The 69522-nt window shown below is 43.4% G+C and overlaps 8 protein-coding genes across 12 annotated transcripts in view; 4 read left to right on the top strand and 4 right to left on the bottom strand.

Moving 5' to 3' along the window:
• Positions 1 to 1372, bottom strand: part of LOC4329743 (sugar transport protein MST1-like) — a 4606-nt gene extending 3234 nt beyond the window's left edge. Inside the window, exon 1 of the mRNA XM_015771001.3 lies at positions 987 to 1372. Coding sequence (XP_015626487.1) covers positions 987 to 1134 — 148 coding nt within the window. The 5' untranslated portion in view covers positions 1135 to 1372. The remainder of the gene's footprint in view (positions 1 to 986) is intronic.
• Positions 1373 to 2393: 1021 nt separating this feature from the next.
• On the bottom strand, positions 2394 to 7189 carry LOC4329742 (sugar transport protein MST1-like). Its single transcript, XM_015771002.3, has 3 exons — positions 6977 to 7189; positions 3994 to 4313; positions 2394 to 3712 (listed from the first exon to the last, which is right to left on the bottom strand). The coding sequence occupies exons 1-3, from the start codon at positions 7125 to 7127 to the stop codon at positions 2636 to 2638; spliced, it is 1548 nt and encodes a 515-aa protein (XP_015626488.1). The 5' UTR covers positions 7128 to 7189; the 3' UTR covers positions 2394 to 2635.
• Positions 7190 to 12091: 4902 nt separating this feature from the next.
• LOC4329741 (sugar transport protein MST1-like) lies at positions 12092 to 19166 on the bottom strand. Its single transcript, XM_015770999.3, has 3 exons — positions 18936 to 19166; positions 13652 to 13971; positions 12092 to 13563 (listed from the first exon to the last, which is right to left on the bottom strand). The coding sequence occupies exons 1-3, from the start codon at positions 19090 to 19092 to the stop codon at positions 12457 to 12459; spliced, it is 1584 nt and encodes a 527-aa protein (XP_015626485.1). The 5' UTR covers positions 19093 to 19166; the 3' UTR covers positions 12092 to 12456.
• Positions 19167 to 23203: 4037 nt separating this feature from the next.
• LOC4329740 (ubiquitin carboxyl-terminal hydrolase 4) lies at positions 23204 to 27960 on the top strand. Its single transcript, XM_015769917.3, has 6 exons — positions 23204 to 23669; positions 25030 to 25146; positions 25903 to 26001; positions 26441 to 26623; positions 26704 to 26885; positions 27193 to 27960. The coding sequence occupies exons 1-6, from the start codon at positions 23406 to 23408 to the stop codon at positions 27593 to 27595; spliced, it is 1248 nt and encodes a 415-aa protein (XP_015625403.1). The 5' UTR covers positions 23204 to 23405; the 3' UTR covers positions 27596 to 27960.
• A 280-nt stretch (positions 27961 to 28240) lies between these two features.
• Positions 28241 to 33713, top strand: LOC4329739 (UDP-N-acetylglucosamine transporter ROCK1). 2 transcript variants are annotated; one of them, XM_026022603.2, is made up of 7 exons: positions 28241 to 28546; positions 29338 to 29386; positions 29461 to 29687; positions 31820 to 32018; positions 32088 to 32231; positions 33004 to 33067; positions 33156 to 33713. In XM_026022603.2, exons 1-7 carry the CDS (start codon positions 28422 to 28424, stop codon positions 33209 to 33211), a joined length of 864 nt encoding a protein of 287 aa, XP_025878388.1. In that variant the 5' UTR covers positions 28241 to 28421; the 3' UTR covers positions 33212 to 33713. The 2 variants fall into 2 exon arrangements, with proteins under 2 accessions (XP_025878388.1, XP_015625404.1); XM_015769918.3 differs by having other exon boundaries at positions 33004 to 33078.
• Positions 33714 to 34455: 742 nt separating this feature from the next.
• On the bottom strand, positions 34456 to 38280 carry LOC4329738 (cryptochrome-1). 2 transcript variants are annotated; one of them, XM_015769916.3, is made up of 4 exons: positions 37464 to 38280; positions 35918 to 36846; positions 34970 to 35828; positions 34456 to 34792 (listed from the first exon to the last, which is right to left on the bottom strand). In XM_015769916.3, the coding sequence occupies exons 1-3, from the start codon at positions 37819 to 37821 to the stop codon at positions 34983 to 34985; spliced, it is 2133 nt and encodes a 710-aa protein (XP_015625402.1). In that variant the 5' UTR covers positions 37822 to 38280; the 3' UTR covers positions 34456 to 34792; positions 34970 to 34982. The 2 variants fall into 2 exon arrangements, with proteins under 2 accessions (XP_015625402.1, XP_015625401.1); XM_015769915.3 differs by having other exon boundaries at positions 34987 to 35828; positions 37464 to 38261.
• Positions 38281 to 54714: 16434 nt separating this feature from the next.
• On the top strand, positions 54715 to 57942 carry LOC4329736 (protein SENSITIVE TO PROTON RHIZOTOXICITY 1). Of its 3 annotated transcripts, none has more exons than XR_003240392.2 (3): positions 54715 to 55923; positions 57324 to 57395; positions 57691 to 57942. XR_003240392.2 is itself a non-coding variant. In XM_015771999.3 (2 exons), the coding sequence occupies exon 1, from the start codon at positions 54747 to 54749 to the stop codon at positions 55899 to 55901; it is 1155 nt and encodes a 384-aa protein (XP_015627485.1). In that variant the 5' UTR covers positions 54715 to 54746; the 3' UTR covers positions 55902 to 55923; positions 57691 to 57942. The 3 variants fall into 3 exon arrangements, 1 of the variants encoding a protein (XP_015627485.1); XR_003240391.2 differs by having other exon boundaries at positions 57324 to 57402; XM_015771999.3 differs by lacking the exon at positions 57324 to 57395.
• Positions 57943 to 62971: 5029 nt separating this feature from the next.
• LOC4329734 (WEB family protein At3g02930, chloroplastic) lies at positions 62972 to 65173 on the top strand. The gene is made up of 3 exons (XM_015767430.3): positions 62972 to 63156; positions 63265 to 63373; positions 63457 to 65173. The coding sequence occupies exons 1-3, from the start codon at positions 62987 to 62989 to the stop codon at positions 64813 to 64815; spliced, it is 1638 nt and encodes a 545-aa protein (XP_015622916.2). The 5' UTR covers positions 62972 to 62986; the 3' UTR covers positions 64816 to 65173.
• Positions 65174 to 69522: the final 4349 nt, after the last annotated feature.

The following is a 69522-nucleotide window of genomic DNA, read 5'->3' as shown; positions in this document are numbered from 1 at the left end:
GAACACAGATATCCATGGGTGTACTTATTTTGGGACAGATGTAGTATGATATATCCACGTCAACTGACATGCATGCATCATCTTGAGTCTTGAGACTGTAGTGTTGACTAACAGAAAAGAAAATTGGAGTGTAAACAAATATCGGATCCATTTTTTTTTCAAAAAAGGTATCTTATATAATTTTTTGGAAGAGAAGGTAATCTTATCTTGTCGTGTACTTTTCATCAATAATAGTAGTTGCTACTACTAGCTAACTGTTCAGATAAGCAATGAATCAATGAGATCGTGAGAAGGCATATAAATTTGTAAGGTTTTTTTTTCCGAGAAAAAGTGATATTAAATTGAGCTGTGTGTTCATATAGTGACGGTTGAAGTAAAATACAATATAGAAAATAACTGAAATTCAAAATAAAAACAACTAAACAAACATTATAAAGAGTCCATGTTATATATTTACATTAATATAAGAGCATATGCCTAATTTATGCACGGGATTTTATGCATAATCACTATGTGCATAACCTTACTACTCTCCATTCATCTGTCCTAAAATATAGCAATACAAAACCGAATTTAACACATCATACTACTAGAAATCTGGATATATCTAGATTGCTAGATTTTAGAAAAAAAAGAGTATATTATGATGAAAAGCAACTGCTTTGAAACTCTAGCTGCGTGGTACACTCTTGTTATTTCCTTTGCTGATAACCAGATCTCCTGAGTAGAAAATGTGCAGAATCCCTGAACTTTCAGAACAAACTATGTATTGCTTTTCTTACTTTAATCCGAGTAATAAATGGATCATAAACATACGGTAATTAAGATATTTTTTTGAAAGCCCTACGGTAATAAAGATAAATCTTCTGTAACCTTAAGAGAAGAAAGAAACAGAGAAGCATAAACCGTGCCATGTACGGGAATTAAACATGCAGAGTCAAAAGCTCTGAAGGCATATTCAGATTTTCAGTTTACTAGCCACTGACCTGTAACACCGATGTCGTACCCAAGTAAGAGCCCGACGGCGCCCGCCGTGAGGCAGCTCATAACAACTGTAAATGTCACCTCGTCACCGCCGCCGTTGCCGCCGGCGGCTGCTTCACCATCGTTGGCAATCGATCCACCTCCAGCCATACCTAGCTAGCTACTTCTGTCAGGGAGAGAGCTCGAGAAGACACGGTCGTTGTATCTTTGGATGATAAACGATGCGCCACACTGATCAAAGACTATTTATAGAGTACGGCACACTTGGTTTTCCAGTTCTCCTACAAAAAAAAATCGTCATACGCTTGTGGTCCAAACAGACACAACGATAGGATTTTTCTTTCTCTCACTTTCATCCAATGGAAGATTGTAATTAATTCATGCACAAAACCAATAGTGATATTGATAGGGTGGAGCAACCTCAATTTATAGCAATTATGACTTTAAGAGCCATAGTATAATCGTAAAATCTAATCCGTGCGCACGCATAGATTAGTCTTACAGCATGATACCTACCGATCCATTCGATTAAAACCATCATGTGATCCATTCGATCACGTGTATGCATGCGTACTTTAAAAATTATATATCTCCATGCTTTTGGCCTGAGAGTCTCATATGAGTTAGTCTATTTTTAATATTTATTGAATTATATATTTCAAACAATGTAGTAGTTGTAAGATCTGTTTTAACCATTAAATTCCACTCAAATATATAATGAAATGAGTATAATATTAAATATATTTAAATATATAAAAGTAATTTACTTAAATGGTAGAAGTAAATAAGCTAGAAAAAAATACATATATGTGTGTTAAAAGAAATATCTTCATAGATAAAGTGTAGAGCCGCAAGTAAATACATGTTTTTTTTATTTGAGGTAAACCATATATAGAGATTATTATTTTTCCATAAAAGTTTCAGTGTTATAGATAAGACATACATATTACTTTTAGGTTCCGCGGACTCACCATATGCCAAGTCTTATACGGAATAATGCCTTATATATGAAAGGTGTTTCGGATAAGAAAGGAGAAGCGAAGTTCTATACTCAGACACTATAAATACTATTCGGATCGTATCCATACTTGCATCCTTAATTTTACTTAGATAAGTGAGCACCCAAGGGTATAAATACAAGACCTCCTAAGAGGAGGAAGAGGGGGAGAGCACGGGTTGAGGGTGGGCTTGCATCGGCGACAGTGCTGAGAGGAACATCATGGCTAGCGTGGTGGGGAGTTGACGGCCATGACGCCGCTGAGAAAAAGGTAGAGGCAAACAAAGAGAGAGAGAGGGAGGAGAGAATATTTCACTGATATGTGGGGTCTACCATTTTTTTATTTAGACCGAATCGCCTAGACATGTGGGTCTCACACTAACCCAGGCACCACGTTAGCCGAAATCGAGCACTATACTTCCCTGGAACCTTGGGTACACCGGTTTGGCATACTGAGAGACCGAATTTCAAAGTCAACATCACAATGAGGGACGTAAAATGAACTTATTCCTACATTTACAGATCCAAATTAACGTTAAATATGCTTGTAACGCTTATGGTTTCGGATAACCACTACGTTTCGGACAAACATGCTTGTAACGCTTATGGTTTAAACTATGTGCATACACATCTAGGTGTAGAAAATACTTTTCATCATTCTGGCCCATCGGCCTGCTTGGCCGGTGCCAGCTTGACAAAGCGCTTCCAGTACCAATGCTGCGCCCACACCGCGCCCATGGACTCGATCGGCACCCCCTTCGTCTCCGGCAGGAACGCCGCCACGAACGCCGTCATCATCACCAACCATCCGGCGTAGTAGGCGAAGGCGCCGTACTTGAAGCTGCACAGCATCTCCAAGAATGACTGCGACTGCATGAACGTGAGCGCCGACGAGATGGTGCCGCCCAGCCCCAGCGCCGCCGACCTCACCTCCAGCGGGAAGATCTCGCTGGTGACCACCGACGACAGCGAGCCCCACGACACGCTTAGCCCCGCCGTGTACGTGCACACGAGCGCCACCACCGCGACGGCGTACCCCCGCGGCATCGCCCTCCCACCGTCAGCGCCCAGCTGCGCGCCGAAGATCCACGCCATGGCCACCTGGCACAGGATCAGTACGGCACCGCCCACCATGAAGAGTCTACGCCGCCCGTGGCGGTCGACCACGGCCGCGGCGGCAGCGACGGAGACGATGCTGACGACGTCGGTGATGATGGACCCGAGGATGGCCTTCTGGCTCGTGAACCCGACGGTGTAGAAGAGGAGCGGCGTGAAGATGGCCACCACGATGGCTCCCGTCATCTCGAAGAACACCATGATTAGCACGGCCATCACCAGGTGCGGCCGGTACTCGCGACGGAGAAGCCGCCGCAGCGCGCCCGACTTGTACCTCCGGTCCTCCTCGGCAGCGCGGACGATGTCCTTGAGCTCGGCGTCCACATCGGCGGCCCCGCGGATGCGCCGCAGCGAGTCTCGGGCCTCGTCGAGCCTCCCGCGCAGCGCGAGGCTGTTGGGCGTGTCCGGGATGAACGCGGCGCCCACGATGACGATGACGGCCGGGACGATGCCGGCGCCGAGAGAGAGGCGCCAACCCCACCTCGCCATGGTAGTGGCGCGGTAGTTGATCATGTCAGCCATCAAGAAACCCAAGTTGCCGAAGAGGCCTATGGAGGCCGTGAACGCGCCGCGCCACCGCGCCGGCGCTATCTCCGCTAGGTACACCGGTGCAGCCTGCGACCAAAGCAACAATGCAAACACATGCAATGAACGCATGAAAACTTCACGTCCTACAAATAAGAAAAAATTTACTTTACTTAAAAAATTAGTTCGAGAGATACCTAAATTATAAATTAAAATTTTTAGTATCTCGAGATACTTTACTTAGAGGTATCAAATTTTACAATAAAAAATATGCTACCTCCCGAGATATTTTAAGGATGATAAAATTAACCTACAAATAAATAAATGTATGTATGCACGAATGTATTAATTGGCTGGTAGCGATCGATCACCAAGCTACTGAAGCCGACGGCGACGCCGAGGAGGATGCGGCCGATGATGAGCATGCTGATGTTCACGGCGGCCAGGTTGAGGAGGGTGCCGGCGAAGAAGAGCACGCCGGCGATCAGCAGCGAGTTCCTCCTCCCCAGCGTCTTGGTTAGGTGGCCGGCGACAAGGCTGGCGACCATGGTGGAGAGGTAGAAGGAGGAGACGAAGGCGTTGAGCACCTGGCTGTCGAAGATGCAGTACGCGTCCTGCTTCGCGCTGGACATCTTCCGCAGGACCTCCGGGAAGAACGCCTGCAGGAACGATTCCATCTGCGTCACCCCGCCTGAAAATTCAACATCCAACAAGATTTGGTGGTGAAATTACTAAGTGCCCTTTTGAAATGTAGTAGAATTTTAAAAGCTAAGAAATACAATGCATAATTGAGATGTTTTGTACAGGTAAATGATGTGGTGCTTTAAGGTAGTTGGGAATTTTACCCATCACCTCCTGTCATTTTATTCATTTAGTCATAGAGCTAATTAGCTGTGTGTCTTGTGAGAGACCGAGATGTAGGGATGAAAGTGGAGCAGATAGTTTTTGTCACCTCCGGAGAAAAATGAATCGGAGTGGATAGTTCAGATATGGATATGAATACAAATATTTTCTCTTGGATAGAAATACAAATATGGTATCGAGGTTTCCGATGGATACGGATATCCGATGAATAGTGTTATTCACATATCCGCTGAAACCATGAGACATACCTCATTTCTTTATAACTTTACGATCTTCGATATACCTTTTTAGATTATAATAGTAGCGCATCTCTTATAGTAGTCCACACTATTAATATTATTTTAAATATAAATATTTTTATAAATTATACTATATTTTATATAAAATGAGCAATTATATATATATATATATATATATATATATATATATATATATATATATATATATATATATATATATATATATATATATATATATATATATATATATATATATATATATATATATATATATATATATATATATATATATATATATATATATGATATTTGTTTCTATTAGAAGTTAAGATGGTTTTTGTGTTCTGTGAAAAAACTATTTCTGTATTCGTATCCGATTATATTCGATCCGTATTCGTATTCGAATTCATTATATGTCACTGACTTTGTCACATGTCAACGATTTGCCACTGACTTTATCACGTTCTACAATATGCCATCGCCTTTTTCTTAACTTCTACGATTTACCATCGTTATCCGGTTAGTTTCCGTTAGTATTGTACAAATTTGTCGAAATGATCAAAATACCTCTGGGATAAAAACTTTCAAAATTTGGATAAAAATTCTGAAATATCAGATTTTAAGTTTTTGTCCAAAATTTGGATGTTTACAATCTTATGTTTATAATATGATATTTTGATATTTTTGTCACGGTGAATTATTTCTTCGCATGCATGACATATATGGCATAGATGAGACTTGTATATAATGCATGTATATATATATCGTGTATGGAACCTTGTGGTCTTTTCCCCCAAATAGAATGGACTAATAATACGAAAGCTTTCTGAGCTCCTAAATGGAACGATTGCCAAAAAAAAAAATCTATGTATGGATTTCTTAGAAAATTCTTTTAAATTCATTTTTAGCTTTATAATATTTAATTAATTCATTCATACCCTCAAATAATTATCACAAATCAAGGTTGGACATGGCAGAAAGAATGTTGAAGCCTGTTGATGTGTTCGCATGGTTTTTGTTTCTTTTATAAAAATTCCAAATTGTACTGTTTTTTTCCTGAAACAGATTTATTATTGATATTGAGGCGGCTGTAGTTGAAGCAAGATGTGATTCACGAAGTTGTGAGATAATGTGTTTGTTTTGTGCGAAATTAAAGAATGAAGACAATTGCACTCATTATGTATGCTGGCATATATATGATATATCCACATCAACTGACATGCATGCATCATCTTGAGTCTTGAGACTGTGGTGTTGACTAACAGAAAAGGATATGCCTGTTTTTGGTGCCGATTTGGAGTGTAAACAAATATCTGGATCCTTTTTTTTTTTCAAAAAAGGTATCTTACATAACTTTTTTCGAAGAGAAGGTAATCTTATCTTGTCATGTAGGAGTACTTTTCATCAATAGTTGCTACTACTAGCTAACTGTTCAGATAAACAATGAATCAATTAGAAAACCCATCAATTATATTCTTATAAAGTTACTAAAACAAGGTGAAAAGAAGTCATCATGAGAAGGTATATAAATTTGTAAGTTTTTTTTAAGAAAAAGATGATGTAGTAAAAATTGAGTTGTGTGTTCATATAGTAATGGTTGAAGTAAAAAAAATATAGAAAATAACTAAAATTCAAAATGAAAACCACTAAAAATACTTTATAAAGAGACCATGTTATATATTTACATGAATAAGAACATCTGCCTAATTTATACATGAAATTTTATGTATAATCACAATGTGCATAACTCTAATATATCATTCGCTTCCAAAATATAGCAACTTAGGATAGGATGTGTTATATCCTAGTAAAAGAATCTGGATAAGACAGTTCTATCCAGATCCTACTATATCACATATGATTTTAGGTTTCTATATTTTAGAACAGATAATGTATATTATGATGAAAAGGAAACTGCTTTGGAACTTTAGTTGTGTGGTATACTCTTTGAGTAATGCTACGGTGCTATTTACTAGTAGTACGAGCACAAAATGTGCAGAGCGCTAATTAACCTTTCAAAACACACTACATATCGCTTTTCTTACTTGAATCAGAGTAACAATGGATCATAAACATACGGTAGTAAAGATATATTTTTTTGAAACCCCTACGGACCTACGGTAATAAAGATAAATCTTCAGTAACCTTAAGAGAAGAAAGAAACAGAAAGACATAACCGTGCCATGTACGAGAAACATGCAGGGTCAAGCTCTGAAGGCATATTCAGACTTTCAGTTTACTAGCCACTGACCTGTAACACCGATGTCGTACCCAAGCAAGAGCCCGCCGGCGCCCGCCGTGAGGCAGCTCATCACAACTGTAAATGTCACCTCGCCACGGCCGCCGCCGCCGCCGCCGGCGGCCTCTTCACCATCGTTGGCAATTGATCCACCTCCAGACATATCTAGCTAGCTTCCTCGGTTAGGAAGTGAACTCGAGAAGACACGGCAATTGTATTTTTGGATGATATACGCTGCGCCACAACTCTAAGACTATATATAGAGTACAGCACAATTGTTTTTCCAGTTCTCCAAAAAAAAACAAATAGTTATATATAAGCTTGTGGTCCAAAGAGAGACGCCGATGATAGGCGAGCAATCTGATTTTCTCTTCTCTCTTTCATCCAACGGCTGATTGTAATGTCAACGCACAGCTAGAACCGATAGTCATATCGGTAGGGTGGAGCAACCTAGCTCAATTTCTAATGATTAGGACTTTAGGAACCAAATTGTAGTAGGGTTGTTAACTATCAGCTTCAATTAATACAATATAAACTACAAGTGGTCGATCTGTTCAAACTACCAAAAAAATAAATGGTACGATAAGTTTCGGTAGCAATCCAAATTGATCATTTCTAAATGAAAATTTTCTATCTCACATCTAACGGGGAACTAGTTTACGTGCAAATTTCTACCTCTGATTCAAATTAAATTACTCATCATTCTGCTTATAGTTTAATAGCATGTGAATTATATGCTATGAAAGCATTTCTTATGGTAAATCTAATAATATAAATCTTATTATATTAAACTATATATTTAAAAATTAGTGATCAAAGACAAATATTTGACAATAATATTTGACTTAGGATAAAACTAAAATAACGTGCAGTTTGAAAACGGAAGTAGTTGATTCTGCAAATTTCAGATTCTCCCTCCAGTTCCGTGATCCGGCTGACGACATGGTGGTACATGGGACAGTCAGACACTGGACCGAGAAAGTAGACAAAGCTCAAATAGTAATTACATAAACAGTAAACCAATTACTGTTCATGCAGTACTTTTGCTGCAACAATGCTACTGCATTTCACTGTGGTGATAGATACGATATACCGTTGACACAGTGTTCCTCTAAATTACAGGAGAGGATCTAGTTCCAAAAACATGTGTGAGCATAAGACACACACCATCAGTCCTCGCGCTCCCTGTCGTCCTCGCGCGGGCTCAGGGGGTGAACCCTACCCCTCGCCGCCACCACCCTCCCCTCCTCTCCCTTGCCTTGCCACCGCCGGAGCGCGCCGCCGGAAACCGCGCAGCCGCCGGGATGGCGGCGGCACATTCTTCAGCACGAGGAGGCGGCACACGGCGGGGAAGGCCGTGCGGCGGCGCACCGCGAGGTAGTGGATCCGGCGCCGCCGCCGCTGGATCTAGCCCCTCCCCCCCCCTCCCCGGCGGCTAGATCCAACTCTCCCGCCGCCGGATCTGGCCGGAGAGTGCGGGGCGACACAGGCGACGGCAGGAGGAGGCTGGGGGCGGTGGCAGTAGCTCGGCCTGCCCAGGAGCGAGGCGACGCGGGGTGGCTGGGAGCCGGGGTGCGGCGGCGGCGTGGCCGACCTGGAGCGCTGGAGGCTTGGTGGCACCGGCCCAGGGCGGCCGCGGCTCGATGGGGGCGTGGCTACCGGAGCGGCTTGGTGGTGCGGCTGCGAGCCCCCATGGCGCGGCCAGGCAACCGGGGTGCCATTGTGGTGCCCTAAGCGCCAGGCAACGGGGGCGCCGGAGCCGGAGCGGCAGTAGCGTCACCGGCATCGATGCAAGCCCAGATGGCAATGCAAAAGGAGCTGGCGACGGTGGGTCGTCTTCCTCATTGTCGGTCAGCACCCTCGCCCTTCCTGAATATTCTTGGTTGGATTGAGGCGGCTGCTTGTCATCAGGGGAAGCTCAGGCTGTCGAAGCAATGCCACCCAGCATGGGTTCTCCTTTGGTCAAAACTGGCGAGGAGGCCGGCGGGTGGTGGAACGGAGGGGTCCTGAACCAGCTCTCATGGGTGGTTGTTCGATGAAGTCGGCCGACGGAGGGACGTTGGTGCGGTGTGGTGGAAGCTACGTGATGCCATTTGTCCGTGAGGTGGTTCTGAGTTGGTGGACATCAATCTTCCATCAAGGTTGTAGGGTCCCAAGCGAAAGCCTAATCCGATATTCACCGGGCCGACAGCGGCTACGTCTTCGGTCATCGTAACCTTCCTTGGGGCGTTATCGAGGGTTAATTACCCTCTCCTTTTCTTGACGAATTTTTCTGGGTGAAAACCACATCCTTTTAGATAGGCGATGGCAGCATTCTGTATGTACTTTTACTTCTTCTTAATATACCCAGATGGCCTCCTTCGGTCTTCCCGGCAAATATATATATATATATATATATATATATATATATATATATATATATATATATATATATATATATATGTATGTATATATATATATATATATATATATATATATATATATATATATATATGTATATATATATATATATGTATGTATATATATATATATATATGTATGTATATATATATATATATATGTGTGTGTGTGTGTGTGTGTGTGAGCAAGGCTGACCGAGGAAGCGAGGGAAGACAATCTCTTTCTGATGGGATGAACATCGTCTGCCTTTGGGCCCAACGGTAAACAGTGCCGTTCCATTCATCTATGCCTCACATTCTCCAATCAACAGCTGCATAGAGTGGCTCCACCATTGTGATTAATTAGGGGCCTAATAATCGGTGAATTAGTTATTTTTCTTCTGGAAAAAAGTCAGTAAATAGAATATAAGCGGCATCAAAGTGCAGAGAATAGATTGTAGAACAGTATAAAAGAAGTTGACCAGGACTTTTTTGGGTAGCTATACCCAACTACTGACGGTATAATTCACATTGACTTTTACTCTTTAAGATTTGATATGTTCCGTTTCTTTTAAACTTATATCAGTTTATACATTTGCAGGGTGATTTAGATGGCTGTGAGTTGTATTCCGAAGGATTTCATCAGTAGCTCCATTTCGCTGCCAGTTTTTTTATGACAATTCTCTATCTGGGAGCTAGTAGTAATGCCAAATGCCAAATGAATACTAAAAGTTTTATATAAGATATATACATCGTTCAAGTATTTAGGTACTGATGTTTGGTTTGTGGTCTCTTCGTATAACAGAGGCTTGCATATTCTATTTGCTGAATTTTGTTTTGGAGAGAAACAACTAATTGTACCGATTAGTTGGCCTCTAATTAATCTTTGTGATAGGGCCACTTTATACAACTGTTTATGCATGGAAGAATGTGCGGTACAAATGCATGCAACGGCAATATTTGCCGTCAGCACCAAAGGTAGACGATGTGAACCCTTTCCAACAAAGATGAAGATGAAGATTAAATTTTTTACACTAAACTAGATGTTATTAACGTATAATTGATTGAGTTTTAATTATTACTCCCTCCGTATTTTAATGGATGACACCGTTGACTTTTTAACCAACGTTTGACTATTCGTCTTATTCAAATTTTTTATACGAATATAAAAATACTTATATCATGCTTAAATAACATTTGATGATAAATCAAGTCACAATAAAATAAATGATAATTACATGAATTTTTTGAAAAGACGATAGGTCAAACGTTTGTCAAAAAGTCAACGGCGTCATACATTAAAATACGGAGAGAGTATAAACTTGAAAAATAGATTAATATGATATTTTAGAGCAACTTTCATATAGAAAGTTTTCGTACAAAACGCACCGTTTAGCAATTTAAAAAGCATGCCACAAAAATCTTTATCTTTGTTCAACTCTTGTTGGAGGAATGAACGGAACCGAAGATACAGATTTTACCTCAGTTTTTTTATCACGCTTTTCAAACTACTAAACGGTATGTTCCGTGCGAAAATTTTTTATGTAAAAGTTGCTTTAAATTATCAAATATATCTATTTATCAAGTTTGTAATAATTAAAGCTTAAATAACCATGTGTTTCAAACACCACCTAAATAAAGAAAACATATGATCCACGTACAGCCTGAACACATACACGCGTGTCCTACCGAAGGTTGAATAACGTTCATGAGATCATAGTTTTCTACTACTACCTTTATCCTAAAATAATTATTTTTTTAATTTTAAATTTATCCTAAAATACTTAGCACTAATTGTACTACTTGTTATCCATCACCTCTCATTCATTCTTTTTACTCTACCCCATATCTACCACTCTATTTCTATCCACACATCATTTAATAATGGTTACTATAGTTTTTTTTCTTAAACCTTAACCAAGCTGGGTCGAGTCACCCCTCACCATGCGACAGCGGCGATGAGTGTGGCAGCCAATGCGAGAAGGGAGCGCGACGGTGGTGGGAAGAGGCGACGGGAAGAGGCGACGGCAGCGGCGAGGCCGGAGGCGGCGACAGCGGGACAGGGCGCCCTAACGACCGGTGTGGGCATGGGATAGGAGATGCCAACGACAACGATCGGATCAGGAGGGGACGGATCCGGTGAGAAAGTAGGTGGTTACATCGTCATCGTTGTCGACCGGCGAGCAAGCGAGGAGATGGGGCGGCGGTCGGCGAACGAGGAGGTGAGGCGGTGGCCCGGAGACTTGGCGATGGCCGGCGAACGAGGAGGCAAGGCGGCGGCCCGAAGATGAGGCCATGATCAGCGAGCAAGGAGGCAAGCCCGGAGGCGGCGGCCGGCGTGCGAGGAGGAGAATCCGGAGGTGGCGGCCGGCAAGAAGAGCGCGAATGACCTTTTTTTTTCTTTTTTTCGTTTTTCTCCTTTCCCTCTTCTATTTATTTTTGATTTCTTATATTTCCCTTTAGATTTTTTTTTCGTTTGTAGTGATTGATATTTTCATGGTTTTGATGAATTTGAAGGGGGGTATACTCACCATCTTTAATGTAGGGGTGATTGTATCCACTCATCCATTCTACTCCCTCTAACAAAAAAAATAGATCACCAAATCCACCTTTATCTCTAGAACCAAACAAAAAATTGAATCACCATATTCACTGTACCAAATAAAAAACTGAATCGTCATATCTAGCAAATTATGGACCGCCATATCTCATCTAACCTTGACCGTAAAGGTGTGAACCAAATGCACCCTAAACAAACAAACAAGTATCTTTCGTTAATTCGTTACGCCCACATTGTTTTCACGCGAACGACTCATATCAATCGAGATACTGCGGAGTACTGTATATGTGATAAGTAACGTTTGATGGTCAGACTCTACCGTGTCTGCGTTACACAAGACAGAACTAGTCGACTTGTTCGATCATCCATGTCCATCGCCCCGGTTTGCCCAGTTGCCCGTGTGGCTAACCCCAACAACGGCGATGCCGATGGATATCGAGTCCACACTCCACACCACCGCACCATGCATGCAGTGCCCGACATCACGAGCCCATCAGCATTAGCTAACACAACGTACGTACGTGTCAATGCCCAGCCCCCCACCACCACGTCTCTCATGCCGGAGCCCCGTCCGCCTGCTTGGTCTCCGCCGCCGTCGATGGCGGCGGCGGCGGCGGCTTGACGAAGCGCTTCCAGTACCAGTGCTGCGCCCACACCGCGCCGAGCGACTCGATGGGCACCCCCTTGGTCTCCGGCAGGAGGAGCGCCACGAACGCCGTCATGACCACCACCCACGCGGCGTTGTACGCGAAGGCGCCGAACTTGAAGCTGCACAGCATCCGGAGGAACGACTGTGTCTGCGCGAAGGTGAGCGCCAGCGAGATGGCCTCGCTCATGCTCTGCCCCGCCGACCTCACCTCCAGCGGGAAGATCTCGCTGGGGATGATCCACTTGAGGGGCCCCCACGAGATGCCGAACCCGGCGTCGTACAGGCACACCAGCGCCACCACCGCCACCGCGTACCCGCGCGGCATCGCCTTCCCGCCGTCGCTCCCCAGCCGCGCCCCGTACGTCCACGCCATGCCCGTCAGGCACACCAGCAGCACGCCGCCGCCCACCATGAACAGCGTCCGCCGCCCGTACCTGTCCACGGTCAGCGCCGCCGCCGCGATGGACGCCAGGCTCACCACGTCGGTGATGATGGACCCCAGGATGGCCTTCTGGCTCGAGAACCCCACCGTGTAGAACAGCAGCGGCGTGAACAGCGTCACCACGATCATCCCCGTCAGCTCGAAGAACACCGGGATGGCGATCGCCATCACCAGGTGCGGGCGGTACTCCCGCCGCACGATGCGCCGGAACGCGCCGGTGTGGTGCTGCCGGTCCTCCTCCGCGGCGCGGGCGATGTCCTTGAGCTCGGCGTCGATGTTGGCGGCGGCTCCGCGGATGCGGCGCAGCGAGGCGCGGGCCTCGTCGAGCTTCCCGCGCAGGACGAGGCTGTTGGGCGTGTCCGGGATGAACGCGGCGCCCACCAGGATGACGGCGGCCGGGACGACGGCGACGCCGAGCGACAGCCGCCAGCCCCAGACCGGGATGGTGTTGGCGCGGTAGTTCACCAGGTCGGCCACGAACATCCCCACGTTGAGGAAGAAGTGGAAGATGCTCGTGAACGCCCCGCGCCACCGCGCCGGAGCTATCTCCGCCAGGTACACCGGCGCAGACTGCAACATATGTACACAGAGAAACCGCCATTAGAACGCAAGACTTACTCTCCCATCATTGGCAATGGCGCCTGGTTCGCGTTCGCACCTGGTTGGTGAAGCCGACGGCGAAGCCGAGGAGGATGCGGCCGATGACGAGCATGGCGATGTTGACGGCGGCGCAGTTGAGGATGGCGCCGACGAAGAAGAGAGAGGCGCCGATGAGCATGGAGTTCCTCCGGCCCACCCTCCGGGTGACGTGGCCGGCGATGAGGCAGGCGAAAACGCCGGCGAGGTAGAGCGAGGAGACGAAGGTGGTGAGCACCTGGCTGTCGAAGATGCAGTACGCGTCCTGCTCGGCGTTGTTCATCTTCGCCCAGATGTCTGGGAAGAACGCCTCGAGGAACGACTGCATCTGCGTCAGTCCACCTGAAATTTTTCGATATATTGCAAACAAAATTAAATCGCTTAATCATCATATGACTAAGGGAAAAAAAATCCATACCCCCATTTAAAAGTTTACAATAATGTACCCATCCATTCAAAAATAAAAAAGCATAACCACCAATAACATAATCACATCCTCGTGTGAATCGCTCTAATAAATACCATCATGCACGGAATGGATCAGAGATCTTTTGGGTGGAATGTTTTGACATCATTGGTTACGATTTTTTTTTTGGCACGAGTTGGTGGCATGAGGGAAAGTTTATAGTGCATAAATGAAATCGCTCGAAACTCATCTAATGTGTTTTTACGCATATTAGAAACCCTCTAACACATACTCAAAGAGACGGAGAGCACACCCATATTGTGTAATATTTGTAGGTAGCAAGATTTAAACCGTAAGGATAAAGTCATGCACCAACAAGTACACAACCACACTACCTAGACCCTATGTGAGACAGATCAATTATTCTAATCTGGTTGGATGCAAAGTCTAATTTTTTATTTTCTTTTAGTGCAAGTTGTTAGTGAAAACAATTATGTTTAAAAACAATTTTGATAGATAATGTCTTTAGCCCTAATTTGTTTATTTTTCAAACAAGCTATGACAGTTTACATAACTACAAATTCCACAATAGAGTGGAACCAGAGGCGGATCTAAGGCCTTTGGAATTTCAGTCCCACTATGACCTGTATTTTTTCCATCATGTAAGATAAGATACTTCCTCAGCACAAAGTACAATGGGCCGGCCTAGGTCTTGGGCCAAACCTAGGCCCCCCTGGTAGAAAACAAAGCATTTGCATGCATAGTTCATAAACAACCACAAAATATTATAGAACTATTGGTTCATCACATTATTATTTATGATAAAGGGATGGCAAAAATACCCATCAATTTCAGTCTAGAGACCTAAAAAATATGGAGAAAAAATATAAATAATTTTAATTGTGACAAGTTTAGGTTATAATGACGTGAACTGAACAATATAGCTGTGTATAGATGAAAAAAAGAAGGTGCCAAATATATATATTTTTCACTTAATCTAGTTTTAGAAAAACTAGGAAGGTAGCCCGCGCACATGCGCGGGCACCTTACTTAATGTGGTGAAATTTTCTTATGAATATTTATGTATGGGTGACTTTTAATAATAATGCTTTTATTATATTCTAAACTAAATTAAATTTACTTATTTTGCTTTGAACGTTGGCACCATCGCTACATATAAATTCTAAAATAAAATTACTTGAGATCGTGCAGTTGTGTCGAAACAATGTATGTGGTTCCCATGAGAAATTTTTTTATATATTTTGACTGCCCTGAAAGATATCTTGCACCCCCTCCCGCCCACACCCTCCAAAATAGTCCAATAATGTCATTTATTACTGTAGTTAATTTTTATATCTATTTTCATTCTAACAATCCTCCTAAAATGTTTGAAATTTTCTATTTAGAATGAGTTTTAAATCCAACAACATTTTTTCAATTTATTTCATGTCCATTTTTTTTTTAGATTTATGTTTTATGAATCATCAAGCTTTGATCTTGCAAATTGGGATGAAAATAGAAGTGCATATAACCTTGCACAGGGTAAAGGCATATGTTTAAATTTTCTCTCGTGTATTGAAGTAATGATCATAGATTCATAGTATTTTTAGTGAATTCTCACTAAACTGAAGTCTCTTATAACAAATAGAAATTTCTAGATTGTTCTACGTTAAATGTCAAGAATTTACAATGTACTATAGCAAGTTTTACCAAAAAGAAAAACATGGACAATGTTAAGAGAAATTAATTAAGTTGGTAGAAAGTCGTTAGATGTCTAACAGGATATAAGTAATAGGTGGAGATCCATTTGTGGTTTTTCTTTGACATATAGATAATTTCAATTTTAATTGTCAGGGAGATAAAAAAACAGAGAGTAAAGGAATGGTGCATGCCACACACGGGCAGGGAGGGAGGAAGGTTTGGCATGTTTTTCTAAATGATTAATCTAACGACCTAAATGATTTGTCATATGTTTAAGTCGAAATCGATGGTTGGAAGTTTTCTTTTCTTGTCAGAATTTGGAGGATACTGTCTCACTTAAAAGAGCAATGTAACAGCTTAAAGAGTGTTTATAAGATGTATAATGGACTTTTAGCACCGCATGCCGCAAAGGAGCGGGAGGGAGGGAAGGATGTTTGGGGTGTTTCTTTTATAAAAATAGATCCAATGACCAAAAATAGTGTGTCAATCGATTCAAAATAATGTGTCCAACGATTTAAGTCAAAACCAATGGTTAGATGTGTCTTTTTTTCAAAATTCCTATGATTTTCTCTAATTTAAGAATGTCGTTTAATGGCTTAGAAGCGTTTATGCGATGTTAATGGGCATTAACACTGCACAGGGAGGGTAGGGAGGAGAGAGGTTTGAGATGTTTTTTATGAAAAAATTCTGCAACCAGAAACAATGTACCCATTAATTTAAATAGAAACCTATATTCAGATGCTTTCTTTTCTTTGTCTGTTTTTCTATTATTTTCCCTAATTTAATAGTATTTTCTCTAATTTAATAGCACCGTAGGATATTCTAAGTGACAGTTTGAGAGCCGCTAGACCTAGTACGTGGAGGTCTATTGTGTGTTCTTTTAACCTGTAAAGATAATTTTGATTTACGTACGTATGTTCGCACTGGACGTGGAGGTTCCGGATGTGGTTATTTTACAGAGATCTAATGATATAAAGCAATTAATGGGTCCACCGACTTAGATAAAAATTGATCTGAATGTGTTCTTTTTGTTTTGATAAAATAGATCTAACAGGCTAAAACAATGGGTCCACTGATTTAATGAAATTTGATGGTCGAATTTCTTAATTTATTAGATCATATCTATATCTATAAGTTAGATGCTATGATCGATCATCTTATTTATCGACCAATTCATGTAGATGTTGACAGAAGTTACTTAAGTCTACACAAAGTTGTTAGATATCTAACAGTGTATGAGTAAAAAATTAGGGTGGCATATTTTGATTTTATTTTCTTAGAGGCCTCAAGATGAATGTGAGTTCAGCAGTAATAATTTTGTAGCGTTACATCATAGTCTATTTGGATCTTAATTATTGATTTAATTAAAAAATACAATGGTACAAATAGGTCATAAATTGAAATATAATTTAAAAGTTACAACTATTTAAAAGATTGTTTATCTATTTATAGAACTACCGAAACCAATAAATTAATATGCATGCATGGCCATAAAAACATTGGATGTCTTTTACCTTAACTAACTTAACTACCATAGGAGAGAGAAAAAATCAACAGAAGGGAGGGAGGGATGGCTAACATGCGTGCGCACACCGAACAGAGAGGAAGGTTTCGGACTACTTTTTTCGAAGATAGATCTAACTAAATCTTTTTTTAGAATTTCTAACAATTTTTTTATTTTGTTAGAGCGCCACATGGCAGCATATGAGCGTTTGTAGGAGTGCCACGTGGCGGATTAGGAGCGTTTGTAGGAAGTTTAATGGACTTTTAGTATATAATAGATAGATAGATAGATAGATGTATGAAAAAAACAGCTAGTCGTAGCATATTGTGTCTCATCTGCAAATCATCATGAACTACGTGTGATTTGTGTCTTTCATAACCGTAGTTGCATCAGCAGGGGAGATTGCTGGGGGTTGCCGTATCAGCAGCGTGAGAGGGCCGCAATGAGAGATTGTGACCCCTGAGAAATGAGCATGTTTTGCGTAGCTCGAGATCATGACACTCGCATATTCTACATCGCGTCTTGTCTCTTTCCGCGATCCATGCATACTGTAGCGTTGACTAACTATTGATTTTCAAAATGTAAGTATTTTATTTTCTTGTGGGAAAGATCAGGCGTAAACAAATTTCCTCTGCTTTCACTGTCGTAAATCATATCTCTGGACTTCATGTTTGTTTCTTTGTTAAAAGAACATTTCTTTTTCTAAAAAACAATAAGTATAAATGAAACGATGAGACTGAACAGCATAAGCGAAATGATAAGTATGCACCTTGGTCTTTGGGTACGTATGCGTCCTTTTTCATTACACGCTGCATGATTAATCATTAATAACATTCATTACCTAAGCAAGTACAGCGTACTCGTAGTAGTACATATCTGTAACAGTAAAAAAATGTCCTGGGATTTTTTTCACCTGGGATAGTGTAACGATATTCTGAGGTAGTAGTGTAGTACTAGCGGTATGACTGTTCTATCTGAAGGAAATGGCAACTTGACAAGCTAGCCTTGCCAATTGCCCCCATCAAGTAGAAAGGTCCAATTGACGAGGAGACAAGACAGAGAATCTCCACGCCGATCAAACGTGACACCTGACTCGATCGACTAATCTAAGTAGGGCTGTGTTTGGATACAAACTTTTAACTTTTTCCATCACATCGATCTGTCATACACACATAATTTTTCAGTCACATCGTATCAATTTCAACTCAAACTTTTAACTTTGGAAGAGTCAAGTAGGATATCGACTGGATCTGTCGGAAGAACTGGAAAATGAAGCTGACAAAGCTTCTTTCAGTAATAGAAAAAACAGAGAGAGTAAAATTGCACTTTATTCCGCCTCTGCATCATACAATCTATGAGTTGTCTTACTATCTCGATAGGATTAATGCCTTCAATTTACTCCCTTTTCGGTGGATCATTTGGGCGTTGGTCTGTTCTGGTAGATGTCTACAAGGATGGCATCTTTAAGCATAGGAGAACAGCTCACAAATCTTGAGCCAAACTCTGTTTTTTCTATTATGAAAGAGGCGAAGAGCTAGAGAAACTCGGTCCAAATCGTGCCAGAAATTCATGGCATATATAATTTGCGTCCGATTTGTATGATCATCGGACGCAAGAATGGATTGTGTCCGATATATAATCGTGCCAGAAATTCATGGCATATATGCAGCAGAACTGAGCGAGTGGCTGACTGACCTGTGATGCTGATGTCGTAGCCGAAAATGAGCCCGCCGGAGGCCGCCATGAGGCAGCTCATCACCACGGTGAACGTGATCTCGCTGCTGTACCCGGGCGCCACGCCGGCGCCGGCGCCGGCATCCGCCGCCGCGACCATCGCTCCCCCTCTGGCCATCTCCACCGCCCGCAGCAGCAATTCAGCAAATCAGAGAGAAAAAAAAAATAGCCCGCACAGCTCAACGCGAGTGTGTATGTACCACCATGTGGTACGGTACTTATAGCGGCAGAGTCAACAAGCAGCCTCAATCTGTCCAATTGGAGATCGAAGGCGATGAAGTTTCTTTTTCTTTTTTCCTTCTTAATTTGATCCAGCTTGTAGCCGACTATGCTACGCCCCATCGTTGACAAAAACGGCGAGAGGGTAGTAGTATTTGGGCATTCCGCTTGATTGAGTGAGCAAGTTGCAGTTAATTGTCAGTTTGTCACCATGATTTGAGAGAAGAAACCCTTTGTTGCAGTTAATGATTCTCCAGCGACATGAAAAAGTTTCATAAGTAAGCAAATGGTTAATACTAATAGTAGGCTACGAAGAACAGGTCATTGTAAGCGATATATAATTGTGCGAGTGAGATTATTATCATCCCCATGATTGTCCAGCGGCATTAAAATGGTTCTGAAGTAAGCAAATGGTGTGCGTTAGTCGGCTACAAAGAACAGGTCACTGTTAGGGATATAATTGCACGAATGAGATTATCTTGTGTGGAGGAACGGATAAGAGTGGTGTTGCAACAGATGGCCAAGTCACACAATTCCACTTGCATAAACAAATATTGTGAAACTTGCATCATCCATGTTCTCAAAAAAATAAAATAAAAAACTTGCATCATCCACCCAGAAGAGTTTTCACACAAAGTAAAATCGAGACCTGATGCAAACCTGACGTGAACTTCGATGACATCGTGTCCCAGAACTATGATAGATCAATCTTTGATGGACCAATTAAATTATGATATAGATGTCTGTAATATGTTACATTTCCAGTGCCTATAGGCAGTAATGTAACTTATCTAGTTAAGCAGAGCACATGCATTCTTCTCCCTAAGAAGAGGGACTTGGTAAACTCAGCACATGACTCTGCGACCGAGTTTGGCTACTGCTAAAACCCTGCAGTGCTGTTCAATTGCGGACCACATACATGTGTGATTTTCAACATTTCTGGATAATTTAGTGCAAAAATCAGTAGTTTGCTGCACCATTGTTCTTGGAATGAATCTAGTCAGAAAAAAATATTTATTTGCAAGGTTATTATTCCACTTGCATAGTAAGTGCAGTGGACTGACCAGCAACATGGTAAGAACCACACCACTAGCACGAGGCTACCACGGGATTAATTATTAGAATATACTATGTGAAACCCCACACGTTGCTATGGGAATTCAGTATAATAATAATAAGTAAAAATAATGTGTAATATAACTAAATAATATAAACGTAACTTACATAAGCACTAAAATCAATTGATGTGATATGACTTAATTAGAGAAGAGAGAAATAACATTAACCAAGTGAGGATGAACTTAGATAGGTACATAAGATATTATAAATAACAATGAAGATATATATTAAAATATTATGTAAATTATGTGGGATGATGATTTAACATGCTTTCATTTAAAAAGCTCTAAAATATAATAAAATTTATATTATAGATAATATAGTATGTTTGCATGATATTAAATGTATTGATTGTTAGTGGATGATGATGTGGTATCTTATTTGCATGTTAAGTTTTAGTAGTTAGTGGATTATAATTTTATAGTAAGATATGATTTTTGCAGTATGGAATGGCGAGTACAAAATCAACAGGAAGATAAAGACCAAGTTGCATTTTCGTTTTCAGGGTTGACGAATTTTGCCATTTCCTCAATGTCAACCCTTTCAGGATATCGCTGATTGCCAGCAAAACGACAAGTGTCAGTAAACTGCAAATTCATAGGCTCATAGCCGAAACCCGAAAGAAAGTACTCCCTCCGTTCAACATACGTTCTGGTCTCTTGATTTCTCGTATAGATTCAATAATATCCATATGAATTTTAACACACATATAAAGCATATATATATATATATATATATATATATATATATATATATATATATATATATATATATATATATATATATATATATATATATATATATATATATATATATATATATATATATATATATCTGACGAGCGTTGATATTTTCCAAAGTACATGTGCCCACCTTCAGAAACATTCCGAATCAAAGATATTTCAGAAAAGGCTGAAGCACCAATCAGTATATCTATGGAGAGAGAGATTGATTGGTGATGAGCCATGTGATTTCAGCCAGGGTATTAAGGTATTATGATCAAGCAATTTTCCAAGTCACACTTCTAACTTGATACTAAACTATTGTTCCAAGTTCTATACAAACCTTGTTAAACATAGGAAGCAACGTCAACTGAAACTCCAACATTCTTACATTATCTTCAGACACCTGTCATCATAGGAATTTGCACGTTAAACAATAGATCCACTTGGGCTTTCTGCAATTCTACGTCTTAAAATCTTATGCCAAATCCGCCCACTGATTTTGGAGAAAATAAAGTTTGTCCTGAGAAACCCACAGGACATGCACTTGTCTGATTAACAGAGTACAGTGGAAATAATAAACTTTGCTAGATAAAACTGTAGCTTATGAAACCATTCTCATGTATCCCTCGCAACCCTGTTATAAAGCATGGGCATAGTATTAGTTGTAAAGCAGAACAGTCTAGATGCAACATTTGGTAAATTATTTCTTTAACAGAGAACATCCAAATTTTGATTTGGGCAACATTATTCTACATTTCTAGATTCTTCTCTAGACAATATTTCAAATTTTGATTAGAGCCAACTCTTGATTCTGCGCTAGACAGCCACAAGGGCAAAATAGGAAATTATGCATTGGAAATAGTGTAGTGCCAAGTATTTGTGGAAGAAAACTTTAGTCGAAAATGATAGCAATGGAAATAGCATTTCCGAAACGATAAGTACATGGAAGCGGAGGAGTACCTTTGCAAAGGTGCTATATATATACACACACACTGAAAACAACACACCTACCATTATTTTACGTTTAAGCTGATTTGTCAACTTGGTGGTAGTAAAAAAAGACAAAACTAACCTCACATGTTTCTTCTCTTCCCCTCCACCAGTAACATGGTTGAGTCAAGGCCACGAATGCTGAGATTCCTTCTTTGGCTTCTCAACCACGCCTCTCTTTGGACCATGGTTTATCCTGTCATTTATGCTCATAGCATGGATGTGGAGATGCAGACCTGAGGCAATTGAAATATTGTGCTTCAAGCGATAGAGGCTACAACTGAAAGTGGCATGGCCAATGTAGAGGACAACAAGGTGACCAAATGGTGAGCCAACCTCTAGTCACGGCCAATGAATAACCAACTAAAATGACTCCTTCCATACCTTAGTGCTCCATCTTGACTTTGATGCAAAGGAGGCTCAATAGTTCTATCATTGATAGTGCTCGGAATATAATCATACTACTTTGAAGAGAGATGTGACTAGATAGGCTTCCCTGTCCAAACTAACACTATTGGGGTGGAAGATGATGGCTTTGTGCTTAAAAAATATATGGTATTAGGGCATGTCTTTTTAGCTAATGGATGGTGGATTATAATGGACATGATTCTCAACCTCCTGATATGATTTTTTTGTGAAAAAACATATTCATCATCATTCTTAGAATTTTTTAAAACCAACATTTTAACTTTCCAATATTTATTTAATGTAGTTTTGTCTTTGAAAACTGTCACAAACTCAGTTTCATCCTTCAACACTACTTTAACACTTTAGAACACACCTTTAAATATGGTTTATATTTATTGGCACTGGCACTAGCACTCGCGGTCATTGCAAAATGGGCATTGAAAAAAAAAATAAAAGTATTAAAATGTAAAGACAATATTATAATCTAAATTTGTGAGAGATCGAATCACACAAACTAGCGGAGAATACACTAATAATTCGATATAATTCTAAAGAAATTGAGGAATCAGCCCTAAACCCTGAGCACGAGGGGGAACCATATTCATTTCATTTCATTCGCGGCTTTAATCTCATTTGTATACATGGATTGACTATTTAATCTTATCACAAGACACTGGCAAGTGGGCCCATCGCACCCTTCTCTCTTTCGAGTTGTACATGACACGAAAGAGATAGGCATTATATAAACTCCGAAGAAAAATGGGCAACAGCCAAAGCCAACAACTCCACTAGTAGAGGGCGCGCTGCGCTGTGCTGCCGCCTTCCACTGAAGTTCCACCTCCCTCCCCCGATCAAACCGTGAAGATTTGGGGGGGCTAAATGGTCGCCGCCTCCTGCGGCCTTCTTCTTCCCCCTTAATCCGCCCGCCGCCACGCGCGTTCGAACCGAGCGATCCATCCATCCGTAGGGGATGGCGAGGACGGCGCGGCTGCTCGCGGCGGAGGACCCGCCGCCGCCGCCGGCGGCGGCCGCGGAGAGGCCCCGGCCGGCGGCGGCGGGGTCGGGGCTCCGGTCGCTCTCCAGCGCCGCGTCCGGGCTGTGGGACCGCCTCTCGGTCCTCGGCGCGGGCGTCTCCAAGCTCGAGAAGGCCCTCGGCGACCACTTCCCCGAGGGCGCGCGCTACTTCGGCCTCGAGAACTTCGGCAACACCTGCTACTGCAACAGCGTCCTGCAGGTAGCTGCCTAACCCCAGCCGGCCCCCCTTCTCCGCTGCTCGATGGATGTGATGCGCGGCAATTCCGGGTTGGTTAAGTGTCCGTATGATCTGAGTTCTATGAGAAAATGTTTGTGTGTGTAGTTTCTTCCGAGATCGGTGGTGGTGGTGGTGGTGGTGGTTTTGGTTTGTTGCCCTAGTCGTCAAATTGTTCTAGGCCCGGCACTGTTCAAGGGACTAGCCAGTGAATTTATTTATTTATTGTTTGTTTGTTTGGGTTCATGGGATGGAGAGTCATGGGCAAAGATGATACATATGGTTCAGCAGTAACTGGGTTCCTCTGTTCATTTGGCTGATGTTTAATAGGAGAAGGTGGTTAAATGCTTTAGTCCACTCGGCTACATGCTCCGTGGCAATCAGCCAACTCATTAATCATGTGAAGCTGTTGCAACTTACAATCAATTATATAAACGACCTATTGTGTGGGTTGCCTATACTAATACCAAATGACATGGAAAGTACTATTCTGAATTCTAAAGCCATTGATGGTGTGGTATTGACTATTAAGGGCATGAACTGAATACAGTGGCACAGATGTTTGCATGTAAAAAATATTTCTTAGTACAATGTAAACAAAGTAAAAAACCTGTTCCTAGTACAATGCTTACAGGTTTGTATCACAAGCCACAGGCGGATTTCAAGATAGGTGTTCAGATTTCATGATTCTTGTGAAGTTCTTCAGTTTTCCTCAACAACTCTTTAGGATCCTCTTTCAGTTGTGAATATGTCATCGATTTTGTATATTTGGTCTGGTTCTCTAATAGTAACTTTTGAATAAAGTATCCTGGAATATGAAACAGTGGTGTCATCTGAGTGACTGAGTATTCTATCTGCTTCATAGGAAATTTAGTTAAGTAACACTATATAGTTACAAATCAGATGAATATATTTTTTAAAAATAGAAACTTTTTATACCACAAAAATGTTTTTATAATCAGTGTTAGCTTAATATCAACAATTTTATGTCCTTTTGAGGGTGCACTAACCTTTAGTTGTTTGTTATGGAAGATTAGGATTCTTATTTAAGATGCTATCTATACTGCTACACTTGGACCATGTTTAGCTTTAAGCTTTCTCACTTCTTAGTTCTCACTAGTATATGAGCAGTGGGTCAGATGGTGATAAGAAGGAATGCAATGCAATTAAGTATCTTTCACTTCATTTTAAAAGTTAGGTTTTGTTTCTTATTCCTGATTGGTCATTAGTAATAATGTAGATCATGTTCTTAACACAGATCAGTTGGTCATGCTTGCTAAGAATAACTTCATAGGAAATATTTGTTACACTGTTGTGAATCTAAAAAACTGTACTTCTTCTTCAGGCACTTTATCATTGCATCCCTTTTCGGGAGCAGTTGCTGGAATATTATGCAACTTACAAAAACACAGAAGACTCCGAGGACAATTTGTTGACTTGTCTGGCTGATCTTTTTTCACAGGTGAAGGAGGAGCATAAAAAACCTCGTTATTAGCTGACATACTACTTTATTGGTTGTATTATTTCTTCATATAAAAGAATATATGTACCAATTCCATTGTTGCTACATATAAGTGACTCCTAGAATGTGCGTAGTAAGATATTTTTAATTTTGATAATCAATATGTGAAAAATATTCTAAATTTTCTAACATAAATTGGTTATAAAACAGGATTCATTATGAAATATGCATTTATAATGCATTTACTTTTTTATTTAATAACAACAAATGATATTGGAAATTGGATTAGAATAATATTTTGGAACCGTATCATTGTCCAAATACCACTTAAATTTTGGTAAACGAGAGTTCTTCTATCCATAGTTATTGACAGTCTCTTTCTTATTTGAATCAAGAGGATAATTACTGTGGTATATAGCAGTCGATTCAATATTTTTTTTCTTTTACTTCAGAAGAGAGATTAAGCTTTCCTAAGCACTTGCTTATGCAAACTCTTTTGTACAGTCCAATTATCATTGTTGTTTGCTTTGCCTCAGTTCTCAGCTTTGCAAGGTGCTTGCTGACAACTTTGTTCTGCTTTCTATACATCTGACTGATTGGATAACTTACCCTGAAGCCGCATTGAACAAAGTTGGAAGTTGCAACTAAAGCATGCCATAAACCTGTTATAGGATCTTGCATTAACGATCACCGCTCTTCCTGATTAGTTTGCAAATGTAGCAGGCACTTCCAACAGATTGATGATATTTTTTGCAGATAACTCTAGCGAAGAAAAGGACTGGTGTTCTTGCACCAAAACGTTTTGTTCAAAGAGTGAGGAAACAGAATGAATTGTTCAGAAGTTATATGCACCAGGTAATGTGCAGATTTGTTCACATTAGCACTGCATCATGTCCATTGCACAATCTGATAATAACTGAACCTTATTGACACAGCTTATTCCCATGGCAATGGTGTTATATATTTCCTAGTGTAAAATTGAATTGTGCAAACTCTGCTATGTGTATGTCCTGATCTTTTGGGCTGCACATCATATTATTTTGTAAGGGTGAATGGTTCTCAAGAAGAGTCTTTCACCATTGATCTAACCAGTCTAATAAAGTTGCCCGATACTTTTCAACTCTGGCTCTATGCTTTTTTCTCATTATGTATAAGAGAAGTCCTCTCTGCTAATCTGGAATCCTTTTAAAAAGAAGGATGAACTGTTCTATTATTCTGGTTGTGCTTGTTAAAATTTAGCTATGTAAAAGAGCTGTCTTTCACAACTCATATCTCTTTTCATTTTACACTGTAGGATGCCCATGAGTTCTGGAATTTCTTAGTGAATGATATTATTGATATTCTTGAAGAAGATTGTAGAACTGCAAATAGTTCTCCTGAGACTACTCCTGAAGAGGTCTCAAATGGGGCAGCCAATGCTTTAGCAAATGGAGCCAGAGAAAGGCCATTAGTTACATTGGTGCACAGGACTTTTCAGGTGAGAAATATCACTGCAACAAAGACTTGGAGTTTTTTTCCCAAGGATTTTGTGCATAATCATCCCTTTTACCTATGCAGGGTATTTTGACCAATGAAACCAAATGCCTAATGTGTGATACTATCACAGCAAAAGATGAGACGTTTTTTGATTTGAGCATTGACGTGGAACAGAATAGTTCGCTCACAAGCTGCCTGAAGAGCTTCTTTTCCACTGAGATTTTAAATGGCGAGGATAAGTTCTTTTGTGACAAATGCAGCAGGTAACAGTGCTATATGTTATTTAGGTCCCAATTTTTGTCTCTTTATTGGGGCAAAAGCAGAGGCCTTGTGACAGTTTAAGTTCATCAAATTCTATCCACTAGCTGCCATAAATATAGGCAATATAATAAATTGATTCAAACAGGTCTAGTTAGAGGACCCTGCTGGATTTTCAACCTTGTTGTTTGTTAGATGGAAAAAAAATGCATTAGTAACTAGTACCTTGTTAGAGGGGATCTATTTTGCTTGCTTGATTTCATATTTTCACTGTAACAGTTACTGAAACCAGAATGTTGGTTGCATGCTCAGTTTGCAAGAAGCACACAAGAGAATGAAGATAAAGAAGGCGCCACACGTATTGGTGATCCACCTGAAGCGCTTCAAGTACGTTGAGCAGCTTAGCCGGCACAAGAAACTGTCGTACCGAGTGGTATATCCCCTGGAGCTGAAGCTGGGCAGCATGTCTGAAGACGCTGACTGCGAGTACTCCCTCTTTGCGGTTGTAGTCCATGTTGGGAGCAGCCCCAACCATGGACACTACGTAAGCCAAATTAAAAGCCATGGTAACTGGCTTTCTTTCGACGATGACACCGTCCAGATCAGCGAGGAATCCACCCTGCAAACATTCTATGGCTCTTCTCGGGAGCATTGTGGTGGCAACACAGATCATGGCTATATCTTGTTCTATGAGCGCCTTGGTGGGAAGAGCTAGGAACTTCCTTTGGCATTTCTCCACCTGGTTGCTTCCGTTGGTAGCCTTTGCCGTCAATGACAGATACAGATTCTCTGGAGGAAGGCACATGTTTTTTTTTGCCTGTTACCTCCATGAGGAAAACTGGCTCATGCAAAGGTTCAGTATGACCGACGGTTGTTGTAACAGGGACAGAGGTGCTAGCCAGGTAGACAGGTAGTAGTATGCACCGAAAGGATGGGAACCTGGTTTTATCTGTGTAAATAGAAGTTTTTTTATACCACAGTTTAGTCATTTATTAAATAGAGACATCTTACAGTTTTATTACTATGTATATACATAAACAAATATAACAGCTTATCTAGGGAGATGAAAGTTAAATCTCACTATTGAGCTTCCCTTTTTCTTTGTTTATTAGTAGTAGTAGTTAGGCTAGGATGAACAAAAAAATAATTTGGCTTCAGATTCATCAAATGCCTTTTATTCTCTCTTGAGAGTCTTGATTGTATTTTCCTCGAAGAAGACAAGTTTTCTTCGAGGAAAGAAGCGATGGAATAAAAATCGTAGAGCACTAAGCACAGCAGCTTTCACGCAGAGATTCGAATCCCAAATAGTCGGCCGCCTCACCCTGCGACCAAATCCCCATCCCCACCACTCTGCACTTCCGCTAGTCCCACTCCCACCACGGCGTGGCGCGTGGGACGGTAGGCGGCCCCGTTACCGACAAGCGAAGCAAAGAGAGGCGAGGCGACCAGCTTGACGGAACACGAGCCGAGCGGCCGAATTCCGGTGGCTTCGACTTCGATCGGGAGCGGGAGGGCGGCGCGACGCGGCGGCGAGAGGCCGAATGGGCTCGTCGGCTACTCCGTCGACGGCGGCGAGCGCGCCGGGCCGGCGCAAGGTGGCGCTCTACCTCGCGCTCCTTACCCTGCAGTACGGCGCCCAGCCCCTCATCTCCAAGCGCTTCGTCAGGTACCCCCCACCACCACGACGCCCCCCCCCCCCCCCCCCCCCCCGCGTCTCTCGCCGTGCGCTGGGGGCTCCTTCGTTGTCGATTCGATCGCGTTATGTGGGGGTTCGATTTGTGGGGAGAAGGTCTCGGGGAGTCGAATAGGTTTAGGAAGACGGGAGAACGGGCAGCACCGGCGGTTCGTCAGATTTTGTCTGCCGTTGAAGGGAGGGTGGCCGCGTCAGAATCTTAGAAGTTAATTGACTGTTTGTCTGACCATATCGCTGATGAAAACAGTGCAGTGTGAGCTGCTTGAGATATAGGAACCTAGATGACTAGTTCGAAATATATTTCAATAAAAATCCAGTACTCTCGTTGATAACAGGGGAAAAAATGTTGACGGAAAGTGAAATTGGACTTTGGTTTAAATGAATAAGCACTGATTTCAGGTTATAACAGAGGAGGAACCTGACAACCCGTGAGATTAAAATTTTGAGTTCAGATTTGGTAATTAAAACCACCCATGAGGAATTGTAGCTGGCTTTTACTGGCCGAGTAGCCATTGTGTTTTCTATAAACAGGTTTGATTCTTTGCTAGTAATTAAGATGGCAGAAATAGTTTTCATGGGCACATTCTTTGATAATTTAATAATGATGAACAATTATACTAGTTAACAGACAATTTGTGTTGCAATTTAACAATTCCTTGTATGTGAGGTTTTTGCATTTCATGGAGTTGGATCTCTTTGCGTTCCTCTCCTACGGTCATATAGTTGAATGTGTTGAACCCATTTTTTTGCTTCTACTCTTGCAGGCAAGAAGTTATAGTGACTACATTGGTTCTTTCAATCGAAGTAGCAAAGGTCTGGTCAGAAGTTTTATTTGGTCTAAATTGTTCTTGACCTGGCTGTTTCTGATAGAATGTGTGTTTGCATAGGTTATATGTGCAGTCATTTTATTGGTGGCAGAAGGTAGTCTGAAGAAGCAATTCAATAATTGGAGTATCACCAGATCACTTACTGCATCAGGACTTCCCGCTGCTATATATGCATTGCAGAATAGCTTACTGCAGATATCATACAAGAATTTGGATTCATTGACCTTCTCAATCCTTAACCAGACCAAGCTATTATTCACAGCATTCTTCACTTATCTTATTTTGGGGTATGTCCTGGTGATACCTCCTATTTACATATTACAATGTATTGATGATGCACATGATCTTATGAAGTTATAACCATGAAGTGTTTGTGTCACTAATATTTGAACTTCCCTTAATGAATGCCACTGTTTGGCCTGGCATGATCTTAACATTTGAATTTTTACTGTAAATTTATTATTTTACAATATATCATTGACACTTTTTACTGTTAATTTATTTTACAATATATTATTTACAATCACAGAATTATTACCATATGGATGTGTTTTTGTTTAAGTACAAATATAATGGTACTGTTTGTGTGCCACTAAATCTTTGTTTTGCTAGATTTACAATGTTTGAATCAAATACATGGGAATCTTGCAAAAGTCAATGTAAGGAGTAATGTTGTATTCAAGCCACTGCTAAAACAATAGGTTCGCTTTGTTTATATGCATAGTTTTATGGTTCAATCCTTTAAATGGTCCTAGATCTCCACCCAAGGGAAAACTAGTTGTCCTGATTTTTGCATATTATATAACTAGGCTTTAACTGAAATCCTTATTTACCATCCATGGTCACTGTTTTAGGGATTGCAATTTAAGTTCATGATATTTAAGACTTTTTCCTTAACAAATCAAGTTAAAACTCTATTGGCCTTGCTGGTCGCATCATTATCGGGTTTATTTTCTGTACCATTTCCCTTTTTAATTCATTGACATATGGTGAGTTGGTGACAAGCCAGAAAGAAACAAAGTTAAGGACTGGAACATTTTGTTCCGCGTCACCAAAAGATGCACAATTTAGCTATTTATGACTGCGTGTAATTTAATACCACAGAATGCCGCACATGAAATCCTAAATTGCCCTTTGTTCCACCATACAGCCAATTTGTCCCTTGCGTTTCCTCTATTGCCAGCATCTTTACCATTCTTTTCGTAAATGCACCAAGCAGAGGTTGCTGACAGGTTAGGAATGTGGTGGGGTTGTGGCTTGATTGGGCAGTGGCAACAATTAAACACAAGGGTGATGATGGTGTGGTGCTTTTGAGAATCCGGAAAACGGCAGAAGAAAGGAAGATGATTGTGGATCTGAGCAGTAGCTCAAGAATTGCAGCCATGCCTTATCCATGTGTTGACCAGCAGGACGTCCATATTGACCATGTGTGGTTAGTGTGGGGATGGAAGCCTGTTACCAGCATCCTTGCTGGCCACTGGCTACCACCCACCACCACCTTTGCTTCAAGTCCGACCACATCATCTATGAGCCTGCTTTGAAAAAGAGAGGTGAGAGGGATGATGTGTGCCATTTTTCGTTGTTGGTTCCTGTTGTCACTCGTACTTCCTGCCCACCAGTGAGGATGGTGTCCACACGCTAAAGGAGGTAAGGACTGAGTAGGAAAAAGAGGACAAGACAAGCAAAATAGAAAATGACTGGATCCCTTAATTGCCGGGAATTGTATTTTTTAAAAGATTGGAGGAAACCAGTATTGGAGTGCGTTAGAAAAGTTCAGTTCTATATAGCTAACTAGATGATGCGCCGTGCTTTGTTGTGGAATATATGCTAGATATTGTAGAAATGATTTGGATTGAAATATTGTAGAAATGATTTGAAAATGATGATTTAGCATATGTATGTTTAGTTTTAGAATGAAATAAATTATAGATATAATTACTATATGCTTGCATGTTGAGCTTTGTGTGCTTAGTAGGTTGATGTGGCATGCTTGCATGTTAGGTTTTAGGAGTGCTAATAAATACTATGCTTGCATGTTGAGCTTTAGGTGTTTAGTGGGCATTAGCTTTATAGAAAGAAGGGATTAGATTTATTACTACAAAACCTTCACCACCTACTTTTTCCTGGTATTTGGTAAAAGTTAAACCAAAACAAGGGTATTTGGTAAAAGTTAACCAAAACAAGCCCATTACATATTATTCTTCACTACATGTCATGCAGGATTAGAGCTAGGGTTACACACCTGTTACTAGTTACTACACGGAACATGAATCGTTTGGTTGTGTTCTAACAACTGCCCTTTATATTGTTTCCTTTTTTCTTATGCTCCACATGTCACATGCTGGTCTATTCTGTCACTAAACATCTGAATTAAGGGCCTATCCATTAATTTTATCTCTTTATGGATTATATCATGCAGGCAAAAGCAATCACCCAAGCAAATTTTTGCATTAACCCTCTTAATCGCTGCTGCGGTCCTTTTGAGCATTGGGGAGAGCAGCAGCAAAGGTTCTGGTGGTGGCAATTCAGACTATATCTTGCTCTATGGAATCATTCCTGTTACAGTTGCATCTGTATTGTCTGGTTTGGCCTCGTCTTTGTGCCAGTGGGCATCTCAGGTTGTACTTGTCATTGTACTTTCCATGAAGCATCCCATTGCCATTGTTGACCCTTTCAATAAAACGCAGGTTAAAAAGCATACCTCCTACATGATGACTATAGAGATGTCGTTTATTGGGAGCATGTGCTTGCTAGCAAGTACTTCTCAATCACCAGATGGGGAAGCCATCAGAAAGCATGGTTTTTTCCATGAATGGACTTTGTTGACAGTGGTGAGTACTCTTTGTTCTTTTGCCATAACCCGTCCTCTCTGTTAGAATCTAGTTTCAGGAAATAAACCAGTATTGAGATAGCTAAATATGTAACTGTATGAAAATCCTTGTTAGTTCCTGCTTCATTTCTCATTAGCATTGAGTTTATTCCTTACTGTTGTTAGTAATAAAATTTGTTTAGATGTTATAGCTTCTAAACACTGCGCCTCTTGTGAATTGATTTTAGAGATCATCTATTATGAAAGCCTCAGTTACAATATCTTTCTAATCTAGTAAGCTGTTATTTTATAATAACATTATGCCATCACTACTCACTGGTTGGATCGATATCGATGTTCAAAGATGCGGCTGTCAGTTTAGCACATATGCTCCAGATAACTGTATACCTTTTGTCACTGCATTTAATCGATATAGGCATGTAGTAGAATCCAGACCTTTGTTTTTTTTACATTCATATCTGAAGATGGTGTGCTTTTATTATCATCATGGTGTAACTTTTGCTGGGATCATGCCCTTATAGTGTTTAGAAGTAGGCCATTGATCTGCAAGAACTAAACTATGTGTTTTGATTCCCTCTGTAACACAACTAAGTCTTGATTTAACTACGTAATACATCTCTAATTTATCCAATACGCATGGTTTGTCTTCAAGAAGATGCATGGATAATAAGAAAGAAAGTTGTATTCTTGGTTTAAGTTTGAAGCAACTTAAACAGGTTTGATCGTGAACTATCACTGATTTGTAGGCCTTTGATGTTGACTGTCTTATTCAGGTGCCAGTATTAATGAATGCTGTTGGTGGAATTCTTGTTGGTCTGGTCACAACATATGCAGGAGGTGTTAGAAAGGCAAGTGCCTGAACTTTTACAAAATGAAAATCTCTCATTCATTTTTACCTAAGAACTGTCCTGTTTTGCTTATTCAGGGTTTTGTGATAGTGTCAGCTCTCCTTGTAACTGCACTACTACAATTTATATTTGACGGAAAGCCTCCATCACTCTATTGCCTGATAGCATTACCACTTGTCATGACAAGCATATTTATTTACCAGAAGTATCCATATGTTGATAGAAAGAAGAAAGACTGATAAGCTTGCTCAGAAGAGAAGGGAATTATTTAGCATCAGCACAACATAAATACATTATGCTAACCTCATTTTGATCCCACGAAAGTTGGATGCGCCTTGAATGGGCCATATATGACCTTGAAGAGTGTCTCTTCATGAAGCTATGTATCATTCATCTAATGATCTCTATATTAAATGGATCACATGTTCACAAAACATATGGCTGGAGTTTATTCCGGCAGTCAGTTTGATATTAGTTGTATTTTCCATTGACTTGATTTTCTTCTTTTACATTAGCAAGTGGTATGCGTATAGCTATATATGTTATATATCTGAACAACTTGGGAACTGAATGTATCTTTCAGATGATATTCTGTACCTTTATATCAAGATTAAATCTGTCACAATCAAACATCACATCATGCATTCCATGTTGCATGATCTTCATTGAAAATCAAACTAATCCTTTTCGTTGAAATTTACACTATCTTGTTGTCCATCTTGCCTTGTAATGCCTCATCAGAAATCAAACAGTTGCTTGTCATTTTCATGCTACGTTTCTCACACTGCCAGAAGCCAGAGCAAAGTAGCATGTGTTCACGATGTCTTAGCTAATGAAGATAGTGGCACTGTGATTTATTCATATGATTGGTTACTTATTAATCATCTCTCTTGACCCCAATACATCCGCTCAATCTCACTATCACACTCCATGGTAAGTCGATGATAAGAATTTTAAGTACTGATCAGTTCGTGTTATCTGGTTACTGTATCATCTGTGTTGCCTCTGATAAATCTCTGAAGCTTTTTTTTGTTCTTAACTAACTAGTGCCTTTTTAATCTTTCAGGCCATCAGATTATTTCTACCATCATGGTACTGCTATTATTTCCTGAATCCACTTCCATACCAGGTATGCACTACTGAACTGTTTCTTAACTAACTAATGCCCCTTTAATCTTTAAGACCATCAGATTATTTCTACCATCATGGCACTGCTATTATTTCCTGAATCCACTTCCATACCAGGTATGCACTACTGAACTGTTTCTTAACTAACTAATGCCCCTTTAATCTTTCAGGCCATCAGATTATTTCTACCATCATGGCACTGCTATTATTTCCTGAATCCACTTCCATGCCAGGTATGCACTACTGAACTGAGTCTAACTGAGATCTCTGTGATGACTATTCCACCAAGATTACAATAACCAAAGGGAGAATGTACAAGTCTAAGACATAATGCTAGAATAACCTCTTATCTAACAAATAGTACATATCCTTTTGACAACTAGCAAACCTATACCACAAATGTTCTGTAAAACTAGCTTTACATAATCATTATTGCATCAAGGAAGCTTCATCACTTGATTCATGCACACCAAGGCTATAGACAAACAAAAGGTGATAATTTACATATGAATTCTTCTCAATGTCGACCTTCCTAATGATTAATTCTGACAATCAGCATTAATTTTCCACTTCCCAGCCTGTTGTCCTACATTCAGATGCATAAAATAAATGGGAGCATTAGTAAGCGTATAGAATGCTTCATTTCAGATACTGCACTTGAAATTAAATTTCAACCCTTTTAATAACCAGCTGAGACAATTACTCTGTAAGCTGTGATTTTTCAATGTAATACTGACGCAGTTTGCTGGGAACAATGAGTTACCGTGCGTGTGAACTCACAATGACTGCGAGAGCTGACTCCAGTTCATCAACGTATGCGACTGTGGATGCCTGTCCAAATAACTTCTACTGGTAATGTCAGCTTCATCGGCAGCGTAGTGATCTGAGGGGCCTGACGCTGCCGGAGGCGACCAGACGGGCACCACGCCGCCTTCTCTCCCAGTCCAGTTGCTTGATGCCTCTGACGTAGACGGCGCAACGCCCCGTGCCCGGTGAATTGTAGTCTGAAAGTTGTGCTGTTGCTGCTGGTGTTGGCCTTGGTGGCCGCCGCCGTTGCTCCTGCCGACCATTCCGCCGCCACCGCCGCCGTCCACTGTTTCTTCCCTTTCCATCCGAGGCTGGAAGAGCACCTGCGACGGCACCTCCGGCCTACTGTCCATGCTGTTGTCAAAATCCGCTGAAAGTTCTGTTTCAGCTCTGACCAGCGAGGAGGTCATGCTGGGAACCATCTGATCCTCTCGTCGCCGGCCAGCCGTTGTCGGTCCGTGAACAGTAGGCTGGGCCGGTGCTCGGTCAACTTCCATCTGCAGCTCCGGTGGGAAGGCGATCGGCGGCACGTCGGAGGAGTCGCCGAGGCCCTCCTCCATTCCGTTCTCCATCGCTGCGCGTGACGCGGCCTCGAGCTCCCACATCTCTGACAGTGCATCCTGCAGCCTGGTCTTCGCCGCGTCCAGCTCCACGATGGGGAGAGGATAGTTGGAGCCTAGCTCAATCCCTGCAGCCTGGAGCACCGACTCCGGTGCGTCCCATGGGTGGTGTATCCACTCCGTCGGCAGCCTTGCCAGCTCCGGCAGCCATCGCCGGACATACTCCCCGTGCGGATCAAACTTGTATCCTTCAAGCTGCGAAACACAACACCAATGCATCAGATCAATATGGTAATGGCAACAAAGATGGTCCCATCTCATGGAGGAGAACAGAAGTTGGGTACCTGAGGGTTGTCGATGCGGTCGAGCTCACGGCCATCGGGGAGAGAGCCGGAGATGTACTGCCAGCCGAGCGCGTCGCTCTCGAGGTCGGCGTCGAGCAGGGTGTCCCAGAAGTACTTCATCCCCCAGCGCCATGGAAGCTGGAGCACCTTGACGAAGAAGCTGGAGACGACGACGCGTATCCGGTCGTGCAGCCAGCCGGTGGCCCAGAGCTCGCGCATCCCGGCGTCGACGAGAGGGTACCCTGTCCTCCCCTGCCTCCACACCTTGAAGTACACCTCGTCGACCACCCAGGGGAAGAACCTGAGGTGCGCCAGGAGTGGCTTCTCCAGGCTGCACGGGTGGTTGAACGTGAGGTACCTCGAGTACTCCCTGAGGCCGATGGACCGGAGGAAGAGGACGCAGCTCTCGTCGCCGGCGTGGTTCCCCTCGTTGCTCCACATGAGCTGCTTCATCCTCACCTGGTGGAACACCTTGCGTACGCTGAGCTCGCCGAAGTGCAGGTACGGCGACAGCAGTGACGTGCTGGCGCTGTCGGCCTTCTTCCGGTTCACCGAGTAGTCCATGAGTGGCCCGTTGAGGAACGCGGCCAGCGCCTTGTCGGCGTTCTGCCACCCGGGCGACCACGCCCTCGCCAGCAGCGCGTTGCTCCCCCGCTCGGACTCGTCCTCGAACACCAGCTCGTCGGAGGGGCACCTCCTCGCCGGCAGCTCGCCGGGCGCGATCCTCTTGGGCGGCAGCAGCGGCGCCGCCGGGTCGGGCATGCACAGGCACCTGTCCCAGAACGGCGCGAACATGGTGAACGGGCAGCCGTCGTCGTCGACCACCTCCCATGGCTCGTACAGCAGGTCGGCGTTGAACGACTGCACGGCGATGCCCTCGGCCGTCAGCAGCGCCTTCACCCGGTGGTCCCTCACCAGCGACAGCGGGTCTGCACACCAAAAGACAGCGATCGGTCAGCTGCGCCTGGCCATTCGCGTCATCCCTCTGACGATAAGCCACTCACCAGGACACTTAACTAATTAACCATTCTTCTTGTTGCTAAAACAGTAAACCAGAGCACACACACACCATTCCTGAATCCTTGGCCAACTGCTAAATTTAATGGAGTTCTTGGATAGGCTATGAGGAGGTGAGGAGGTTGGTGGCTGCATGAACTTTTGGGAATTAAAGAGGGAGACGGTGACCGAGTGTTCAGGGAGTGTTTGATGGGAAAGTCTAAGGTAGATGCTCTCCATACTTGGAGCTCTTTGACGTGAAGAGTAAGGGTGTTAAGGTGCGAAATATCCATAAATGGTAGACACACAAGATGCTGTTCGTGGAAGCTTAGCCTAGTCTCTCTTTTTTTTTCCCTTTGTGAGATATAGTACCTATCTGGAATTCTGGATCAATGGATCCTGTTAAACGAGAAGAGGGAAGGAAAAATATCGAACAAATTTAACTGGAACTCTAAGCTGAAGTCTGAATCATAATAGCAGAGCCTAAAAAAAAAAGGAAGAATTGACCAAGAAGAGGTCGCAGTGCGAGAAGAAGATATAGGAATCGAACCGTAGAGGTGGTTGAAGAAGAGATGCGTGGCGCCGATGCTGCGGACGAGCTCGATGAGCGCGACGACGGCGTCGGCGGAGCGGCGGGTGACGAGCCTGCTGGCGCCGAGCCGCCGGAGCGAGGCGTCCAGGTGCTTGAGGCTCTGGCTGAGCCACCACCGGGACACCCGCCCCGGGTAGTACGGCCCGTCCTCCTCCGGCGCCCACACGTACACCGGCACCACCTCCCCGGCCGCCCGCGCCGCCGCCGCCAGCGCCGGGTTGTCCTCCACGCGCAGGTCCCGCCTGAACCACACCACCGTCCGCACCCCCGCCTCGCCGGCGCCGGCGCCGCTCATCGACGACGGCGACGCTGACATGCCGCTAAATCCCACCACAGCTCGCCCAAAGGACACTCCCAATCAAGCAATCAATCAATCTTTCTTACTTGCTCGCTCTCTCGGATGATTGGGCGGCAGCAGCTAGGAGAAGCTATCAAGAAACCAAGAAATGGCAGTGGTAATATTTTTTTTCTTGGACTTCGCGAGGATTTTCCAGGAACTCCGGAGTGGGCTGGATTGGATTTCACTCCTCAGAGTGAGTGCGTGAGCACTGAGATGGAGCAGCAGACTGGCTGGCTAATCTCCTTTCTTTTTTTCTAATAAAAAAAATTATCTGAGTGTTTTTGGCTGGGGAATTTGATGGAGTTCTTGCAGAGAGCAGCAGGGGTTTCTTAGTTTTGGTTTGGTTGTGGGGAGAGAGAAACTGTGGTCCAATGGAGAGGTGGTATGTGGATATTGGGATTGGTTGGTTTGGATTTGTTCTCAACTTTTCCTATTGGCCATTTATCTCATGCCCCCCCCCCCCCCTTCCCTCTCCTCTTGGCCTTTCTTCTCTCCCCACAATATTCCCTCCTTTTGTTTTTCTCTCAGTGGGAAAAAGAAATCAGGATTGATGGATAGATTCTTGAGGGGCTCCAGCTTTGGCCACTGACAGGTGGGGTCGGTGAGCTGAGGCCTCTTCACCTGATACGGTGAAGCGAAATCATAGCTTATGCTTATTGCATGCCTAGTCCAGACATTCGTCTCTGTGGTTTAAATTGTAGAATGGTACTAAGTTGTACAATTCTAACCATGTTATATTCTGCTGGGTCACATCTATGTGTCGTGTTTATTACTCTATCCGTTTCATTTTAAGTGCAGACGTAGGTTTCGTGTCCAATGTTTAACCGTCCGTCTTATTTTAAAAATTCATGAAAAAATAAAAAAGTCATGCATAAAGTATTATTCATGTTTTATCATCTAATAACAACAAAAATGTTAATCACAATAAAAAAATTTAAATAATACGAATGTTCAAATATCGACATAAACCTACGTATGTACGGAGAGAGTATTTCTACAAGTCTTGGTACATGTCTGACTAATCTACAGTGGTCTTGTCAAGTCCCACGAACTTAACAATGTCGACTATTCTCCATTTATATCTTTTTTCTGATTATACGGAAGCTGCACACGCATATACACCACCACGTACACACGTCACATATGCATACTTGCGAGTGCTTAAAGAGACAGACATCAGCAAATCCCTAACATAACTAAATTCCTATTGAAAAGAGTCCATGTGTATGTAATGCTTGTGGATAGTAAAACTTGAATTCTATCGGGTAACTTGAACTCTATCAGTAAACAAGTGTGAAATAAACAACATTTGAATTTGTTTGGTTAATTTCGTTTTGAAAAAAAACTACAATTAAAACTTCAACGTCGAAGTTCACATGAACTTAAAAAATAAGCACAACTTAGCACTTTACTTTAGAAGAACATTAAGAGCCTTTCTATCTTTTTACTTTTATAAGGATTAAAGGAGGCCTTAATCGTTCGAAAAAAAAGACTAAAAAATCCAAATAACCGCCTAAACTTTAGATGGAAGTCCATCTAGCAACCTGAACTTTAAAACCGGACATTCCACCCCTAAACTTTACAATACAATTTATAAACTTTACAATACAATTTATATAACCCACTAAGATGGTTTTGCATAATGGTTTTTATCTAATTTATATATAATTAGATGAGTTTGATCACGTGTTATACGCTTTAGACATACATATTAAAATTTTGATTTAAATACTTCTTTTTGCTCTTTATTTACTCTCACTCACAAATAAATATCAACATGATAATAGTATGATATCAATGTGTAAGAATAAATTAATGACTTATAACTGATGATATGTAAATATGTTATATTAGTTATTCAAAATTGTTTGTTTAAGCTTCCAAAATATGCAAAACCATTCTCCAAAACCACCTTAGAGGTAATATGGATGGTATGTCAAAGTTCAGGGGGTTGAATGTCCGGTTTTAAAGTTCAAGGTACTAGACGGACTTCATCTAAAGTTTAGAGGATATTTGAACTTTTTCCTAATCCATATGCAGTTGCATGTATATGTACAATTCCACCATTTAACGGCCATCCAAGATTATAGAAAAAACCTGCTATACATGCCACTAGTGAACATTATTGCCCAGCAAGAAATAAAATACATACATATAGGTTCCACACTGCCAAGGTGCTTGCTTCATCACCTATGTATTGGAAAGTATTAGCAATAATTAATAGTAGTAACTAGTAGCAGTGCATTTTATTCAGAAAGATAAAAGGGACCTATGCAACTGTCAAAAAAGAAATTGAAGCATAGGGGTAGGTCGCAGCTGCACTCACGCTCATCCTGTCGAGAATGGGTGTGTTATTTTCTTTTCACGAACGCGCAAAAGATTTGCACGTCAATATATTAGAAAAAAATAGTGTTTGTTTACACAACGTAATCAGCCAGACCAGAGAATGGGTGCGTTATAGTACATCGCCACTTATTAGCCCATGTTATCACACTAATCCATGTGGTTAAACAGTTCGTTAAGCAGCAAGTCAGATTCAGTCGATTCGGAAGGTTTGCCTTTCAACCGACAACCTGGGCAGATTAATTGAAATATTTTAATTATTACTTGTGAGGGGGCATTATATTATATATATATATATATATATATATATATATATATATATATATATATATATATATATATATATATATATATATATATATATATATATATATATATATATATATATATATATATATATATATATATATATATATATATATATATGCACCTCTAGCTTTAGTTGCTATAATGCGATTCCATTGATGAAAGGGTAAGGTTTCTGAGTCAAATCCAATAGATTACAATGCGCAGCTTTGATTAATTACACTGGTGTATGAATCGACAGGAGATCCGTTTGGCGCTGTATAAATTTATCTTTTAATAATTTTCCAAAACAGTATCCACATTTCAGAGTATCACATCATCTCAGGATTAGACGATTAGTTAAATTTTGATAAACTTGAAATATATTATAAAATATAACAGTTAGTTGGTCTCCTATATAGATATAGAAATGTTATTTTTCCTGATTATGCAAAAACTTTTGTGTGTTGAAATTGAGCACTATAGAAGCAGTAAATACAACACAACTCTGACGGGTGTCAAGGCTCTTCGAAAAATAAAAAGGCGGAAGACACAGAAATAAAGCTAGCAATGTGCGATCCCCAGTTCGCCACCTGGATAATTAATTAGACATGCTGCCTGCGTTTATTAGCTATGTCACTGTCATTTTTCGGTTGGATTTTTGTAATTTGGTTGTTAATCTATTGGTCATTGCCTTGTCATTTGTCACAGTTAACTCGCCACGAAAGTAAACATCACAATTAACTCACCACGAGAAACACTGAAGAAAGCTTTTCCTCCCACATTGTGGTATTTTAATTTATTGCTTTGTTTGTCATGAAAAAAGGTTTACCACATGTTTGAACTCGATCAGCCGCACTTTCGATAGAAACGCTAAATGATCGGCACTAAGTACGTACGCTAATATTCCTTTTCAATTTCACGATCTCCATCGCCGTCAGGATGGTTGATTTGCTGCCAACAAGACAATTACATCGATGCACTTGGTGACTGATCCATCGAATTCTAGAAGGCGCTACCATGTGTGATTTGAAAAGGATATATAATTCCGTAAAAGAAAACCAAAACAATAAAAAGGAAGGAACACTATGTAGTATCTTTTATTTGTCACTTCCATATTAACCTAGCTTTCTCTTTTATTTGTCGCGCTCTGAGTTTAAGAGGAGAAGAAAAGAGAAGATTGAGAAGATATGCAAAATGAGGTAAGTCATTAGCATATAATTAATTGAGTATTAACTATTTTAAACTTTAAAAATGGATTAATATGATTTTTAAAAGCAAATTTCATATAGAAATTTTTTTAGAAAAAACACACTGTTTAGTAGTTTGGGAAGCGTGTGCGAGCGGAAAACGAAACAAATTTTCTCTCTTTCACCCGCTGCGAATGCAGTTTTTATCAGTATTGTGCTATTCAATAGCACAGGATAATGATTTTAAACAGTTTTGTTGTTCTTACTTCACTTTGTCTTCATGTTCCTATTACCCAATGTCTTATCGCACTATGATTGTTTCTAAATCTCTCGTTATGTTTTGTATATATCGATGTCGTGTGATAAAGAGGGTTAAAGAGAATTGTCAATGAATGGTGAGAGGGTGAGAAATTTTTGGGTTCTTTCTGACTAGCACAAGTAGTGGGCTAGATGACCCAAATTTAAACCTTACTTCTCTTGATATTTTTCTATATGAGAGCTCTTCTCTCTTATCCAGCGTTTTTCCTTTTTTAATAATGTAAGGGTTAGTATTAGGCCAAGATGAAATAGGGCGAGCTAAATAGGAGGGTCACCGCCATTTGAGGAGGGAGTAGGCACCTGTCAAGGAAAGGGTGATTAAAGGGGAGGACGAGGGCCATGGTTGAGTGGAAAGAGGAGACCAATGTCAGGATGCTAATTACTTTCTCCATTCTAAAATATAAGGCACAACCATTCTTAACCCAAAAATCAAGAAATAATTATTATCATCTTATAGTTTGGATCATCCTAATAAATATAATGCATGCATCCAATAGGATTAGATAGCATAAGAGTGGAGGATTTAAAAAAGTAATAATTTAATGGAGAAAATATCATAATTAATTGCATGTTTGCATGTATGCCTTATATTATGGGATGGAGGGAGTAATGAAGAAAATAATGGAGGAAAAAGTTTGGCAAAGAAAGGAGAAAAAGGTTGAGAGGAAGAAAAAGGGTAAAATGGACACTATGGTTAGAAGAGTGGTAGGGGTAAACATTGGATAAATATTACTTACAAAGTGGCATATAAAAAAAACAACTTTAGAGGGGCAAGTTTGAGAGGTGGTCGACTTTAAGGAGAAATAGAGAATTTTCATAATCTCTTTCTTATAGCTAACAAAGAAGTTGAAATGCTTTTCCACCTATGACAAGTTCAAAGAAGAAAGAATATGGTATTTTCTTTGGACAAATGGAAGTGAGCTTCCGACATCTATACTCTGGATAGACACAGCTATTTAATTCCGTGCATTAATTAAGAAATGAACCCTGGATGGAAAAATACTCCCACATCAAAGAAATAATTTAAGGGCATCTAGTTTCTAAATTTGGAAATAAATTAATCCCAGATGTAAGGACGACGATAAGCCCCTGGTACAAAAGCCAAAAGATGTACCTAACCAACACGTGGGTTTGCCTCTTATTATCTGCAACTTTGTTTTGGTCCATTCTGATCAACCCGAGTGTCGCGATCTGTTCTTTCCCTGACCTCCACTGAATGATGTCTCGTACACAGGGTTGTGTGGTGTGGTGCGAGCTTAGCTGCACGCATTAGAACCACAGTAGCAGCTGGTGTTTGCCTCTCAACCACCCATTTGTTGTTGCCGTTCATTTCCTTGTTTTTGCTGTTTAATTTCTTCGACATGCAGGCCGAGCAGCTTTGCACGGTAATCAGCTAGGTTCAAATAATCGTCGATCCCTGTCAACGTCTACCGGCATGGCATGGTGTTGTGGTTAACACTAAAATGATTGTATGCATTGTATCCTTCATTTTCCATAAATAGTGTGTTAGTATTACATATTTGGAGCATTATCTGACGGCAAACACTTCACTTCTCACGGGATCCGCATCCGCACTTGAAGTCCGAAGTCCACAGTGGAGCTCCTACTGGAACTGGAACAACTGCCTAAGCTTAGATTTCAACTGGTAAGAATACGACGTGTGCCGAAAAGGTGCTATCCTGAATTCCTGATGGAAAGTCGTGAGGGCGTGAACCCTTTTCGTTCCGGGCCGATCGGGGTTATCCTGAGGAATCGATTCCTCCACTGTTTCGGCTGAGTGACCTGAGACCCAGAACCTCCAGCGATCGATCTCAGCGGATTATATGATCATTGTACTGGCCATGTCACATACCGGTCCCATCATGCTCAGGAAATTTTAGTAGCAGTTTACTGTTTCCTAATGCTGTTCCCAATCACTGAGAGAACAAATTAAAGGGCTTATCTTAATTAGCTAGCTAGCCCCAACTCAGCCCCTGCATTAAAAAGGTTGTTCCCGCAATTAATTAGGCCAGATCGGTCAGTCCCATCGTTCGGTATACTCGAGAAAAAACGAAACGGTATATTTACAAGTAGAAAATAACCCTCGGTCCCAAAATGTAAGCATTTTTAGCTGTGAATCTGGATGTATGGAGTATTTTATAACCATCTAAACTACGACAAAAAATTTCTAAAATCAACTTTAAATTTAAGGTTAAAAATTTAGATTTTAGCTAACAAATTAAACATAAATATAGCGAAAAGATGGGTCACACACACGGCACACTCTCCTTGATGTAAAATATGGCACCCCGTGCCCATCTTATTGTACTCTTAGGCCTGGTTTAGATCCAAAAAATTTTAGCCAAAAACGTCACATCAAATATTTGAACACATGCATAGAGTATTAAATGTGGGAAAAAAAATCAATTGCACAGTTTGCATGTAAATTGCGAGACGAATCTTTTGAGTCTAATTACGCCATGATTTAACAATATGATGCTACAGTAAATATTTGCTAATGATGGGTTAATTAGGTTTAATAAATTCGTCCCGTAGCTTATATGCGGAATATGTAATTTGTTTTGTTATTAATGAACGTAAACTAAATACAACCTAACTGTAACGGTATGGACCAGCTCAACGTCTCAACGATGTGGCATCAGCGAGAAGCTGACTATCCAGCCGGGCAGATCGGCATAGAAGGAGCCAAGAAGGTGACAAAACCAGGCCACGTGATGATGCGGCGACTGATGGAAAGTTTGCTTGAGCTGGACTGGGGCGGGGCGCCACGGTCAATTTGGACGCCTCGACTGTGGCACGAACGAAGGATGCGCCACTCCGGCGGGCGTGCGTCTGTGAGACTGTGACCAGTGCGCGGGGCCACCGCTCAGCTAGCCCGAATTCCCTTCCACCTGCCGAGCCACGCGCCGGTGGTGCGGCCTCGCGCGCGGATGCGCGTGTGAAGGGAATCCGGGGCAGAGCGCCCCTGCGCAGCTGCTGCCCCGGCCCCGGCCGAACGGATGCCCGCCCCCGTGGGCTTTCGCGTGGGTGCCGGCATAAAGCTTTACTAGCAGCTTCTGATCTGTTCTTCGGCCGGGACAGCGACGGCAGTGACGGGTAACGATAGTTGTGGCCTGTCGTTGCGTACTTGCGTTGATTGTGTGCCTGCTACTAGTAGTAGAATCCTATGGCAATGCATGCTCCAGATGGTGACCTACAGTGTGATAGTATTTGGCCCTAACAACGGTGATTCGGTGAGTAATAATTGACTAAAGCAAATCGGTGATAACGAGTTCCCGTGCCACTCTGGCACTCTCTGGTCTGGTCAATTAAGCAGGCACCTACCTATCCCCATTGGCGTCCTGAGTTAAACGACGTGATCGATCAGATCAACCGGATGAGGTGAAACTAAATTGATAAGAGGGATTGGTTGAATTGATCCAAACGAATTCTGGTCTTCTTGTCGGGGAAGAGCATACAAGCGTCAGGCGGCGGTGGATCGAGTGGGTGAAAAATTCCGATGCGGCCGCCGCCGGGTGCTCCTGCATGGCCATGGCGCGCAGCATGATCAGCAACTCCAAACTCGCGCGTTCGGACTTGTTTGGTGATTTGCACCCACCCCGCTGGCCAACTCCACGCGCCTCCACCAGCGAATGAGCGAAGTCCTCGCGGCCGCACCAACCGGCAAAATATCCATCCGGTCGCCGCGTGCCACTGCTCCGTGCCCGGCAGTGGGCTCCAGAGAATCACCAACACGATTCCATTGCATAAATGTTGGCTACGCATAAGTTCATTTCAGGTCATTTAACTTTACACCGTGGTAGATTTTCGTCCTTGTACCGCAATACCATTACCAGATACAACGGATCACTAAACTATCAAAACCAATACAGACGAGGTCCCTAAGTGATTTTGATTTACGTGGCACCTACATGGCTGATTTAACAAGGTTTTCGTCCTACGTGGTGGTGACATGGCGTTTGCGTGACAGTTTGATAAAAAAATAAAAATTATGAGGCCCACATGTCAGGTAAAACAAAAAATAATTAAATAAAGGTGGGACCCATGTGGGGCCCACATGTCAGTGATACAACGTCATCTTCCTCCTCTCTCACCCTCTCCCCCTATTCCCCATCTCTGTCTAGGTCTACAGCTGGGTGGCGGCCGGTGTTCGGCGGGAGCTAGGCAACGGCGGCGACGTCACCGAGCTCGACCACTGGGGAGGTCTAGGGACCTCCGTTCCCACCTTACCAACGCGAGCGTGCTGGGGGGGGGATGTTACTGAGCTGCTCTTTAGTGAGACGTACTCATTGGCGGCGGCGACGCGACGTGGAATTTGTCAATTTTGACGTGGCCGCCTCCTTGAGGCACAAGCCTTACCTTCCCCAGAGATGCATCCATGACTTTTTCTCTGGTGCTTTCCACGGCGACGTAACGCGGCATTGCGGCCACACCATGGTAGGTGCACCCGGAAGAATCGATTCGAGCAGCAACAGGAAGTTGACCGGCAGGACAGACGTCGACGACGTCGCTGTTGTCGGGATGGGGACTACTGACGGTGTGGCGAACGAAGACGCGGGGAGTCGACGCCAATGGGACATGGGGATCAACGGGCTGAGGGCCTCCCCGCTCCCTCCCTCTCTGTGCATGCTCGCCGGTCTCCCCGCCTTCTCCCTCTCCACGCGTGCTCGTCGACCTCCTCGCCTCCTCCCTCTCCATGCACGCTTGCCGACCTCCCCGTCCAATGGCTGCCGCTCCCTGCCCTTTTCCTCGCTGGCCGACAGCCACCGCCCTTCTCCTTCTCCGTGCGTGCTGCCTTTGGGCCGACGAACACGAGCATCTTCGTGGAGAAGACGGAGAAGAAGGCGCATGGAACCTGGTGCTCATTTGCGATGGGCGGGAGCCAGTCGCGAGCGAAGTCGACGATGACCCAATTGGGCTTCTTGCTGAAAGGATTTGGCCCTCTACCTCCACCACCCTCCCAATCTCTAGCAGTGTCTCATTGTTTGGAATTCTGGTTGAAGGACGAATATCGGTTGAAGGATGAATATCGTATTAGTTGATAAGTTAAGGGATCTCAAGAGCGAACTTAATCTATGTTGGCTACCGCCGAATCCCTGAATGAACAGAAGACGTGTCGGCCCAAACCAGTAATTTAGGCCGGGACGTGACGTGACGTCCAGTACTCCAGTCCGCGAGACAGTGACATGGGCCACAACGGGGATTGTCACGAACGCGCTTGCTGGAAGAAATTAGTTGGGCCGCCTAATGAGTGGATCGTGATAACCCATAGCGGCAACATCATGAGAGAGGTTCACGCAGCAGCAGCGCCAGTTGGGATCTCGAGATGGCCGATTGGCCGGTGGACATCGGCGGCTGCACCTTCACATGTGGACGCCCAGTTGATCTCGTATCCGGCAGCTAGGAGTATGTACTAGTATGGGGGCGTTTTAGATCGTTGGTTATAAAAGTTTGGCATGTCACCTCGAATACATGTATATACATTTAAAGTATTAAATGTAGACTAATAACAAAACAAATTACAGATTCTGCCAGTAAACTGCGAGACAAATTTATTAAGCCTAATTAATCTGTCATTAGTAAATGTTTACTGTAGCACCACATTGTTAAATCATGGATCAATCAGGCTTAAAAGATTCGTCTCGTGATTTATACACAATCTTTTTTTATTTATATTTATTACTTTATGTATGTGTTCAAATATATTCTATGTGACATGGTGAAAAAATTTACAGGAGACCTAAAGAGACCCTATGAACCATCAAATTCGATCAACCACGTTACGGCCTATATTTGCGCGCAAAGAGAGCCCAAAGAGGACCACTACAGTTCCCACCGTAATTGAATAAAATTATCCGAATAGTTGGTTCAATGTTCTAAAAAAAAGAATAGTTGGTTCAAAAGAGGAAGAAATCAAATGGTTGGGAACCGAACTTTCCAGGATTTCTTTTGTTCTAGCAAAAATAGAATAATCTAGCCTTGGCTTTCAAATCACACGTCATATAAATATAAAAGTTTTACCGGTAAGTTATACAGCTTCCAACAGATATTTAATGAAAAACAGTTCAAATGTATATACAGTGTAATTATAGTGTAATACATTATAATTGTATTATAACTATATATATTGTTTATGTAACTAGGACACAAACTGTAGTCATGTGGTCAAAACTGCTAGCTGGTCCAATGGTAGGGTTGTGGGGTTAGATGCTGAAAAATCGAAACTTCCCTTAAAAAAAATTATTGCAAGTATTCTGTCAATCCTGATTATTTCTTGTTCATATTTGTGGGAGAATTTACTATTTGCCACTCTCTCAAAATGCCAGTGCCCAAATGCCACTCTCCCAAAATTTCATTCCCAAATGCCACCCGGGCCCACATGTCAGCCTCACTCTCCATTCAAACAAAAGTGATGCGGGACCCAATGATGAGTGAGGCTGACATGTGGGCCCGGGTGGCATTTGGGAATGAAATTTTGGGAGAGTAGCATTTGGGCACTGGCATTTTGAGAGAGTGGCAAATAGTAAATTCTCCCTCATATTTGTACAGCTTATAAGATGAAGCTCAATCAATAAGAGCTTTTACCAAAGTCCAAGACAACCCAAATGAAGACAGGAAAATCCACGAGAGCATAATTTGAGAACAAATAAATAAGGAATTCTACTCTTTATTCTTCTGTAAGATTCCGTGGTTTATTGAATCGGAAAGCTAACATCATTGCTGCAGCGGGTATGCGGGATGGTATGATCCTCCTCGTGAGAAGAGAATAGGGCTGGACGAAAAGCTCATAGCTTATTAGCTTGCTTGGCTCAAATCGTTATATTTTTGTAATGAGCTAAGATGATGTTTTAGCTTGTTACTTATAACGAGCTAGCTCAAGCTAGCTTGCGAGCCCAACGTTAGCAACCGAGCGGTCCATGTGCGAAGCCCGATAAGAAAAAAGCAAGCAAAATGCTTATCCTATCTACCCTGGATGGAGTTCGATCTCTTGTCCGGCTGTTCGCCCGTTCCCTAGTCTCGAACCTCGATCTACTACGGCTCCTCTCTAAAAGCTTGTAGATGTCGTCTATAGGGTTGGGGGTTGAATAGGTGTTTGTGAAAGTTTCTTGAATCGCAACAATTAAATTCAACAGGACCATAACTTCTTGGCAAAATGGCTCGGACTCGGAACTTCCTGACAGCTTTTCCGCTAAGCAAAAAATGCTGCCCGGAACTTCCGGGAAGGTAAGACTTAGCCTCTGACCAGCATATCACACTAAGCAAAAGGTAATATAATGATACTTAGAAGTTAGAGTAATATGCAGGACCATAGAGTAGCAGCAGAAGACAATAATCAATAATCACAAGGAGAACACCACACAAGCAAGGGAGATTAAAACAAGAGGGAGACAAATATTTTATCCTGAAGTTTGGATCATAGGGATCCTACTCTCCGTTGAGGATCAAAATATAAAAAGAAATTTAAATAAATCTCCGAGTCCTCTTGCCGCTTTGTATTTGTTGTTGGGGGATTTCCCAGCACACCTAAGCACCCTGGGACTAATTATCTGTATTTATCTCAATAAACATATTAGTCCCTTACTTGTTTTGTCATTAATCACCAAAACTCACTTATGAGGTTAGATGCACTTTCACTCCCTCCCCTCTTGTTTTCTCTCTTGCTGTTAGCAGCAACACGCCGTCCCAAGACCCTAGGTCTCCGCCGGTTGCTGGCTCCCACCCCGCGCTACCGGCATCCACCTCCTACCATCCCTCTTCTTCCTGTCCGGGCATCTGAGTAGGTGTGGTGGGGTGGATAACAAGGTCTGTTGCCATGGAGTTAGCCGCTCCTATGAGGTCTGGCCGGCGCCACCATGCCCCTAGCCATGTGGTCCTCTTGCTCGATTCATCGACCGAATCACCGAAGAAGCAAGCGGGTGAATGAGATCAACCATGCCATATGTCCATCCTTTCTTTCAAGATGATTATTTCTCACATGTTTTGTCAACCCTCATTTTCCTTTTTTAGATCTGGAATGTTTCTTGGATTTTTGTAATACTGGTTTAATCCAGCATTCTGGCCACTCGGTTTCACATGGTTTGTAATAATTGATCATTAGCATGCTTGATGTATTAATCATACCAAACGTTTGAGGATTTCTTGATTTTCTTTCCAATCTTAATTTATTCAACATTAAGGCTAGGGGCTGACATATTGCATCTGCTCTTTTTTTAATTCTGGCTCTAGCTCGCAAGCTAAACGAGCTAGCTCGAGCTGGTACACGAGCCAAGCCAAAGCCTGCCTTTTAGCTCGTTTGGATAATAAGCTGAGCTGAACCAGCTTGTTATCCTAACGAGCTAGGTCGAGCAGAGCTGAGCTAAGCTAGCTCGATATCCACCCCTAGAAGAGAGCGACCTATTTTAGCTTTATTTTTTTATTAAATTGAGTTGAGACAATTTGAGATTTTTGTCGGGAGCATCCAAACTACGCGAATCTACATGATACTCATGCAACACCGATTATCTTTTATATTTTCTTGGAAACTGTCTTTCAGAAATGCTAGGGGACTAGATCCCACCCCGTATTCCATGTGGTATGCTCCCCCTGTTAGCTTGGCCTCCTCTCCTTGCGGCGTCACTTTTGCCACCATTCCCTTTCTCTCACTCCGACCATCGCTGCCACCCCCTGACCTTGCCATCCAGTGAAGAGCCCCCATGGCAGCTCTAGTCGAGACTAGTTCTTGTCAGCACCAAACTACACTAGCGATCAAAATGTATCCATGTCAACCACCTCCTTAGGTCGGACCTCTGCGGCATCTATCTCGTACGACACCCTCGTTGCAGCGGCTGATCCGCCTGATGGCGTATACAAGCCACTACTTCCACCTAGAGGCTAAACCTCTTCGGCAAATAATGAAGATTGGACACTATGAGGTTTGACCATCCGAGTCCCCGCTGCTCGACTCCACTAACCCGATGGGCTAGATTCTCTGCAATGCGACCACGATGTCTCGTATACCGATGCTACGCGGGCCTTCGGCGTAGGCAAGGAGGCTTGGTACCGATGGTTTTCGGCCTAATATCGATGAGTATCAAACTGGTACTGATAGGGGTACCGCATCTGGTATCGGTAAATATCAACCTACTTACTGTCATCCTGTCCGAACGGAATTCTGTATAATAACAGCCTCAAAATTGAATTCCTATATCCACACAAGCTATCTCATATATTTTTTCTATATTTTTCAATCCACCATTTTATGCATACATTTTCTATCATGTTAATATGTCTTTTTGTCTGTTTTCAATAACAAATGATCCGAGCAATAAGCATACCCAATAGTATAGGATGTGTTTAGATCCAGGGGTGAAAATTTTTGCGATGTCACATCGGATATACGGACACACATTTGAAATATTAAATGTAGTCTAATAACAAAACAAATTACAGAATCCGCTCGTAAACTGCGAGACGAATTTATTAAACCTAATTAATCCGTTATTAGCAAATGTTTACTATAGCACCACATTATTAAATCATGGAGCAATTAGGGCTTAAAAGATTCGTCTCGCAATTTACACCCAATCCGTGTAATTAGTTTTTTTTGTCTATATTTAATACTCCATACATATATCCAAACATTCGATATGGCAGGATATGGCAAGATGAAAGAACTTACCAGGGAGTCTAAAGAGGCCCATAGTACACTTGTTATTCTTCCCACTACGATACGATTGCAGCAGTACCAGCTTGATGATTCCTCTCACGACGGTCGCTACTAGTAGTACTACAGTATGTTGTTGGGCATTCACTTAACACATTTTTTTAGATAATTCACTTTACACATGATTAAACTGTTCTCTAGTCCTGGTTGCCTCCTAATCACCATCCACGGGCTGACGGACGTCGACCTCGCCTACATTTTCTATCGAATTATTCCCATTGGAGGAGAAGAGGGTGGCCCCAACCGCAATCCAACGGAACTTTTGCTCCTCATCAGTCCTCACCTCACCATACTCCTGTTTGCTGTGCGACTGCTTCGCAAAGCCGCCCACTTGACCGCCCGCGCACGACGAATTGAGAATGCCCCACACTTGTACGCACACACCCACAACCCATCCCCTCGCGACGCACGCACCGCCGCTGCCTGCCTCGTGAGCCGTCGCCCCGCTGAGGCTGACGCTGACGCGTGAGCCCGTGCCGTGCCGTGTCGTGTCGCGGTGGCCGGTGGGGAAAGGAGTGTCAGCGAGAGGAGTTGGTGGGTGGGGAAAGGCGGGTGGTGGCGTGGCGTCGCGTGCGTGCGTGCGTGCGTGCGTGCGAGCGACGACGAGAGGAGAGGAGCTCACAACTTTGACTTTGATCACGACGGCCCCGCTTGCGCACTCCACCGCTGGGCACCGCACCGCGGACCGCGCCCCCAAAACTCCTATCCGATCTGCCTACCTCTTTTGCCATTCCACCCTTGCTCTTTACGCTTTATTCTTTCTTTCCTGAAAGCCCCAACCGTCGTACGCAGAATTACATCCTGGCCCAGAACGTGAAACCTTCCAAACCAGCTTGTAATTTTAGAAAATAGTATATGATTTGTGTATGTTTATCTGAAATAAATAAATATATATATATATATAATGTGTATCAAATAGAAGTCGAATAATAGGGGTTGCTAGTACGCGCATATGCGCTGGTTGATTAACTAGCGTTGGGTTAGCCAACTAGCATAGCCGAGATAGTAGTACACTCGTGCATCATTAGCGCTAATGATAGTGTAAAATGATTGTGCTAATTATAGTTTTTATAATCAGAATAAATTGAAAAGTTTTGAATATATGAGTTGAAAGTTTTAAAAATTTGAGTTGATTTTTTTTAAAAAAATAGCTTAAAAGTTTAAATTGTAAGTTGAAAGTTTTCAAATTCGACTTGAAAGTATTCAAAATTTGAGTTGAAAGTTTTCATTTCGAGCTTAAAGTTTTCAAAAATCGAGTTAAAAGTTTTCAAATTTTGAGTTAAAAGTCTTCACAAACTGAGTTGAAAGTTTCAAAATTTGAGTTTAAAATTTTCAAATTTCGAGTTGAAAGTTTTATTTTTTATAGTAAGTTTTAAATTTAATTGGATACTTTCAAATTTTATGTCTATATTTTTAAGCTTATAGTGAAAAAGAAAACAATCTTAGGCAGAAAAAAAGGAAAGATTAATTAAGATTGTGATTATTGAAAATTAATTACGTAATTGTTAAGTTAATCACGATTTTTTCTCTCCGAGTCCAGGACATGTGCGCGTGTTGTCGGCTAAAAAAAAAAAGGAAAAGTCACAAGAAAACATAACGTATGGCTGTGCATGGGCCTAAAACGTGCGCCGCCAACGCGCACGCGTGAATTAGCTTTTCCGGAATAATAGACACGTAGATGAGAAATTAGACATTGTGCCATTACCAAAATTGGGTTTCAACGAAATGCCACTCCGCAAAAGGGATTCGATAAGATGCTATCCTCAACCCGTGGCTTCACGCTAGATTGCTATATGGGACCAAATTGCCCTTGGATTCCTCCATCCCTATCTTCTATTTCAACTCCGATTACCCCTCGCCGTCATTGATGGTTGGCCATTGGACATCGCTCTCGTCTCATCTTCTCAAATTGTTGTAGTAGGGGCTCGCAACTGACTGAGACCAGCAAAGGGGCTGGTAGTGAGGCCTTCGAGTGCGAGCGCGGACAAGGGGAGCTCCTGTGCAGTGGCGAAGCTCGAGCACAAGGGCCAACGCCGACAAGCAAAAGACTCAGCTACTGGTTGGCCTACCTCTCTCCCTCACAGTACTGCTCGATGACAAGAAGGGGAGGGGAGATCCATGCCTCTATGGAGGCGGTGGTTCAAGGCGAAGCACGGCGGTGGATCTCAAGCTCTCCTCGAGGAGGTTGCTGAAGGCGACGATTGGTCGGCAACAAAGCTCTCGGTAGCCATGGAGGCAGCTAATGGAGCAACACCATGCAGGGAAGGAGCCGGAGTTGGAGTGAAGAGGAGTCGCGACAACTGGGGAAACAGAGCTCTCGCATAGGCGGTTGTACTAGCGAGAGAGATCATCCTCGATGGTGCCTCCACCGCCGGAGACCTCGTTGTTGACTGCCACCCTAGGGAAGTTCATCCTGAGGAACAACTTCGCTCCTCGTTGCCGCTGGTGTCCTCACCGCCGCTGCTGCCATGAGTACCATGTCACACACTGACCCAACAGTTACATGCCCAGGCAAGAAAGGAGAGGGTAATTTGGTCCCATATAGCATTCTAGCGTGTAGCCACGGGTTTAGGATGGCATTTTATCGATTCCCTTTTGTGGTGTGGCATTTTATCAAATTCATTTTGTGGAATGGCATTTTATCAAATCCCTTTTGCGGAGTGGCATTTAGAAGAAACCTAGTTTTGACAATGGCACAATGTCTAATTTCTTCATGTAGATAGAACTCCGCTGCGAATAATATCATATCATGAAAGTATATGGAGAGATGTGTCTTTATGATATTTCCTTTTCGAAAAAGTATGAGGGAAAAAAGTTATAGCCATAACTGGATGTGCAAATGTGCAACATAAAAGCAAAATGGTATAACTGAAAAGCCACTTTATTTATTCACATTATGTAGCGTCATCCTTTGGAAAAGAAAAGAAAAAAAAAGGGGGCAATGGAAATACTTGCAAAATTTACCAATTGCAGGGACCTGCGCGCAAAAGGTATCACAAACCTCAAAGCCGTCAAACGCGTCGTGATGCCAAAGCGAAGTTAGAAAAAAAAAAGGTTGGGAAATGAAGTCCACCACCCACCTACTCGCCGGCGGCGGTGGCGGCGGCTCCGTCGCGCCACCAACGGCTGCCACGGCGCCGACGCTGGCCATGGAAGTAGGGGATCCCTCTGGCGCCCTCGTCGGCGGGGCCGGCGGCGCCGGAGCCGGAGGAGGAGACGGGGATGCCCGCGACGCGCTCCTCCGGTTGGTTGCTCTCGGCGACCGCATGGCCGCCGTCCGCCGCCGCATCGCCGCATCTATATCCGGAGAATCCGGGCCCCTCTCTTCCTCCGACATCCACTCCGTCTCCTCCGAGATCTCCTCCGCTGCCCACCTCGTCGTCCTCAACGCCGCCTCCCTCCTCTCTTCCACCGTCGCCTCCCTCCCGGCTCCACCTCCGCCTCCGGCTACTACCGTCCAGGAGCTCCCCCCCGTGGTGGTCTCCGTGCCTCAGGAACCCCCGCAAGAAGCAGCCAAGGGCGACGGCGACTACGACGTCGTCGAGCTCGACGCCTCCGAGCTTCTCGCGGAGCACGTCCACTTCTGCGACATCTGCGGCAAGGGGTTCCGCCGCGACGCCAACCTCCGGATGCACATGCGCGCCCACGGCGACCGCTTCAAGACCCTGGACGCGCTCTCCAGGCCCGGCCAGCCGAAGCCGCCTGCCGGCCGGGAGGTGCGGTTCTCGTGCCCCTACGCCGGCTGCAACCGGAACCGCGCGCACCGCCGCTTCCGGCCGCTCAAGTCGGCCGTGTGCGCGCGCAACCACTTCCGGCGGAGCCACTGCCCCAAGCTCTACGCCTGCGAGCGCTGCGGCGGCAAGAAGCGCTTCGCCGTCCTCGCCGACCTCCGGAGCCACCTCCGCCACTGCGGCGAGGAGGCGCAGTGGCGCTGCTCCTGCGGCACCACCTTCTCCCGCAAGGACAAGCTGTTCGGCCATCTCGCTCTCTTCGAAGGCCACACGCCGGCGATCGCCGAGCCGAACAAGGGTGTGGCGACAGCGGCTGCAGAGGCATCGATTTCTATGATGGAGGAAGGAGGAGTTGAAGCGAATTGTGATCGAGAGGAGGATGAGGAGGGTGGTTTTGATCCGAAGTTCTTCCAGGAGTGGATGGAGGAGCTCAGAGGTGGCGCTGTTGCCCCCAATTGGTCTGCGCCGTCAGAAGCTGGACATTAGCAGTGCAGCAAGAGCAATTTGGGTAAGAGCTTCTTTATCTTCCTGCCATTTTGTTGCATATATTTAAGGAAATTTGGTTGAGATACTGATGATAGGACTAATTAGCTGATAGAAACCCTTTCAAAGGCAGAAAGAAGGAAAATGAAAAGACGAATTGCTACATTGTTCTGCTAATCACTGAAATCATGATGTACTGGATGTGTCGACTTGATAGACAAATCATCTTCTTCTATGCAACTTAATTTGAGTATGTTAGATGTTCATGGAAAGATTGTTAGTCACCTTAATTTATAGTAGCGAGGCCTGAATGAACCTAGCTAGATGCAAGGTTGTAGGTAGAGAACTAAACTTAGTGGGTGGGGGAAATTTTGTATTTGTTTAGCTGGTTCATTCCTCTGGTTGTTTTAAATCCTGTGTGAATAGAGGTTCAAATACTTAATCTTTTGCCTTTTCCTTCTTGAATATGGGACTTTCAAAGTATTCATGCTCTTGTATAGGTTAGGCCGGAAAAGGGAGTATAACTAACTTTATGAGTGCAACTTTCGTAATATGCTGTATGGAAGGTCTTTCAACCTTTGCTGCCATTTTTGTGGGTTTGTCCTCGACAATGGCATGCCCATCTGTTTTGTGTTCTATTAATTAGGTGATAAATACTCCCTCTGTCCCATATTAAGTTCATTTTTGGTTCAGGGCACATATTTTCTCTAATGTGCTAGTATATATACTACCAATAGTTAGGGTTTGTGTACGTATGAAACTTCCTACTAGCAGAAAAGATGATGTCGTGCATGGCAGTATGGCACTTGTCTTGAATTTATTGGGCGTTCACCTGTTGGCGAGTACTGATAAAGATTCGCGTATTTGTTGTGTAATCCTTCTGCTGACCAGTAAGGCAGTAATGTGATCTTTCTCCAATTAGTCTCTGTTGTCGCTTAGCGGCTTAGTGTCTTTGTTTTTGAACAAAAACAACCTTACCTATTCCAAGTATCAAATCTGGGTTTTGTCTCTTTTCCGCAACCGCACTACGAGGAGCACATCACAGCCCACTTGTCCTCTGTTTTAAGGTGCTTCCCGCCTTTCTTTATATACTGCGAAGCTAACGGTTTTGTGGAAATATTATGTTTTCTTTTCCTCTACATATGCTTTCATCTCAATGATTATTAATGGCACTTATTTTTTCTTGCATATGCTTTTATTTCCCATTGTGCAAAGATTGTGAAGTATCATGCATTTTATTTAATTTTACTCTTCACCAATGCATTTGGGTATTTCACTTGGAAGGAAAGTTTTGTTTGTAAATTTCTTATCATCTTGGAAATGTTAAGAATTTCATCTGTCTAAGAGAGATTGGTGTCCTTATTCATCATACATTGGAGAGGAATATGGGTTATATTGCTCTTGTTCGTGTGTTGTTAATTGTAGGTATACTGAATGAGATAAATTCCACATGATCGGATGAATCATGTCTGATGGTTTTCTGGTACCTCACAGGAGGTAACAGGTGATCCTTACTTTTCAACAGGTTATGCATTCCAAGGACCAAATTAGAAAAGGCTTACCATACAGTACATAAATCCATACTATTTGCAAAACTCAAATCTGGGAAGGATATTTTCATGAGGAATAAAGAGATCCGTTGATTAACTTACATGTTTATATAGCCTTATCCGAAAGTTATGTATCATTTTGACTAGATTGAATCCATATTATTTGGCGGCTGTGACTGAAAATTCCTTTATTACAAACTACAATGTTTGCAAATTGTGATCTCATTATTTCTATCTTGCAGGCCTATGGTAGGAAGAGATGACTGAGAAGATGAATGAAGAAGGGTCCTGTGAAGAACAGACCTTCCCCCGGCTTGCCTCTGTCTCTCTCTCTCTCTCTCTTCCCCTGGTCTCCCCATCTTTTACCGCTCGCTGTTAGCCTGTTATGCAACTCTCTTTTACCCATGACAAGGATCTTTATAACCTGGAAAGTAGTGGTATCTGTTTCCGAAGCAGTCGAAATACCAAATGATGAAAGATATTAACCGTTGGTACATCGTGTTGTATGCTCATTGTGTATGTCTTCATGATTCAGCTTTCTACGGTAGTGTAGATACAGGTTTCTACACGTTACAGTAGTATTAAACACAACATCAGCACCCAACACTGTAACGAACACCATACATGTGAGATCTTACAATTGATCGAGGTGAAGTCACACTGAAGGCTTCTGGCATGACAGTTTCTACTGGGGTAGGCAATATGTGAGATGTTTTGACAGTTGATCACAGCAGTAGTAAACTGAATGTTTTTAACTTCTTTAGCTAATTTATCAGCAACTCTGCTGATTTCCCTTGGGTTATTCATGTTTTATCATCTAATAACAATAAAAATACAAATCATAAAAAAAATTTAAATAAGATGAACGTTTAAAGTTGAACAACTTACGGGCTATGGTTGCGCTTATAACAGGCTGGAGGGAGTACTACCTTTCTCACGAATACCATACATTCTGACCTTGGTACCCAGTTTTAGACGTTGGGCTACAGCGTTGTTTATTATTTTTTTGATAAATTTTTTTTGTTGATATACAATTAATATAAGACCACTTCTGGCCTTTTGATAACTAGAATATACACAATATATAATTATTGAAAAAAATGAAGGACATGATAACAGGTATCATGTCAGGGTGAGCAACAATACATCGACCATCGACATATTCATTCTTCACCATAGTAACACATGGACTGTAAGAAAGAACATCCAACAACACCTTATAAAAATATGCATCGGCCATCATTGCCATGATCAATCAGCGAACCATTCACTCCAAAGAACTTTTTTTTTTTGCCTTTTATAAAAGGCAAATACAGCTATTGCTAGCGTATCCAGGAATAAAAAAGTGGGGTGGGGGTCAAACATACTGGAAACACCGGCATAAGCACATCATGTCTCATACAATATTATAATATCATAATATTACATTGTAGTCTAAAGAAGTTTCATATGGAATCAGAGAAATACATCCTAACTTCACAAGACAATTGATTATTTTTCACTTGTGGCACAGATTATCTTTCATGCAAGTATGAGACAAAACAAATTAGTGATAACTACCAAATAAGAACTTTAATTCTTCAAAATAATTCTGAGCATTACAATAGGATAGAGAATATACCAGTAAATTGTTTTGAGGGCACTAACATATACTATGTTTTTTTTATCTCTTCAAATTGTTTTATGATTGTTTTTTCATTATCAATGCTCATGAATATCTCCTTCTCAATGTCGCATATCATCAAATCATTGAGCCATTCATCCCCCAATTTGATATGCAAATCCATCTTTATAAGCGACGTGGCTGAAAAGACTCTCTCAACTGAAGCCGTTATGCCACCGGCAGTATCGATGTTAGCTCAGTGAGTCGATAAACCAATCGCTACGATCTGTGCATTCCGGATTTAACCATTATTTCAACAACCTTTGGAAAATCTGTACATCCAAGAAATTCTGAACTTCTCCTAACATGGCTGATGAAGTCTTTAAGTTGACCTAGTAACACAAAAGATCACCGACATTATAATCTTCAGCATAAATTCCAACATGTCCTACAAGCTTATCTAGTTCCTTGGATTAAGAGAAGTCATTAGCTCGCCGGCGCCACTCACCTCTTGCGTAGCTGAACGGGTTCAGGAGCTCACTACCTCGATGCATTGGCTGCCAGGGATTTGGGGATGGGTATTGGGGAATTAGGTAGTTGGGCTGGGGGGCTATTTGTAGGCAGGGGCGGAGCTAGGTAGGAGATGTGGGGGTGCCTAGGAATCTGGTTAAGAAAATTTTTTAGTTATAGTTCATCTATTTTCACCATATATGCACCCCCTCAATCCAAATTTAGGCACTTATATCAGTCTAATGTAGAGTAAAGCAAGTGAGTGGCACCCCTCTCCATTTCTTTCTAGCTCCGCCCCTGGTTGTAGGCCTGTGGCCTATTTTCTAAGTGAGTAGGTTGAAAGTCCAATAGCGTATGCCTAGTCCAATTGCATTCACTGGTCTAATTTCACGATTTTTTCAACCTCCAACCATTCATAGATTTTTAGCATACACTCCCTACTCTATCATCCATGGTGAAATATTTAGGGGGTGCAGGGTGCTCTATAGGTCTGGAGAGGGTAGGCACCCACATTGAATCGGCTCCTACACCTATCTAAACCTAAATATTTCGTCTAGGAGTCAAGGAACTAGTACTTGATAAACACCACTGAATCAAAATCTCCTAGTGGAATTGCTCGCTCTTTCCTTGTGGTCGCTGTTATACCTCACAATCTGGTCCGACTATAAAATGTGTCACCCTGCAATGATAGTGCCACGAGAAAGCCAATAGGCACATACCCAAAATCGTAAGAACCATTTAAAAAGAGTATGGATTGCCGATGTAGGCAATCTCATAATACGAAATCAAGATGACACCCCGTCTACTATTCAATATGGAAGGCCCCTAATCAGAAATGATGAAGACGTCTTCACGGCCACAGAGTGTCAGCGGTCAGACCGCTGGGGAGAGGACACATATGCTTCGATGTCACTGTCAGAATTAAGCCGATTAACACAGATATATTGGACACACATACGGTCCGAGCCACCTTGTAGGCTTCTGGCCCTTTAGCGCAGCTTCCGCGAAAAAGGCACCCGCGAATCCAACGCACCAACAGCCCAGTTCTATGATTGCAAGCGATCCGCCACAAACCGGTTCGTCCACCGCCGACCGCGCTCCTCGTCCATCACATGCACGATGCACACCCAGCCGCTAGTCACACTAGTCGTATCACTAGTCGTATTTGCTTGAGCCGATGTGTGCACACATCGATCACTAGTTGTATTTGCTTGAGCCGATGTGCGCACACATCGATCGCTTTCTCGGCAGGTTTCTAGGCGGTACGTGGCGTGGCGTGCGCACGTGCCGCCTCCACCTATATCGCACGGCACGTCGATATGGGCATGTCGAGCTCCATCGGTCGATCGATCGCCTGTCCACCTACGATGTACGGATACACGATACTGGTACGGCGATACGGATACGTTGATACGGCAATACGGGATTTTTTTTAAAAACATCAATATGTCGATACGGCGAGTATATATAAAAATATTTTTAAAAATAAAATATAGGGAACTACAAAAGGGTAAAGCAATAAGATTATCTTAAAAAATATTCTATGTATTGTTGCCTGTTACAGAAAATATAGTAAATATAGCATTGTATTACAAATAGATCAAGTATATTAAAGTTATAAATATATCATAAGTATAGCATTGGGTCTTTAATGGGCTATTGAACAAGGAGGTTACACTGCTAGGTATTGGAGAAGTATCTGATAAGTATCGTGTGAGTATTAGTATTTATTTTTTCTTTTTTTTCATTGTTTAATGACTGATACTCCTCCGATACCGTATCGACAGAGTACCGGACGTATCGCCGTATCGGGTACGTATCGGATACCGATACGGCAAGAAAGTGAAGTATAGGTGCAACATAGCCGTCCGCCGTCCGCCCGCCCGCGCGCGGCGTCCGCGCTGAAACTCATGACGCTGTCTCTCGCGATCGACGACTACGGTGATGCGCGTGCCCCGCCGTCGTCGGCCGCGAGGGCGAGGCTCTACAGGAAAAATAATATGCTCACGTCGTCGTGGCAGCTAGCTAGAGCTCGGAGGCTTATTAACGAGGTTGATCACGAGCCTGGGAACAGGCGCCGGATAAACATCCGCACACGACGGCCGGTGTACGTAAACGTAGACGTCGTCCCAGACACGCCCAGTTTTCCCTGCCCAAAACTCGCCATGGTTTTACCTCGCTTGATCGGTTTTTGCTGCAAATGAAAGACCGAAAACCGATTAGTACGTATGAGTAGTAAGTAGTACACGCCAGATCAATTTGGCTGTCTCACACTCTGATTAAGTATGCCTCTCGGGTCACATGGATAATAATAAGCCCACCACTAAAAACTGTCAGATATGGACCTGTTGGATGTATATTAGTACTTGACTACTTGTGCAAGTTAATTACATCGTGCTTATTACTTTCTTTAATCAGTTTGGGTGTGTTTATTACGAGTACTTTCTTTAATCAGCTTTGGTCTATCATGTTTGCGGCTTGCTTGGTACAGGAATGATGCAACCATGAAACCGGCCATCTCGTTTTAAAAGTCCAAATGGCTGACGTGGATGCAACTGCCTCGCTTCGTTTCGCTTTTCGCTGACGACTTCGGCGACCTGTTCATTATTCAGAGCCCATGTTTGCAGTTATCTGAGAAACAACCACGACTCAAAAGTTATTCAGTGGGCATTAGATCAAGTTCCTTAAACAGTTAATCTGTACTAAAATCCAACAACAATCCATCCAAGCAAGCAAAATCGCAAGGGGAAAAAAGAGGTCCACCGGCCATTTCTAAACGCGTATAGTATCACGTCTATCCAAAAGCATACAGTGTAATTATAACCAAACTTTTAGCCCGTCATTTGGTCTCTCTAGGACTCTAGGTAATTGGATTGGAGCCAGGGATTTATATATAGTCACACTTCATATGACATCCCCATTTCGATACTGAAACAATGCACACCGTGACAAAAATATACTCCTCTATTTGGTAGTATTGTTTTTCGGCTCGTGAGTTGTCATGGCCGTGCCAATGGTAGCCCGACACATCAACGTCCGTGACAAATAAAATATACGATGACTGCTTCGCCACTGGACCGCCCAAAAACTGCTACTTGATCAGGGTGATGCACGAACGTTGGCGGCTTTCACTTGTATTTGGCATCATCTAGGGCTAGCTAGCTTGGACATGATATGTATCAAATCCAAATTACCTACCTATACAAACGGATTAAGCTAACGACTCGATGGAAGCAACTGAAAAACTCCCAAAATTCCCATTGGATCGCGAGCAGATAGATATACTAGTCGTAAACTCGCATGGGATCACTCGCGACGGTCCAGATCGAACACGCTGTCTCTTTCACTCGCTCACCTGCTCCATGCTCGTCCAGTACTACTGCCACGATTATTCTACACTATCCTGGTGTTATTTGCTAATCCCGATGCGTCACTGCACTGAAAGTCTGAAACCTTCTAATCCCTCTGCTATAAAATCGCTCTGCTTTACTGCTGTTTTCTGGCATTGCCTGTGCGCCGCGCTGCGCTGCGTACGTGACAGCAGAAGCGACGCGCGCGCGCGCGAGCGACACCAGATGTTGCCGTCCAGGCCGAGGTGAGCGCGCGAAACCGTCTCTCTGCCGCCATTTTTTTTTAACTCGGCGATCGAGCGAGCGAGCATTCCGAACTGACTGACTGACTGGGTGAGATGATCGCCGTGCAGATCCGGGTCCTGGGGAGGCGGGACGCGGAGTTCTCCGGTGTCCACGCCGAGGTCTCGCCACGAGCGCAGCAAATCCGTCGCCACCATCTTCTCGCCGTCGTCTCCCGAGGTGCGTCTCCTGATCGTGCGTGAAACTTGTGTTTGATCGGCAGCGGTGGTGAGCGGTGACAGGTGACGCACTGGCTGGTGCAGAGTTACGGCGGCGTCGTGATGGAGATGGAGGAGAAGAAGACGTCGTGCACGCTGCAAGAAGTCGATGGGTTGCGGCAGAGCGACGGTGGCGTGGACAAGGAAGTGGTGGGCGGCGGCGCGGCGTGCTCCGACGACCGGGTGCGGCTGCTGGAGCGGGAGGTGGCGACGGCGAAGGCGACGGAGATGAATATGCTGGAGTCGCTGATACAGCAGACGAAGGAGATGGAGCAGGCGAAGATCGCTCTCGAGGAGGCTAAGCTCGAGGTCGCCACGCTGCGGCAGCAGCAGGGACGCGCCCCTGCCGCCGAGCCAGCCGCCGCCGCCCAGTGGAGCGTCATGGACCTCATGTTCGGCGGCGTCGACGAGGAGATCAACGGGCTGAGGGCCAAGCTCCGGGCGGCCGTGCAGGCGGAGGAGAAGAGCAGGAAGGCGGCCGACGACCTCACCGCCGCGCTCTCCGCCGTCACCATGGAGGCCAAGCAGGTGAAGGCGTGGCTGTCCGACGCGCAGGCCGAGCTGGAGGACGCCAACGCCGAGGTCGACCGGCTCAGGGAGTCGCTGCACGCCGCCGAGGCGGAGCTGTGGTCGACGACCGAGCAGCTCGACGGCCTCACGTCGGACTGGAAGGAGGCCGCCGTTTCGTGGCGCGCCAGGGAGAAGGTGCTTCTCGCGCGCGTCCGGGCGGCCGAGGACGAGGCCCACGCGGCCGGGCAAGAGAACGTCGAGCTCGCCGAGCTGCACCGGGTGGTCGACGACGAGAACGGCAGCCTGCGTCGCGCTCTGGAGCGCGCCGTCGAGGAGGTCAACGCGGCGAACGAGTCGCTCGAGCTCGCCACCGGCGAGAACTCCAAGCTGCAGGACGCCGTCGCGGAGAAGGAGAGCGCCATGGAGGCACTACGTCAGGAGAACGAGAGCCTCAAGGCCAGCGAGGCCGAGGCGCGCGGGCGCGCCAAGGAGCTCGACGGCCAGCTCGCGGCAGCACGGAAGGCCGCCGATCACGGTCATGGCGCCGGCGAGCTCGCGGCGGCGGCCGACCCCTTGTCGTCGCTGCACAAGTGGAGGGGCGACATGCATGGCAAGCTCAGCGCCACATTCCTGGACTCCAACAGGGTGATGGCGGGCAGGAAGGACCGGATGTTCGCGTCGCTCAGCAACATCGCCGAGCTCAAGTCGGCGGCGGCCGCGGCGGCCATGGACGACTTCGACTACGAGTTCGACCACTTCGACGGCGGGCAGTACGGCGACCTGGACCACGCCATGAAGCAGAAGAAGAGGAGGTCGATCCTAAGGAAGTTCGGGGATTTCTTCCGGAGGAGAAGCTTGTACAAGCGCAACCTAGCGCCGGTGATTCACTACTAGTAGATTTTTACTACTTAGGTTGATCTAGATTAGATGCTTTAATGTTTTCGCGTGATGCTTTGTATGGTACGTGTTTGATTGAAATGATTAGCAAAAAAAAAAACGCCCAATAAATGAAGAGAAACATCATCGTGTCACATGCGTGGTCTTCACATCTCCCTCCTGCCTGCTCGAAAATTTGATCATTGTGTATGGAAACCACGCAGGTTTATCTGAAATCCGAAGGAAAGGATAGGAGAATAGACACTGTGAGAATAACGTGATAAGTTCATGTATGATATTGTTTGATACTATATGCTGTCCACAGAACCTGCTTTGCACTGTATAGATATACATGCATAATTAATTAACACGTTAATGATCATGCCAATAAGTCAGATTTCGGTGGTGTCAGTGCATTTGTAAGTTATTACTCGAAAAATTTCCCTTTGGACAAGGATTTGTGTTGGGCTTGTGGTTTCCGGACGGACATGGGGACACCGGCACTACGACTTTTTAAGGCCCAGCTGCTGCAGTACGATTATTCTGAGGAATAAGTTCACATTGGGTCCCTCTATTTGTCGCCCAGTCCAATTTTCATCCCTTGACCGCAAAACCGGATATGACCCGTCCCCCAACTTACGAAAACCGGGTAAACGTGGTCCCTCGTCGGTTTTGAAGGCGGTTTTGGCTGACGTGGCGCCTACGTGGCTTGTTTGACTTGGTCTTCATCCCACGTGGCATTGACGTGGCGCTTGCGTGGCAATTATATCTCGGAAAAATAATAAAAAACGTGGCCCCACATGTCAGCTGCACAAACAAAAATAGTTTTAAAATGGTGGGGCCCACGTGAACCCCACATGTCAGCCTCACTCATCTCTTCTTCCCTCTCCCTTCTCTCTCTTCTTTCCTTTCCCCTCTCTCTCCTTCCCAGGCAGGGGACGGCGCGGGTGGGCGGCGGAGCAGGCGAGCTCCGGCGACGGCGGCGGGCGTGGTCAGCGCTGCCCCTCGACTGGAGCGCCGCCGGTCCATGTGAAGGCAGGTCCGGCCGTCCGGGGAGGTCCGGCAGCCGGCGCTACGGCGGTGGCGGCCGGCGGTGGGAGCGCTAGGCGGGCAGAGGAACGGGGCGGCGGCAGGCAGAGCGGCGGCACGAAGCCGAAGGGGTGCCAGCCTTGTCGTCGTCTTCTTCCGACGCACAGTCGTGGAGCGGCGGGCGGAGCGACGGCGACGGGCGGCGGGCGGCGTGGCGAGAGCGCTACGAGGGAGGAGGCGAGCTCGTCGGGACGGCCGGCGGGAGAAGAGGCAGCGCGCGCCGGCCGATGGGAGGGAAGGAGAGGAGCGGGGGTCGACAGCCGGCGGGAGTCGGCGGTGCGCGGGGGTCAACAGCTGGTGGAGGTGGCCGGAGGAGGAAGAGGCAGAGGAGGAGGTCGCCTCCCTCCTCGCTCGGTCGCCGAGCGCCGCCTCCCTCCTTGCCCAGCCGCCGCACGCCGCCTCCCTCCTCGCCCAGTCGTCGAGCGCCGCCTCCCTCCTTGCCCAGCTGCCGTGCGCCGCCTCCCTGCTCGCCCGGCCGCCGCGAGCGGCCCCTCCTCTCGCCCGGCCGCTGCGCACCGCCTCCCTCCTCGCCCGGCCGTCGCGCGCCGCTCCGTCCACCGCCCCCTGCTGCACCGCAGCTCACCATTCTGTAAGGGAGAGAGAGAGGGGGGATTGAGAGTAGAGGGGGCTGACATGTGGGACCACAGGGGCATCTCCTTTTCTTATTATTTTTGTGTAGCTGACATGTAGGTTTCATGTTTTTTATTATTTTTCTGAGATCCTATTGCCACGTAAGCGCCACGTCAATGTCACGTGGGACGAGGACCAAGTTAAAGGGAGCCACGTAGGTGTCACGTCATACAAAACCGGACACAATACTACCAAGGGATCTCTTTTGCACGGTTTTATAAGTTGAGGGACCCGTCATACCCGGTTTTGCAACTGAGGGACGAAAATCGGACTGGACGACAAATAGAGGGACCTAATGTGAACTTATTCCTTATTCTGAGGCCACCAGGCAGCCCATCATCTTGGGCTCCGCAGGCCAAATTGACTTCTGTCGTTGTCCGATGCGCCGCCGCGCCCGGCCTCCCTCAACTCCTCCCGGCTGCCTGGCGACCTCACCTTCCAAAACACGTTCCCTTCTTCCTTCTCTTGGGCAAAACACCGCTGAACTCGATGCCGGCATATTCGACACCGGCAAGCTCAACAATTGCCTCCTGCTCGGCGAGCTTGTCTCGACGATCAGGTTAATTATGAATTGTCCCTTCATTTCCTACGGATGGCGATGCCACCGCTACCTCACTGTACCACCACCTGCCCCCTACCGCCCACTATCGTTGGATGAACGGTTGGAATCAGTAGCATCCATTCAAAAACGACTCTCGTTATTAATAACTAACAATACTTATCAGTTTAATTATTCAATATCGATATCAATACAACGCTGAGACAAAATATAAAAATCAAGTTTTATATATGGTTGGAATCGATAACTAAATGAAATAGTATCATTTATATGGAACGATGCTCAGTCGACCGTGACTATTTTCATTCCCTTTCCTAGGCCAACCCAACCAGTGCATCATTTAAATTAGAGTAAATTTCACTTTAGATCACCTTTTATTACCGATGTTTCGCTTTAGACTATTTCTTAACCGATGTATTTTGGATTGGGTAATCTTACCTACGTGGCACTTTGGACTACCACTAACTTTTTTATCCATTTACACCCAACTTGACATATATCAATGTTATACACACAACCATAGAAATTCATTGATTAGTAGGAGCCGACATACTCGAAATTGTTCATATGCTTAAGTAGAGAGTTGGGGTGGTTCAAAGTACAACAAAGGTAAGATTACCTGGTCTAAAGTGAAAACATCGGTTAAAGGTGGTACAAAGCAAAACTTGACAAGGGTGACCAAAGTGAAATTTAATCTTTAATTTATAGACTTGACAAGGGTTCTTATATTTACGGCTAATTATTTTTTTATTGGTGGCGACGTACTCATCGATAGCATGGTGACTTCATCAATATGAAAATATGCCAACTCAATTTTCAAAGGTACTCATCAGGATATGATGTACGCGTGTGTTATGAGAGTCTATGTTTAAGTCAATTTGTACCGTGCTTCAGAAAAGAAATGAGAAAAAAAAAGAGCTAGTGAGCACGAGGGCCTTCTAAAATTCGAGATCTAGACCTATCTACTTAAAACGGTGGATAATAACCTAGCTCGGCTCGTTTGGGCTCATCTATTATCTATATATCTATTATATACTAAAAGTCCATAAATCTTCCTACAAACGCTCCTAAAAACGCTCCTAGGTTTATAATCTCACCGTCGATTTTCATTTAAATTGATGGGTCTGTTATTTTAGTCCATTAGATTAAATCTATTGCTTTCTCTTAATATTCGGTAGATACGAGTGAAACCGTTCACACACAAAAAAACTTACGTACTTACTATGGAAAGAAACGAAACCTTCAGCATACGTACGCACGTACGATGGCATCGTGTGATCGCACGTACAGTACTGTTCATTTGAAAAAAGTACCTACTTACGATAAATAGCTATTTAAAAAAAGATACTGTTCGCTTGAAAAAAAATTACTTCCATATGCACGAGTAAAAATAAAAGCTATAAAAACTAAAAAAACATATGTACGTCGGTACAAGAAAATAGACGATTTTTTAAAATAGTATTTTCTATACTATAGAAATAAAATTTATTACTCCACAAATAATAAGATCATGTGACGTTTCTACAAGCACTCTTACACCACCACATGCATGGCTCTCTATAATTTTGCTATCAATTTTCATTTAAAATGATAGAACATTAGATTAGCCCATTTCCTCTTAATTTCCAGGGTATACAAGAGAAACGATTTAGGGAATGTTTGATTGAAAAAAAATACAAAGAAACATACATATATACGATAATAAAGCCCAAAAAACTACAAAACAAAATAAGACTTTAGATACTGTCCCTAAAAAAGTACGTACGGATACATGAGTAAAAATAAAAGCTATAAACCCTAAAAATGTATATACGTCAGTAGGAAAAAAAATGACGGTCTTTTAAAAATACGATTTTCTATACTATAAAAACAAAATTTATTACTCCACAAATATGATCATGTGGAGTTTCTGCAAGCACTCTTAGAATGCCATGTGGCACTCTATAATTTCGCTATCAATTTTCATCCAAAATGATGGATCCATTATTTTAGATCATTAAATTAACTCACTTCCTATTAATCTCCTACGTATATAGGAGAAACCATTTACTGAATGTTTGATTGAAAAAAAAATACAAAGAAACATACGTACATACGAGAAAAAAATATTTATCAGAGTACGTACTACGATAAAAAAAGCTATAAAACAAAATAAACCTTTAGATATATTGTTCCCTTAAAAAAGTACGTAATAGACAGTCTTTTTAAAATATGATTTGCTATACTATAAAAATAAAATTTATCACTCCACAAATATGGTCACGTGGCGTTTCACCAAGCACTCTTAGAATGCCATGTAGCACTCTATAATTTCATTGTCTATTTTCATTCAAAATGATGGACCCATTATTTTGAATCGTTAGATTAGCCCGCTTCCTTTTAATCTCCTGTGTATACGAGAGAAACCATTTACCGGATGTTCGATTGGAAAAAAAACAAAGAAACAT

This window comes from Oryza sativa, chromosome 2 (genome assembly GCF_034140825.1).
Source record: "Oryza sativa Japonica Group chromosome 2, ASM3414082v1".
Classification (NCBI taxonomy): Eukaryota; Viridiplantae; Streptophyta; class Magnoliopsida; order Poales; family Poaceae; genus Oryza; species Oryza sativa.
This window is presented reverse-complemented; position numbering and strand designations above follow the sequence as displayed.

Excerpts from the sequence above, each read along its gene's own strand:
- LOC4329742 (XM_015771002.3), bottom strand. The coding sequence starts at position 7,127 with ATGTCTGGAGGTGGATCAATTGCCAACGATGGTGAAGAGGCCGCCGGC. Across the intron at positions 4,314-6,976 it reads GTACGACATCGGTGTTACAG|GCGGGGTGACGCAGATGGAA; the intron begins GTCAGTGGCTAG and ends TTGAATTTTCAG. Across the intron at positions 3,713-3,993 it reads CCGTCGGCTTCAGTAGCTTG|GCTGCACCGGTGTACCTAGC; the intron begins GTGATCGATCGC and ends CTTTGGTCGCAG.
- LOC4329741 (XM_015770999.3), bottom strand. The coding sequence starts at position 19,092 with ATGGCCAGAGGGGGAGCGATGGTCGCGGCGGCGGATGCCGGCGCCGGC. Across the intron at positions 13,972-18,935 it reads CTACGACATCAGCATCACAG|GTGGACTGACGCAGATGCAG; the intron begins GTCAGTCAGCCA and ends GAAAAATTTCAG. Across the intron at positions 13,564-13,651 it reads CCGTCGGCTTCACCAACCAG|TCTGCGCCGGTGTACCTGGC; the intron begins GTGCGAACGCGA and ends CATATGTTGCAG.
- LOC4329740 (XM_015769917.3), top strand. The coding sequence starts at position 23,406 with ATGGCGAGGACGGCGCGGCTGCTCGCGGCGGAGGACCCGCCGCCGCCG. Across the intron at positions 23,670-25,029 it reads ACTGCAACAGCGTCCTGCAG|GCACTTTATCATTGCATCCC; the intron begins GTAGCTGCCTAA and ends CTTCTTCTTCAG. Across the intron at positions 26,002-26,440 it reads TCAGAAGTTATATGCACCAG|GATGCCCATGAGTTCTGGAA; the intron begins GTAATGTGCAGA and ends TTTACACTGTAG.
- LOC4329739 (XM_015769918.3), top strand. The coding sequence starts at position 28,422 with ATGGGCTCGTCGGCTACTCCGTCGACGGCGGCGAGCGCGCCGGGCCGG. Across the intron at positions 28,547-29,337 it reads ATCTCCAAGCGCTTCGTCAG|GCAAGAAGTTATAGTGACTA; the intron begins GTACCCCCCACC and ends CTACTCTTGCAG. Across the intron at positions 29,387-29,460 it reads TTTCAATCGAAGTAGCAAAG|GTTATATGTGCAGTCATTTT; the intron begins GTCTGGTCAGAA and ends GTGTTTGCATAG.
- LOC4329738 (XM_015769915.3), bottom strand. The coding sequence starts at position 37,821 with ATGTCAGCGTCGCCGTCGTCGATGAGCGGCGCCGGCGCCGGCGAGGCG. Across the intron at positions 36,847-37,463 it reads CTTCTTCAACCACCTCTACG|ACCCGCTGTCGCTGGTGAGG; the intron begins GTTCGATTCCTA and ends TTTGGTGTGCAG. Across the intron at positions 34,793-34,986 it reads AGTCAGCTCTCGCAGTCATT|GACAACAGGCTGGGAAGTGG; the intron begins GTGAGTTCACAC and ends ATCTGAATGTAG.
- LOC4329736 (XM_015771999.3), top strand. The coding sequence starts at position 54,747 with ATGAAGTCCACCACCCACCTACTCGCCGGCGGCGGTGGCGGCGGCTCC.
- LOC4329734 (XM_015767430.3), top strand. The coding sequence starts at position 62,987 with ATGCGTCACTGCACTGAAAGTCTGAAACCTTCTAATCCCTCTGCTATA. Across the intron at positions 63,157-63,264 it reads ATGTTGCCGTCCAGGCCGAG|ATCCGGGTCCTGGGGAGGCG; the intron begins GTGAGCGCGCGA and ends ATCGCCGTGCAG. Across the intron at positions 63,374-63,456 it reads TCTCGCCGTCGTCTCCCGAG|AGTTACGGCGGCGTCGTGAT; the intron begins GTGCGTCTCCTG and ends TGGCTGGTGCAG.